A 72089-nucleotide genomic window follows, 5' to 3' on the forward strand; every position below is an offset into this window, starting at 1 on the left:
AATAACCACTCTGTACTGGGATCTTCATATAATCCTACTGTCACATATTGTAAACTGTGTTTCCATGTTGTTTAAATATGGAAGGAAACACGTTTGCAAGAAATACAGAGGAGAATGAATTGACAGTGGGTTACGCCTTTGTTTCCATTCCTCGCATACAACATGGAGGAAGCAGAAGGCTAGTAGGTCTAAGAGGTCCAAATAGTAATGGAGAGTCCTGTCAAAGACATTACCAGAGCCATTAGGATATTTGACGGTAATGTTTTTTTTTCAGATCTGTGCCCCATTAACACTTCAAAAGATGCATAATGCAAACCAAAAATGGATAGGATAAGTGAGGGCGTGAAAGAAGCTGGATGGCTTTGGAAATCACAGCATTGTGTGACTAAGGGCCTCATTACGACTTATGCGGTCTTATCAGAAGACCGTTGAAGCCGCAGGTGCCGAAAGGCCACCAGTGCTAGTCTTAAGACTACCTGATTACGACTGATTTTGGACTGAATTCCGACAGCAGTCGTGCTGGCGGTCGGTGGTGAAGAGGCGCTTCCACCGCTGGCACCACCACATCAAAAGGATGCTGCACACCGTATCACAACCTGGTGTGTGAGTGTTTGTGAATGGGGTGGGTTTGTGTGAGTGTTTGTGGATGGGGAGAGTGGGTGAGTGCGTGTATGTGGTGCAGGGGTGTGTGAATGTATGTATGCGCTGAGGGAGGGGGGAATGAATGTATGTATGTGCTGGAGGGGGAGGGAGAGTGAATGCTTGTGTGAGTGCAGTGTTTGTGTATGTATGTGTGAATGGGGGTGTCTGAAACCAGTGTGTGGGTGATTGCGTGAGTGCATGTGTGAATGCAGCACACATAGAAAAGTGAAAAACTCCCCCTCGTTTTGCCACGCTAACACCACCACTGGGGTGGTGTTAGTTTTTGGTGCTATTTTTTTATAGCAAGCGACCCTTTATTGTCATAAAACCCACTTTAGACATCCTTTTAAACTGCTGACCCAGTGTGAGCACAGTGAATGATACGATCCTAAATATTTTTTCTTTAAAAAAAACAGTTGTTGTCTATTATGATTAGTAAGTACTTCCTATTAAGTTATAGGAAAACCAGTAATTGCATCTCCCGGATGAAGGTGAAAGGCGAGGCCGAATAGATGAACATTTAACACCCGTTTTCTGTCATTAAGGTATGGTACGCAAGCGTAGTGTCCCGCCAGGGATGCATCTGGTTGTGAGCACTACCAAATCATAAAGAGAAGTATCAGGGGAGTCGGTTAGACTCCCCTTCATGTTGTAGTAAAGTGTTGCGACCCCCGTGGTCACACGTGGGGGGGCGCTAAGAAAGTTTAGGTAGGCGGCAGGGCGGGGTCAATGATGCTCATGGACGTAAGCAAGAACCTGCATCAGCTGAGCCACCAGGCAAACAAATCCTACAAATGTCTGCATGATTTATTAAGGCGCTGCCTGCGCTCTGCATTCTATGTCAGGACCGGAGGCTCAGATTCTGCTTCTCTTTCTATGCTTTATTATCAACAGCAGCCAATAGGAGAAGATGTTATTCAAAGAAAACATATCCCAGCATTCATGGGAGTAACGTCATAACCATAGAGAACACAGTATATATAAACCTCTGAGGTAAGTGAACTTCCTCTTTCTTTGCTGCTTCCGCAGCCAGTTAATGCCTCTTGTTTCCGATACTTTATTCATTATTGTGCCGCTATTTTGTTACTTTGTGTGCTAGCGATTACCTTGCCATGCGCTTTTGTCTGTTGTGGAGTGGGAGCCTTTTCCTTATGGGGCTTCGCCCGTATTTTCAATTACGTGGCTTTTTGCCTCTTTTGTAGAGCACCAGTTAGACGCACGCACGCGCTGTGAGAAAGTAGCCTCTTTCTAGCCTTGTTACCCCCACTTTTGGCCTGTTTGTGAGTGTATGTAAGAGTGTTTTCACTGTCTCACTGGGATCCTGCTAGCCAGGGCCCAGTGCTCATAGTGAAAACCCTATGTTTTCAGTATGTTTGTTATGTGTCACTGGGACCCTGCTAGTCAGGACCCCAGTGCTCATAAGTTTGTGACCTATAGGTATGTGTTCCCTGTGTGATGCCTAACTGTCTCACTGAGGCTCTGCTAATCAGAACCTCAGTGGTTATGCTCTCTCATTTCTTTCAAATTGTCACTAACAGGCTAGTGACCAATTTTACCAATTTACATTGGCTTACTGGAACACCCTTATAATTCCCTAGTATATGGTACTGAGGTACCCAGGGTATTGGGGTTCCAGGAGATCCCTATGGGCTGCAGCATTTCTTTTGCCACCCATAGGGAGCTCTGACAATTCTTACACAGGCCTGCCACTGCAGCCTGAGTGAAATAAAGTCCACGTTATTTCACAGCCATTTTACACTGCACTTAAGTAACTTATAAGTCACCTATATGTCTAACCTTTACCTGGTAAAGGTTAGGTGCAAAGTTACTTAGTGTGAGGGCACCCTGGCACTAGCCAAGGTGCCCCCACATTGTTCAGGGCCAATTCCCCGGACTTTGTGAGTGCGGGGACACCATTACACGCGTGCACTACATATAGGTCACTACCTATATGTAGCTTCACAATGGTAACTCCGAATATGGCCATGTAACATGTCTATGATCATGGAATTGCCCCCTCTATGCCATCCTGGCATAGTTGCCACAATCTCATGATCCCAGTGGTCTGTAGCACAGACCCTGGTACTGCCAAACTGCCTCTCCTGGGGTTTCACTGCAGCTGCTGCTGCTGCCAACCCCTCAGACAGGTTTCTGCCCTCCTGGGGTCAAGCCAGGCTTGTCCCAGGATGGCAGAACAAAGGACTTCCTCTGAGAGAGGGTGTTACACCCTCTCCCTTTGGAAAATGGTGTGAAGGCAGGGGAGGAGTAGCCTTCCCCAGCCTCTGGAAATGCTTTCATGGGCACATTTGGTGCCCATTTCTGCATAAGCCAGTCTACACCGGTTCAGGGACCCCTTAGCCCTGCTCTGGCGCGAAACTGGACAAAGGAAAGGGGAGTGACCACTCCCCTGACCTGTACCTCCCCTGGGAGGTGCCCAGAGCTCCTCCAGTGTGCTCCAGACCTCTGCCATCTTGGAAACAGAGGTGCTGTTGGCACACTGGACTGCTCTGAGTGGCCAGTGCCACCAGGTGACGTCAGAGACTCCTTCTGATAGGCTCCTTCAGGTGTTGCTAGCCTATCCTCTCTCCTAGGTAGCCAAACCCTCTTTTCTGGCTATTTAGGGTCTCTGTCTCTTGGGATTCCTTACATAACGAATGCAAGAGCTCATCCGAGTTCCTCTGCATCTCTCTCTTCACCTTCAGCCAAGGAATCGACTGCTGACCGCGCTGGAAGCCTGCAAAACTGCAACATAGTAGCAAAGACGACTACTGCAACTCTGTAACGCTGATCCTGCCGCCTTCTCGACTGTTTTCCTGGTGGTGCATGCTGTGGGGGTAGTCTGCCTCCTCTCTGCACTAGAAGCTCCGAAGAAATCTCCCGTGGGTCGACGGAATCGTCCCCCTGCAACCGCAGGCACCAAAGAACTGCATCACCGGTCCCCTGGGTCTCCTCTCAGCATGACGAGCGAGGTCCCTTGAATCCAGCAACTCTGTCCAAGTGACTCCCACAGTCCAGTGACTCTTCAGTCCAAGTTTGGTGGAGGAAAGTCCTTGCCTCCCCACACCAGACTGCATTGCTTGGAACCGCGACTTTTGCAGCTACTCCGGCCTCCGTGCACTTCCGGCGGAAATCCTTTGTGCACAGTCCAGCCTGGGTCCACGGCACTCTAACCTGCATTGCACGACCTCCTAAGTTGTTCTCCGGCGACGTGGGACTCCTTTGTGCGACTTCGGGTGAGCACTGTTTCACGCATCCTCGTAGTGCCTGTTTATGGCACTTCTCTGGGTGCTACCTGCTACTGAGAGGGCTCCTTGTCTTGCTCGACGTCCCCTCTGTCTCCTGACGCAATTTGCGACATCCTGGTCCCTCCTGGGCCACAGCAGCATCCAAAAACGCTTAACGCATGATTTGCAGCTAGCAAGGTTTGTTGGCGGTCTTTTGGCGGGAAAACACTTCTGCACGACTCTCCACGGCGTGTGGAATCCGTCCTCCAAAGGAGAAGTCTCTAGCCCTTGTCGTTCTTGCAGAAACCTAAGCTTCTTCTGTCCAGTAGAAGCTTCTTTGCACCCACAGCTGGCATTTCCTGGGCATCTGCCCATCTCCGACTTGCTTGTGACTTTTGGACTTGGTCCCCTTGTTCCACAGGTACCCTCGACTAGAAATCCATTGTTGTTGCATTGCTGGTTTGTGTCTTTCCCGCAGAATTCCCCTTTCACGACTTCTATGCCCTTTGGGGAACTTTAGTGCACTTTGCACTCACTTTTCAGGGTCTTGGGGTGGGCTATTTTTCCAACCCTTACTATTTTCTAATAGTCCCAGCGACCCTCTACAAGGTCACATAGGTTTGGGGTCCATTCGTGGTTCGCATTCCACTTTTGGAGTATATGGTTTGTGTTGCCCCATCCCTATGTGTCCCCATTGCATCCTATTGTAACTATACATTGTTTGCACTGTTTTCTAAGACTATACTGCCTATTTTTGGTATTGTGTACATATATCTTGTGTATATTTCCTATCCTCTCACTGAGGATACACTCTAAGATACTTTGGCATATTGTCATAAAAATAAAGTACCTTTATTTTTAGTATAACTGTGTATTGTGTTTTCTTATGATATTGTGCATATGACACTAAGTGGTACTGTAGGAGCTTCACTCGTCTCCTAGTTCAGCCTAAGCTGCTCTGCTAAGCTACCATTATCTATCAGCCTATGCTGCTAGACACCCTATACACTAATAAGGGATAACTGGGCCTGGTGCAAGGTGCAAGTACCCCTTGGTACTCACTACAAGCCAGTCCAGCCTCCTACACGCGCCCTCGCGTTAGTTCGTTCTTCTGGCGCCCTTTTTTTCCCCTCTGGAGGATTCTGACGGTGTGGTCAGCCGATCGAGCCAGCGTGAGTGCTCCGGCCTATTGGAAGCTTCCCCCCTTACATAGACTGGCTCTATCTTGGCTCCTTTACGCCCTGAGTCCACTGGATTGGCTCAGGGTTTGAAAATTAGCATAGGCTTTGCCTAGAGTGCTGCAGGCTGCTCCCTCCACACTTTATATGTTAAATTTTAATTTTACTTAGCCTGCTGGTTTTTTTTGCACTCCTCCTGACTGTAGACTTTGCCTACCCCTGAATTTACGTTCCTTTGGACGTACCCAATATTATTATGGCCCAATCTTACTCCTATGAGGAGAATGAATATTTTGGGGGTGAGTCCCCCTCTTTTGAAGAAAACCTGGTTGGCGCATTGGACAATAGCGTTCAGCTATCAGTTAATAAGGCATTAGCAAAGGCTCTTGGCCCTCTCACCTACCATTTTGAGAGCTCTGCACCCCATAAAGGTTGGCTTCCCCCCATTACACCCTCTGAAGAAGCACAAACGGGCCAACCCTCTACCTCCAAGGGTAAATCAAAGGCCAAGAAGTGGGCGCCCTCTGATATTTTTGACAAACTGTCTGCTTCCATTCAAAAGGAGCATGGATATAGCTCCTCGCGATTGCAGGACGCTTACGGTACAGATCAATCCTCTGACCATTCTTCCTCCAAACATTCATCCGATTCCGACTCGGAAGTGGACCTCGGGGACCGCCCAGGCCCGAGCAAACGTAAAAAGACAGAGAAAGCTAAGAGTCCTGTCGCCAAGACCCCACGGGTGTTGACATTTAATCCAGAGGATATCATTCACCCTCGCTCCTCAAGCTGCATTCCTCCTCCGGAGGTAGCTATATACCTCCAGGATCACATCAGGGCCGGATTCGACAAGGATGTGAGAGCCAGATTACGTGCAGAATGCCCTAGGCCAGATCTTGAGGGTAAGGTCACTGACACCCCAGATATTGATCCGACACTGGTCACTTTTGTGAAAAAATGGGCTAAGGACCACAAAAAGGGACTTGACCGTGCTTGGAGGTCCTGCCAAGATAAGCTTCTTGACCCTGGCAAAAATCCTGGAAATGGCCTTTTTAGCAAAAGAGTCTAATGCTCCTATTGACCCAGATGTCCTGGTGGGTTGGGCTCAGAGAGCCATTTGTCACCTTTGAAATGCTAAAGTAGCTATATCTACCGAGAGAAGGCGCTCCATCTTGATGCGCATCGACCCTCAGCTTACCGAACTCGCTACCTCTGAAGCAGGTCAGGTAGCCCAGGGCCTCCTTTTTGGAGCCCCCTTCATTAAAGACCTTTCCAAGTTCACTGCTACTTTCAACTCCATGAACAAAGCCCAATTACCCCTTAAGAAGGTATTCAGGGAGACTCTTTTTCGGAGGGCCGGACGTATGCAGGGTCGCTCGTCAGGCCGCTTCTACTATCAAGGCCCCAAATGTGATTCCTTCACCCGTGGACATGGGTATAACAGGGAACAACAGTCAGACTCTACGTTCTGCCTTTCGCGGCCCGAGGAGGTAGAGGCAGTTATCGAAGGAACTTCTACAAAGGACAACAGGGAACATCCCAGGATTCTACCAACCCAGGTGAAACTCATTCACCCCTCAGAGGTGAATTCTTGGGGGCAGGGTTCAGGCTTGTTTGGTAGAACGTCAAAAATTAACCAGAGATCCCTGGGTTTTAGGAACCGTTCAAGGCTTCAGGTTGGAGTTTTATCAGTCCCCTCTCCAACAGTCCCCCCTCCTCTTCCCCATTTTCCCCGTCACGACCAAGAGATCATAAGTCTGGAGGTTCAAGCTCTGCTAAAAAAAGGGGCGATTTGTCATGCCGTTCCCCATCCAAGGGGCTTTTTAGCCCTATTTTTCTGGTAGACAAGAAGGGAGGGAGATCAAGGTTGGTTCTCAGTCTCAAAGAATTCAATGCCTGGATAGTCTACAGACATTTCAAAATGGAGGGAATCCACCTCCTGAGAGATATTCTTCAGGAAGCAGATTGGTTGGTACGCCTACACCTAAAGGACGCTTATCTGAGCATCCTTATCTTCCCTCCTCATCGTCGTTTTCTTCAATTTCTTTGGCAAGACCAATGTTTCGAGTTTCAAGTCCTGCCCTTTGGGCTTTCTTCCGCTCCTTGGTGCTTTACCAAGGTAATGAGACCAGTAGTGGAATCTCTTCGCACCCGGGGGGGTGCGCCTGATAGCTTACCTCGGCGATCTGATCCTCATGGCTCAGGACCCCCATCTCCTCCAAGTCCACTTGGCATGGACAATTCAGCTCCTGCATAACCTGGGTTTTGTAATCAATCAACCCAAATCATGTCTTCTGCCATCTCAGCAGATAGATTTTCTAGGTTTCCGGATAGATTCCGTAAAAGCCCAGTTGATTCTTCCCCCTCAGAAGGTTCGCAATATAAAGAAGGAATTGCGCCTTCTCTTATCCAGACAGAGAGTGTCCTTGAGGAACTTAGCCAGGATGGTGGGTCTTTTATCCTCTTCGATTCAGGCAATTTTTCCGGGCCCCCTCCACTACAGAGCCCTCCAATGCCCCAAGATATCCCACCTACAGAAGGGTCTGTCATATATGGACACGTCTGTCTTTAGAGGCCCGCTCGGAGATAGCCTGGTGGCTAGAGCACATGGAGCCTGGAACGGGCGTGCGATTTTCAGCACTTCCTCAGATGTGATTCTGGAGTCGGATGCCAGCAGATGGGGCTGGGGAGCCCGTTGCGGGGATCTGACCACAGGAGGTCGTTGGTCGGAAGAAGAACTCCACCTTCACATCAACTGCCTGGAGCTTCTGGCCAGCTCCTTTGCGATCCGGAGTGTCTCACCCCTGAAATCAGATTGTTGCATTCTTCTGAGAATGGACAACATTTCAGCGCTCAGATATGTGAACAAACTTGGGGGCACGAAGTCTCAGACCCTGGCTCGGATTGCCATGGATTTCTGGCAGTATTGCCTCCATCACTGCATTTCCGTGATTGCGGAATACCAACCAGGGACGAACAATACAGTAGCGGACTGGAATTCCAGATTCCTTTGGGATGGCAGCGATTGGAAGCTCCTCCAAGAAGTGTTTTTGATTCTGAATCAGAAATGGGGTCCGTTCTCGATAGACCTTTTTGCTTTAAGACTGAATCGCCAGCTTCCCCTCTTCTTCGGTTGGAGACCGGATCCGGAAGCAGTGGCCACAGATGCTTTCCTTTAGGACTGGTCACCCCATCGGGGATATGCCTTCCCCCCTTTCAGCATGATCCCTCGGGTCTTGACTGAGATTGTGCTAATAACCCCCCTTTATAGAGCTCAAGCCTGGTTCCCCTTGGCTCTAGAGTTGTTGTGCGATTTTCCCCTTCTGATTCCTCCGCAGCACAACCTATTGCTGGATCCTCTAGGGATTCCCCATCCCTTAATTGTGTCAGGCAAGTTACGACTGGTGGCTTGGAGAATTTTCGGCAACAATGGCTATTGCCATGCATTTCTGAACAGGCTTCCAACTTCATCCATCAGGCCCGGTCTTCCAACACACATAAACGCTATACCTCCGCATGGAAGCAATGGGTTCATTGGTGTGCGGAACGGGATGCAGATCCCTTTAATGCTGATGTCAATATAGTGGTTCATTTTCTAGGATCTGTTGCTGCATCGGGTCTGGCTTACAGATCTGTTAATAATTATAGATCCTCTATATCAGCCAGTCATCTACCAGTTTTAGATAAACCGGTCGGTGAACACTTTGTGGTTTGCAAGTTGATCAGAGGCATTCGTCTGGCAAATCCTCCTCTTCCTCGATATTCGTCTCTTTGGGACGTTAATGTGGTTCTTTCATTTATTTCCTCCTGGCCAGATAATAGATTCCTGTCGCGCAAACAACTTTCGGCTAAACGTACTCTGTTGCTATGCCTCATTTCTTGCAAAAGAGTGTCAGATGTTCGGTCTCTTGACCTGGCAGGTAGGACTTTTCCCCTACGGGAGTTTCCTTTTCAATTTCCAGGTGCACTAAGACAGGCACCAAGTCAGTGTCTTCTCCGGCTTTTCCCCACAATTCCAAGCTGTGTGTGGTTCAATGTTTAAAAGCTTATGAAGCTGCTACGGAGGAATTCCGTAGAGACCCTAGGGGTCAAATATTAATTGCCCTTCTGAAACCTTTCAATCCAGTCTCATCGGCTACTTTGGCCAGATGGATCAGATGGCTTCTTTCTGAAGCAGGAATTGTTGTTTCCGAAGCATCGCTGCCCTGGCGAATTAAAACCGCCGGGACCACTGTGGCGGAAAGCCGCCGATCCTGGCGGTGGGACCGCAGCGCTTCCGCCGCGGTCAGAATAGGCAAGATTGCACCACCAGCCTGTTGGCGGTGAAATCGCCAAAACAGCCCTGGCAGTCTTTGACCGCCAGGGTTGTAATGAGGCCCATGCTGTCACTGATGTAACACCCCTGTAGTATAAAGCAGTGCAGTGTTGTAGCGAAACTGGAGCCATCCCCGACACCTCCAAACTCACTCAAGCTAGGTGCTGTGCTGAGGAGGCCCCCAGAAGCTCGGCCCCTACGCCGCACCACAGGAGTTGCGGGGTCTTAGTTCCACCACTGAAGCAGTGGTGTGTCTTGCAGTATCCATAATCGTCCTTATGTTTCCAGTAACTCACAGTACGTGTGCTGGTTGTTGCTGCCACACTGGGCCCGGGAAACATCTGTGGGCTCGAAAATAGCACACCTAGCATAAATGCTGCTAGCGCATGCGCACACATACCTCATTACGCAGAAACTATCGAAGTACGACTGTAGCAGTCGTACATCACAAGTTTCATTGTTAAAAAACATGGCGGTACACTCTTCTTCCCCGCTCTTTATTCTCCACGGACACTACACTGTTTGTGTAAATATATATGAATATATATATATAGTTTACACACCGTACTACTCCACATACCTGTAGCTAAAAAACTTTTTGATAAATCTGTTTTCGAAAGCGACTCTCAGAAAGGAAATGGTAAGAGCTGGTGGGCCTATAAAACCTCTGCTCCACTTACATTTATTATACTTATTTATAATTTAAAAAATGAAAGATACGTACAACACAAGCAAAGAAAAGTTCATCCATGGCAAATACTGCACAGTCATCAGGGGTGCAGCAAGACCCGAACTTTGGAGGGGGTGGGGCAGTACTTCAAGCCACAGTGATAGGGCTACCATATCACACAATGAGCCAGTATGAGCCCGCACATGGCAATATGTCTGGGTTTATTGTGAAAATACATGCAAACATCATTTGTGCATGTCTGCATTCTCATGCTTCAGTACATTATAGCCATATCTATTGGCTTTGCCTGTAATTTCTACTCAGACATTAACCACTGCCTGATCTTCGAGAGTATTCACTACACCTGCGAGCATCAGATGTCTGCAAGATGGTTGGTACCGTGCAAGTCTTGTGCGTGTGTTCATGTCTGACACACAGTAAAAAAGTCCTTGAGCCTTATTGGAAAGGTGTCTTCTCTTACCAAATGCATCTAAAAATACATAATACATATAAATACTTCCACGGAACAAGACATGTGAATGGGGGATTTCCCAATAAACACAAGAAGTAACTTCCATGAACCCTAAAAAAAGTGTGACACATACTGGGATAAGGAAAATTGTATGGGACTTCTATCTGAATGTCACAAAATGAGGGGTGTTCGCAAAGAGCTCAAATGAAAAGAACATTCACAGAGCGGAGTAAGCGGGATAACTTCACAATGTAAAAACATATATGTGTTTATATTGTTATAGCACATTCTTAGGTGGGGAGCAACAGAGTGTTGTATATTATGGGAAGTAATGAAAGACGAAGCAAGATTGCATACATCAGGTGAGGCTTAAATCTTTGAATTACATACAGCTACACACAATTAAGATATCATTAGAGAATAAGGGCCAGATGTAGCAAAGGTTTTTACCCATTCTGTGTCTATGGGAAAAAGTGTTTGTACATATGGCCTTAAGTGATTTGTGCTGCACAGCATAATTTTGGTTCAACTGCAAATCTGGATTCAAAACCAGGTTTCCATGTTGACTTACTCACTACACCACATAGTCTTTCTTAGTTACTGTAATAAAAATTTCAAAAAAGGTTCAAAATTGAAAATGCTCCCAAAGTTCACCTTCACAAATTCTTGTTAATACTTATATCCTTTTGATATGTTTTATTATGTATTATGCTGTGTTCCCTCTGATGTCTTGTGTCCAGACTGAATGCAAATTATTGTGGTATGTAGGTATTTAATAGGGGTCACAACTTGATGATTATGTTATCTCTTATTTAACATTTGTCTATGTACATATTCAATATAGGTTAAAGTATAACATGATATGTAACATAAATATTAGCATGGTTCTAAGCAATGTAATGATCTATTAATAATGATGCATCTCCATTGTACCCATGAGTTGTGGAACAGATTATGGTCCAGAATATGAGTACCCTTTTTACTGGGGTATTTTCTATCATTTAAAATAAATAGTATTCAAAAGGTTGATGAATCTTTTTCCAGTCTTTGGCACAACAATCCTTTCTCGAAATAGCTCTGTGCTGATGTGATAGAAAATGACCAATATTGCAAATAACAACTATAAAGCCAGGTTCTGTTTGAGAGTTTCAGGTTAAATAGCTTCCACAAAAATACAGGTACGTGACAAGGCCACATTTACACTCACTCACGTTTTCTTTTTCTCTGAATGAAAGATGCCACAATTTCAATGTGCATATGCTGTACAGGAAATGCATTGTGGAAAATAATGTTGTCAAACATGCTTATGAGGGAGCTGAAGCTGTGTAAAAATTAGACTGAGTTTGTTCTGGTGAGCATCAATAGCACTAGATTTGAGGATAACCAGATGGAGACCTGGGCCAGACCCATGTATGTGGGAGGGTCTGAACATGCCCATGAACCTGTGCCCCCTGACACTGGGAAGCTGTAGGTCCAACTGGTTGGCACCATCTACCCCACCAGCCTGTAAGGAACTTATGTCGCTTCACCCGAACAGATACTGATGAGTCTTAGTGGTGGCTCAACATGCCCTGGGTCTGGGTAAATCCCTTAATCTGCCTGTGCTGAAAAAATAAATGTGACCTTGTGTAATGTCACTGGTGCTCTTGTAAAGTGCTCCATTACCTTCAGGTCAAGTTTGTGCTATAAATCTATGAAAAAAGGATGAGTCTGCTTATGACAGAGTCTTACTCTCAAGTGCAGGAACTAATTTTATCTGTACAGGCACTCACTTATGTCTCTGAGGTATTCCGGCGTATCTCTAAAAGTGCAACCAACTTCAGTCTTAGGTTCTTGGGAACAGGAAAAAAGGAGTGGTATACAGAGAGCCTGACTACAGGGACAGAGAGTAGTATGAAAGAATGACCAGTGCTGAGGCCCAGGTGACTGTTTACAGATGATGTAGTAGTAGTCAAAATGCACTGCAGAGCATGAGAAAGAAAAAGTGGGCCTGGGCCGAAATGCAAAAGACAAAAAACTAATATGAGCAAAAGGGGCTCCATGTTGGGCCACCCAGCATTTAGGCAGGGGCCAGCGGGAGAAGGGAGGTGGTGCCCAATGGCAATTCTTATCATTGTGTGTGAAAATTGAAACTTGCAGCAGGATCCACAGAGTGGGCAACGGCCCTTGTGAAAACAGGACCCCCTAAAAGGTCAGGTGAATTCCAGATCTGGCTCTAATTATTTCCCTTATAGAGGAGTAGTGAAGCAGTGGTCTGCATGTGTCTGCTTTTTCAGCGTTACAGTAACTATATTTTGGCTGCCAATAGGTGCTTCTTTAACAATGAATGCCCAGGGGTGATTTAGGAGATGGCATCACACCTGGGTACCAAGATATGGCCAGGTTACCCAGGCCTATCTTCCAAAGGGTGCCAGGGCTATCCAATTTTGTGTTGCTCTTGAATGGTGTAGGGTCTGACTTACTGGTTGACCCAAGGGTGATCCCATGGTATGAGGGAGTGGCTGAGTTTACCTTTTTGAATATTAAGTAGGAGTCATAGTGGACATCTCTGGGTACCAAATCACATTTTCTTGGGGGTGATGCTCGAAGGGCCAGCCCGGTGCGTAACCATGGGTAACCATGATTTTGAGAATTTCAGGGAGAACATTTTATGTCTAGCCTTGTATTGAAATGGATGTTCAATATACATGATATCAATATTTTGTTTTGTCAATATTAATACATGTTATCTATGTGTCTTTATGACAACGAAATATGGCCCAAGAATGTTTAATTCTCAAAACCAAGTTTTGTGGCTCCAGGCTACAATTGCTTTAATGGGGAATGCGGCTGGTTTAGTGTATATGCCCAGATATCATTCCCACTCACCCTTTAAGAGTCCCTCACATGTGCTAATGTGAACTATTGTGTCTGGTACCAAACCTGAGCTTTCCCCTCTTCAGGCAGAAATTCAAACAATGGGAGGTATCTGTACTGTGTCTCAGCAGAGGGTGCATTAACACATGGGATTACAGTTGCCAAATGAAGTTGGCATAGGGGAGTAAAATGCAGGGTAGGTGAATACCAGCTGCTTTGGCAGAAAGCTGTGGTGGGTGCAGTGCCAGGTGCTGTACATGCACAGTGCCATGCAGATGCACATGTCAGTCTATTACATGTTCGGCTAACAAATAAGCAGGGCAAGAGGCACACACAGCATTCTGTGAGATGGACTGTGAGATGTCAGCATCCAGCAGCCCTTGATAGCTCCCAGTGGAACACTGCAAACCATGTGTGTCCCTACTGTGGTGCACATGTCCCGCCCTACCCAAAATGAGCTAGAGAGCAATCATGAGGTTGAGGAGCGCAGTGACAGGCTGCTCTCCTCTGCTGCCTTTGTACGGAGTGTTAGAGTAACTGCCTGACTATTAAGGTAACTGTGTGACATGACTTTATTGTTAAACCATCACCCTGATGCCAGTGCTGCCCAACAGACTTTTAGGCAACATCAACCCTTTGGCCATGGCTGGCCTTCCTTTTGGGATAGACCAGGCAGCCTAGGGCATTTAACTCAGAGACTGCCCACAGGACTATCTTTTAAAAGTCCCAGACCCCACCAATAAATGCTGGTGGCACATACTATCAACCACTGAAAAAAGTAACTGCTGTCCAGACCTATATTTCCCAATATCACTTTGCATGCTCTAACTTTTTAGCCAGTACTTGGAATTTTTAGAAGCGAAAATAAAAACGCCCTAGAATGCAAAATGCTTTTGATAAACTTTTCGGTTGTATCTGATGGACACTGAATCACTGCAATACTATTTAAAAAAAGAAAAAAAGCTCTCCCCCTTTTTTACCTGTATATATATCTGTTGCTACCCCTTGTCAAGGATAATAAGCGCTATATAAATTTAATTAAATACAGTTAGGGCCACTGGAAAGATGCAACAGGGGAGGGCAAGTCATTTAGTAGGGTTGAGTAAATTATGCAGCAGTAAAAGACAAATTATGAGGGGTAAAGTGGCACTTTTTGTGACACTGTGACCTCATTATTTTGTCATTTTTACACTTATTAACACTATCTTGGCATTACCTGCACCTCATTAGTACAAGCATATAACCCAAGCAAAGCATTAAGCAAAAGATAGGGGACCAGTCAAGCTTAGGAAAGATCTTCCACTACAGTAACACGCGCTGCTGCATATTTAGGAACTTTTGAACTGTTTGAACTACAAACATTTGTTGTTTAAATATGCAGATTATGCAGCAAACAATGGATTTTGTGGCAAATGCGGTGAATCTAAGGTTATGCGAAAAATGCTGCAACTGCACAATATCATAATTCCAGTAGCCCTGCCCACAATATAATTTGTCTCTTATGCCTTCTTTGTCTGGAAGGTCTCAGGTTAACAGTCAGGTTGAGAACTGGGAAGAGGTCCCTTTCAAGTGCAAATGCTGGGTCCATCGACACAGTGTTCATGGGCAAGCATTGTCTCAGTGAGAAATGCTAAAGCACAGTGAAAGTTCATAGACACCATGGTGTCTGTGAACTAGAATTTTATTTCAATTGTAATTCTATTTATTTAGCGCTTGACAAGGCATTGCTGGTGACCTCCGCCTGTCCGTTGAAGGCAATTTCCAGCAGCAGGGAAAGCTGAACATGTCTCTCCTAAAAAAAGTAAATGTTTTATAAGACCCTGGAGACCATATTTATACTTTTTTAGCGCTGCATTTGCGTCATTTTTTTTACGCAAAAGCGGCGCAAACTTACAAAATACAATTGCATTTAGTAAGTTTGCGCCGCTTTTGCATCAAAAAGCAGCGTAAATACGGCGCTAAAAAAGTATAAATATGGGTCTGGCTTCCCTAACAGTGCCCTGTCTGAGACAAACACACACGAAGCTGCAGCACTGGCTAAAGCACACAATGAGGGAGGGGGCAGGGCGGTGCTGAAGTCCCTTTAGCCCAACGGGCATTGTGCGCCTGACAGTCACAATAAACAAGCAGGGGCAGCATCACAGTAGGAGGGGTCACCAGTGGGCTCCACGTGGAGACTAATCTTCATTCAGTCGCGGCTCGTGGTGTTAGAGGGGGCGGCGCAGCCCACGCGGTGGAGGGGGGGAATATTAATAAAATGTCCTCTGCTGGCAGGCACTGGCTCCCAACCTGCCCCCCACCCAATCCTCTGCACATGTGTGTTTGGCTGGCCGGAGACGGCCGGGCAAACACACATGCACTCTGAGGGGGATTGCTCAGCACGCCCCCTCACACTCGTCACCCCCGTGGCTCTGCCCCTTTATAAGGAAACGATAGTGAACACTGTTTATTATTGTTTCCTTATAAAGGTTTTGCAGCTGCTGCTGCTGGTGGGGTGGGGGGCGACGCTCCTCCGCCCTCATGGAAGAGCCACCCCTATCTGCATTTCTCTTTTCGATAAACAGTCTCACATTTGAAATCAGCTAAAACACTGAGCTCTCTGGAAGACATAGCTTCACATTTGACCCCTGCCTTTGAAATCACAGCAAACTTGAGGAGATAAGAAGATTTACAGGGCTGTTTACAGAAAGAGTGCTTTAGGAAAGATACTGAAAATAAGGTTTTGGCAAGAGGGGAGGAAGTGAACCTAGAGACCCTCAGCCAGCAAATGAAAAACAATAAAATGTGAGTTACAAACCACAGAGTGAATGGCAAGCAACGGGCTGAATGTATTCCCAGGTCAACTTTCTGAAACTCCACAAAATGTCTTTGACATAGCAAATAGCTGCGCTGTCCGGTAGGATGCGACCTAAAAATGGGGTGCTACCATGCAATAGATGCTCTAACAATATGCACTCAGAGGTAGTGCTGCCCCTCCGGGATTCTGGGGGTGGACCACTCCGCTGCAAGGCCCAAGAGAAGATGTTTTTCTGACTTCTTGTTCATTCCTGAGAAGGAACAAGTAGAACCAGTCTGATAGGTCCAGAGCCCCGAGGCCCATTAACCAGAGAAAGCGGAGGAGCAGAGGTCTAGCCATGACCTTCTGATGTTGGAAATGGCGGCCACTGTATTGGTGCGGCCTGCGGGCGTGAAACGGAGATGGTTTTGTTACAGACCTTCCTTGTGCGCTGCCAATGAGTGACTTACGCAGAGGCCCAGGTGGTCATTTTGAATGTGCTCTTACAGTATGTAAATTTCATTTTTGAAACAGGTCAAATGATTGATAGAAAGAGTCAGCTGACAATACAAACGAGCAAGACTCCATCAGTTGCACACCAGCAGAGCCAAACAGAGGACAAATAATACATCGGATGTATGTATACTGTGGGCCCCTGTGGAGCTCTGATCATACAGAAGAGCACCAGCATAGCATGAAAGTCGCTGAGTGTGACCTTGAGCTTAGGAACAAAATGCATCCTGCAAGCTGTATTCGCAAGATGTTACATTTGGTCTCAGCAAGAATAGGTTGTTACCATGAGAGTTCATGCACCTGACATGAAAGCTTTCAGGAGAACTGAAATTTGGAATTCCTTGAAATACCTCATGATTTGAGTCGTAGTTATCAGTGGAGCTGCAGGTGCACTGAGGTGCCCACAGCATCCTGTCTTTGTCTGTCTTTTCCGATACAGCCATGGTGCTAGAGGCCCATTGCATCCATATGTGTTCCTTGGCACTCCTCCTTTGCCACCATTTGTGATGTTTTTGTACTGTAAGTAGCTGGGTAAACCAGAGCCCTTTAATCAATCAAATACAAATTAGGAATTTCATACCTAACTGAAGTGGTACCTCGGAAACTTTGTACATGAAAATGAAGGCTTCCCTACAGTATACACATCACCTGTACTCAAGTCTGTACACGTTGTATACCAGAACTAATAGTGACCTTCATTCAAGTGCACAGTCTTCATTCTTAGCAAACACGTGAACGTGTTACACAAAATCTCCCATGAGTTCAAATTGTTCTTCGTTCACCTTTTCGCTTTCTTTATCCTTCTCCCCTTCACTTTACCCATCTTTGTTCTCCTCACCTTCTGGCTCTTCCTTCTTTGTTGCCGTGGCTGGTGCCTTAGGTGCTTTGTTGCATGCATTGTTGATCCCGCAGTTATAAGGGACCAGGGAAGGTTATTCCGTAATAAAACTGCCCGATAGGAAGAAGGTTTGCCTCCCATTCTACTCATTCTAAAGGTGGGCAGCTGACACAGTTGTGCTCTACTCGATCTACTGGATCTCAGATTCCTAACTGATTTAAGGGCATCAAAAAAAACAATAGGATAGGGCTATGGAGTCATACCCCCACCCAGAAGGAGGTTTCTCCTGATTGAGGAGGTTGCCTCTAATCGGACCCCCAGGTGAACAGAAAGCCCACTGGACGTCAATTCACCAAAATGTCAGGGGTAGCAGAAATGACATCACACCTTAATGACATCACGGAAATTAACATCATTTGACCCTTGAACCTGAATATCCCCAGGAAGTGATATAACTTGACCTGAATACATTACAATAATTGTCATTGCTAAAGTACCATAACTGCATGATTACTATAACATAACAGACAAATGTCCATTTTAGAAAACACCTACATTAGGGCATTGACGTGACCTTTGAATGTGGTGGGAAGTAATACTTGCCTTGACTTATTACAAGCCAAACCACTTCTAGGAGGTATTGGAATTTCTCTCCCTGAGAAAATTTTGAGTTAAAAAGGATCAAATAGTGTTTTTAAAAGCACAATTTCACATATTTTTCTAAAAAGTCATAGACTTTGAAAGGACACTCATTCATATTCATGTCCTTTCATGGTGGGCCAAGGCAGCAAAAGCTGATGCTAATGAGAAGACCCTATTTTTTTCAGCAGGTGCTTTGGGTGCACCCACATGTCAAAGATGGCTTCTATTGTCCCAAGGCCAGCAGCTTATCATGTAGGTCCCTCACATGCCATGGATGCACCTTATGCCCAAAATTACTACAATCTGCTTTTGTGATAATTTTGCAATTAATTCAATTAATATATCTTATGTCAAAGTTACCTCTATTATGTCAGAGTCAGTATTTTATCCTAGTGCCCTCCTCCCATATGCCACAGTTTTTCTTACTTATGTTAAGTATCTCCCATGAGCTAGCTCGGCAGGTGCCCCAGTGCCAACATTTTCCTCAAGTATGTCTGTGGCACAAAGGGGGAAATGGCTTGGACCCCTTCGGTTCGTCCAGCTCTTCGGGCGAAAGAAAACTGCAACTGCTGCAGCTCACTGCAAAAGGGGAAATGGCTTGATAAAGGTTAACAGAAGGCCCCTGGAAATAATTGACCCTAGGACACTTCAATACATACTGCTTGAGCTGGTTCTTCAAGGCAAAGAGAGATTTGTTGGCGTTGACATCAGAGTCCACGTGAAGGACGGTGGCCATGTTGCACGAGTCTACACTATTCACCAGTCTATTTCAAAGGCGCTTGTGCCTTATTACCAAGAATATGCAAATGAAGCTTCCAAGAAAGAAATCAAGGATATATTGATCCAGTAAGACAGGACCCTACTGGTAGCAGATTCTCACTGCTGCGAGTGTAAGAAATTTGGTGGAACGGGAACTCGTGTTGACTACCAGATGACATGTGTTATGTTTTCCTGCAATAAATCTGAAGTGGAAAAAAAGTATGCCAGTGCCAGCATTTTTCCATAGGTGCCCAGTATGCCACAAATTAATTCTGGTATGCCACTATCAGTATTTTACTTAAGGGTGACCATTATGCCAATAATTACCTCCAGTGTCAGTATTTGGTCACAAGTGCCTTTGATGCTAGCAATTGCCTCCAGTTTGCCAGCAGCAGTATTTTCCTGCATGCCAGTAAAAGCCAAGAATTACCATCAGTATGCCAGGGCCAGTGGCAGACACCACATTCTTACCCACTCTCAGTTGCACTCACTCACACTCCCTAATTCATTCTCATTTACTTGCACTCATTCACTCTTATTCAGTTTCTTGCACTCACTCTTAATCACTCACTGACTCACTCATACTCACTGACTCTCAATCATCCTCACTCACTACCAGTCACTGACTCTCACTCACTGAGTCTCATTTACTCACTCACACATACATGACACATGCCCACAAATACACACACTGTCTTGCACAGAAACATACTCTCGCCCACAAGCACACACAAGACACACTTAAAAACGTGTTTTCACTTACATCATGTGCAACTGGAGATCTCATTCCAGCTCCTGGTGCTCCAATCTATATGAAACTAACAGTGAGTAATAAACATGGCCAGAAAACAAGGATGAAGCACCTACGACCATAAGAACAAGCTGCCTCAGTCTTTTTTACACTGACGTTGCTACCTCTGAGCCTAAGGGTCACAAAGGTTGTGCCAGGGGTAACAAGGGATAAGCTATGGGTCGCAGGTGCAACCCCTGGCAACCCCTAAAAGACATCCATGCACTACACACCAGGCAAATATTTTAAAATATATATAATGGAATGAGAACGGACCACCCTGACCTAGGGCAATATCCCACCCCAAAAGTGGGGCACATCAGTCTTTCTGTCTCCCCTGAGGGTCGGATGGGAGTGATTATTCTCAATTTGTCACACCTGAGTCGCAGAAAGCACACTAGGTACAAGGAATTTTACATTTGGGTTGAAGAACGGGTTGCAGGTCTCCCACCCTAGCAATAGGATGGGGACAGCCTACTCTGGCATCAAGCCATACCACCACTACGGGAGGGTCAATAGTGTCTATCTGCTCCCCCCGTGAGCAGATAGGTTTTCCCTGATTGGGGAGGTGGCCCCAAATCTGCACCCCTAGGGGTGTAGTAATACCACTAGACATGAGGGATTTTGTATTTGAGGAAAAGAAACTGGTGGGCATCCAACCCTGGCACTGCGCCATATCACACTCCAAAAGGGGCATACCGGTCTTTATGTGACCTCGATGGGCAGAGAAGGGGATGGACCCAATTTGCTCTTCAGGGAGACAAAAAAAGCTTCATGGCTGCTTGAAATATTTTGTTTTATAAAACAATGCGGTAGGGTCTGGCCAACCCTGAACTCAGGTCCCACCCTCAGCACTAAACCCTCAACAGTCTTTCTGCTCCACTGCATTCCCATCCCAATGGCAAGCGAGAGGCAATTTTGATTCTTTTTCAGTGTTGTTTTTAACATATGGGCCAGCAGAGTCGGGCTACATCCCAGTATTGTCCAACTTGCCATGCTAAATGGCTGCACTTTTTTTGGACTTGGTTGGCCGCCACTAAGGCAAACCTACCAAACCCAGACATTTATGAAAAATAGACATTTAGGGGAGTCCAGGGAGTAATGCCTCACATGGATCCAACAATGATTTATTAGACACAATGCCATACAAGCCTCAAACTCTCTAAAATTACATATTTTTCTTGCATTTCTGTGACGTAAAGTTTGTAACATGCATTGATCCAGAAATTCCTACCACTCATTGTTCCTACACTTGTCCAGATAGAAACACTACCCACTGGTGTGGCTGGGCATTCTGCCCACAACAGGAACGGACCAAATCAGGGTCAATGAGAGTCCCCGTGAGGCTATCCATCCACAGAAGTGAAATACAATTTTATCGGGAGGAAGGTGGGAACAGAAAGTAGTAGAACATTTGTCATTACCAATTGGATTTCTCTGGATTTGTGGCTTCCATATATGAGCCAGTGTGCAATAAAGCATACACTTTGCAAAATGCTCTCTTAATCATATGATAGTATGGGTGCTCCCAAATTTAGAGGGGTACAAATAATCACCGTTCCCAAACTTAGCATCTGATGGACTTTGCAGAAATACATAGGTTTCAGTAAGGCACATTTTCCACTCTTTATATTTTACCATGTGAAGTGCTGCATACTCTGAACACAATGAAAGATCATTTTAAGGTGCAGCTCAGTTGTTGGCTCTAACTTTCACGCATCTGTGGAGAACCTACAAACCACAGTTGCAGACGGAATCGTCACAAATAGCCATTTTCCCTACCCATTTTTATTATCTTTTTATTTCAACAGTTAGTTTTTCTGGGGAAACTTTAAGCAATATATAAAGATGGCCCATTGCTGAATTCAGAATTACATTTATTTTTCGGAAACGTATAGCTTTCACACCTGTTTCCACCAGAAGCTACAAGTAGGCTGACACCACAAAAATTGGAAAAATTGATTGCCTCTTTTTCTGAACAAAATGGCATTGATTTGTGGAGGATCCTGTGCATCTTTCAATTAGTGATGGCATTGCTGATGTTGTGAGAGACGACTGGTCCTCAGTTGCCCCTCCCCATGCCTGGTGCCAGAACCAGCTTCTGTGGACCTGTGGATTATTCCATGCATAGGTTTATGTTTCTTAGGTCTGCATAGACTTTGCGTTTTCTCGTGTGTATACAGTTTAGACATTGGGCCATGGCTCAGAATCCTTCATCTCCACCTCTCTCAATCATGAAGCGCTGCCATAAACAATGAGCCCTGCCAGCACTGGAGACCCTGGGAGAGTTTTATTGTCAGTTTCTTGTGTCAAGACCTCCTCAACACTGTGAGGGCTGGTTTGAATCTAGTCTGCGGATCATGTGCAGTTGGCTCCGGAGTTAGTCACTTCTTCCTGTGTGATCTTGATTACGTTGACACTGGGGTTTGTGCCTGCAAAAGGAATTATTCTGGGTTCAGAGGGACAATAACTCAAAAATTCCTCAGGTCTTTCCATTTAGGAGATCTCTGAGCACGTGTTTTAAAAAAAAGTCAACATAGGGTGGTCAATTGTCTGCCTGGTTTTCGTGAATTTCTCTTCCCCTGTAGATCAGTTGTATCTCATATAGATCCAACATGAATAACCACCTCCATCGCCCCCAAAGCGCAAAAAGGACTGGTTTGTGCTGCTTACTTGGTTGTCATTCTGACCTTACTCACAACAACACATAGTGATTATTTTTTACTAAGGGTCATAAAAGGTTTAAACTCAGCCCTTGTCATTGGCTAGAATTGCCAAACATTGAAATCCAAATCATTTGAGAAGTTTGCTTGGTTTACCAACATCACACATGTTCACTGGAAGGAAATATTTTTGTCAAGGAAAAAGCTTTTACAAGTCATTTTGCGCAAAAAGATATTTTAAGATAAAACACTTTGTTACTTTATTCCGACTCAGACCTTAATCTACATCCTTGGGAATAAGATACACAAATGTGTCCATCTTGAAGACCCAAAGGACATAGGATGGAGATAAGACAATGTTCTGCACATGACACTCTTAAGCCCTCAGTAACATTGACCCAATGATTCCAATGAGGCCAGAAGCAGGAGTTGTCTGTCCCATCAGAATTTTAGCTATAGCAACAACGCCGAGTGTTGCGTAGTTCGCCGGGAGGTTTCGCTGCTGGACATAGCCAAAGCCTGAGAGTGAAGTACTGGGGAAAGCACATGGAACTCGGTGCAGAAAGTCTGATTCACACGCTATTTACCAATTACTTATAGTGCCAGCAGATTCCCACCCTTCTCCTGGAATTATTGCAACCCCTGGAATCTGTAATTTCGAGGAGGGGGACATTATGGGTGAAATAACAGACCTCTCATAATGAGGGAGTATGTGGTATGGTACCCTGATTCGGTGAAATGCACATTTATTTTTAACAAATTCTATGTATTAATTATGAGTGTAGATTGTTGTTCATGCAATTTGAAGTTAAATAGACTAATTGTTGAAAGCATGATAGCAAGGTATCAGTAGAGTAAAATTACCATTTTACTCTAAAGCAAACTAATAGAGGGGGCGACTTATCTATTCAGGATGATATATGTATGATCTTCCCTTGACAGCGTGACACAAAGCTTGCACTGGGATGCTGGATAGACAGATATATGGGACAGGTTCTACTGTTATAGGCAAAGCATACCATCAAAGAGAGACCTGTACACAACACATGCTGAGGAGGACTAGGTCCAGGATAGGTTGACAAGATGACCACTTTAGATAAATGTATAAACAATTAACCTATGTGGAAATTATTAACATACTGGTTAATCTGCATTTGCGGCATGGACCAGTCCTCCTGGTTGTGTGTTGAACACACCTAAGCTGTGCACTCTTTGTATGCTACATTTCCCTTAAATTGGTGCAAGAGGAAGCAAAATAACTTGATGCTTAAATATTTGATGGTGATTTCATTTTTCTAGAAATCAAATGTTTCTTCCCTTAACCTTTTGGGAGTAAATTCAAAATAAATGAAAGTTAATGGTAGAGTGAGGTGCCAGAAAGAATCAAATTGCCACAGGTTTTTATGTCTGAATGGAGACAGTTTTCACTGTCTGCCAGAACTCACGTGAACAAGAAGCAATATGTATGCTGGGAGGGGCTTTGAGTTAGCCCTCTTCTGCAACTGCAGCTCAGCACGTGATTGCTCAGTAGTTTTGTAACTTTGCAATTAGGGAGGGATGGACTCTGACTGTCAAACTTTGTTAGGGAAACTTGTGGGTCACATTCTTCAGCCATATTATTTCAGATCTCGATACAGACTACTTTAGCTGTCATCAATACAGCCAAAAGAAGTTTTTAGAAATGTGGAGAGGATCGGATTTGCATCATCACTCTTCAGACATTGGCTTTCATGTGGTTTTTAATGGTTTGGTTTGCTTGTGTTATCTCTCTGTCAAAGGCATGGCATTTTAAGAATGGTTACATTGTCCCACTTGTGTTCCCTTTAGATTTTGATGATGGGATCAAGTAATCCTAAACTGCAGATGCAAAATGACATGCAACTTGAAACTGAGTCCCAAGTTGTGTCCTTTGAATTATTTATTTTTCTGGCTCCACGCCACTTTAATCCCTCATTTATGATTTTACTGGTTGTTATTTGGATGGCTATGATTGTCTTACCATGTATTCACTAGTGTCCCTTACACATTCATTTGTTTTGGTTTGTGGTCATTATAACATGCTGTTGAATGTACATATGTTTTGTCCACAAAGTAAGGCTGTCCTGACACACTAACTTTTTTCAGGAGCAATGAAAATGATGTCCCTTTGTCAAAAGTATCTACTATGCAATATTTTGCTGAATATATATTTGAAGATCACTGCTTTTAATGTAAACTTGATCTTCGTCTCAGTTTCATAAACTCTTCGCTGATGCTACAGCATAGTTCTGCTAATGCAGTCTTCTCTACTCATACCATTCTTTTATCTCCTGCACAGCTGGATTTGTTTTATCCTTCAAGCTGTGATTTGTAAACAGCAAACATAATGTACAACATTAAATATAATAAACAATTCATCTACAAGCAAATCAAGGCTTGTTTCTGCTTCATATTAACCATGATATGATTTATAAGAAAGAATTATAGAATTTGTTTTAATAGCGCACAGGTGTAAATATCAGAGATGTTATGTGCTACGATACATAACTTACCATACCATACTTAACCCACCATACTAAATGATTGTATCCACCATCCCTAACCTACCACCACTACCTATCATGCCTACAATACCTATATACCAAATGTAACCTACTATAGCTGCCTACCTACCATACCCAACTTACCATTCCAACCTACCTTCCATGCCTACCATACTTACCTCCCTACCAGACCTACCCGCAATGCTAACTAAACCAATATATAACATCTACCTTCAGTATATACTTTCCTCTACCTAACCAACCATACCTGCCTTAAGTAGTGTGCCATACCTTCTATACCATAACTATCACACCTAAGCTGCTTGTCATACTTAACCTAACATACCTAACCTATCATACCAATCTACTGTAGCTATGTACCTACCATACCTACTTACCTACCATATCCATGTACCTACATACCTATCTACTATACCTAACCCACCATAATTAACCTACTTTATGTGAACTAGTACACGTACCATAGCTAGATTACCATACCTACAGACACTACCTGGCATACCTAAGCTACCATAAGCTACTGGAATTTACATTCCCATGTAAATATATATGCAAAACCTATCTTTCCTACGAACCATATCAATAAAACCTGCCATACTTATTTACTGACCAACCCTAACTAACATACCTAATCTGCCATACCTACCCAACATACCTACAATATTTTACCCGCCATAACTTACTTACCTAGTTACCATACCTACCTCCTACCTACGACACCTAACATAGCACCTCTACTATACCTACCTACCATACCTATCCTAACTATCGTATCTGACATACCATACCAAACGTCCCTACCATTACTCAATTAGCATAGCTAACCTACCCCCATCCCTGCAGGGTGCTTCCTTTATGCCTGCGCTGAGGTAATAATTTTGTGAAAATGTGCAACTTATGCCTATAGAACCTCTAGAAATGGTCTAAACGACCGTAGCCTTCATCAGGAAAGTGTACATTTCAGATTTGAAAGTCATGAATATTATGAGGCCTTTCAACATAGCAAGACCTATTGGCATTGTCACTGCTTATTTTAATATGCCTTGGCGTACCTTAGTGCTACTGTACAACAAGGAATCACCACTGCGAGGATGGCTGTTGGCGGCCAGTGACAAGAGACTCTTGGAAGCCACATTCTGAGGAAGGTACATGGGCTTTGCCTGGTTGGGTTGGAGAGAGACTCTCCCAATTGTTCCTGGTGTTGAGACTGCCCACTGAGAGCGCAATGTTCAAAGACCTACTCAGGGGCTTGGCTCCACTCAATACTAATTCCTCTAATACCTCAGCAGGAGCTAGAGAAGAAAGGCGTATGGCTAGGTTTAGACTCTGAACAGCTTCTCCTGTGACTTATAACCACCTCCCCTACATCCCTGTCTGAACTGTGAATGGCTCCCAGTTATTACAAGCTGCTGGGTAGAGAAAGCCAGCTACCTTACCAGTCACAGAGTCTCCTATCACAGAGGAAAAATTGAGCCCATGCAGAGAAACCCAAGGGCCAAACAGGATAGCCCCAGAGACAATTAGGAGAATTTGTGGGCCAAACAGAAGGGTGGTCTGATGGTTTCTAGATGATTTGATTCTCTATGTCTTATTACAGAGCAAGCTTAATAGGCAGCATTGAGCACAGGTAGCAGTTTTAGTGTGAGCATAGGTCACATGAGAAAGGGTACCAAATACAGGTATTGACAAATCTATTAGGTATGGCTTAGGTATGTTTGTGTATGTGGTACTGTGGGTAGAGAAATGGTTGGATGCAAAAATACGTCAATTTGTATATGACTGGATGCATGGATGTTTACCACATTTGTGGATGATCAGTGATTGAGTGCACTGGCAGATGGATAAGTCAGTAAATGGATGGAAGCATTTATTCATCTACCTATTGTCTCATTCTTGCATTGGCCCACTTGCCCTTCCACAATACCACACACACACAATTCACCAAAGAAGCACTTTCAGTTATAAGCCAGAACTACTGGGTTTGTCAAAGCTTGTTCAAGGGTGAGAGAAATTTGAAAGGAGACCAGCTGAGTGGACTTGTTAGTGTTACAACATGAAAACATAGATTGGGAGCAGGGACTCGATAGATGTTCAAGGTAAAATGGATATTGACTACCTTAGGAATAATTCTGATCCTCCACAATAGGAAAGGATATTCTGAACATGTTGAAGTCTATAAAAGTCTTAAGTCCCTGGCTCATTGGTTTGTAGATTATTTTAGCTTCTGGTTTTAAAAAGGTCCATAAAGAGCTTAATCTAACCATTTGTGTGAGTGTACATTTTCAGGGGTCTACTCTAGGCGACCAAACTGCAATAGTTCCAATGGGATATTTGCTCTGTAAATAACTCTTGTTTGCAAGCCCCAATGCAGTGTGTTTGTGAAATGTCCTTCTAAGGTATAGGAACACATACAACTCAACACCATTATTAAGGTAAATTATTCAATGCCAAGAGATCTACTTAGTCATTCTGTCACACAGTCACACAGTCACACAAACATGTTGCTGATCATCAAAGTTTATTGGGTTAGGATGCAAGACATTTACAGACAACAGATCGCTGTAGGTTCCCACTTTAGTTGGAGGCAATTTTCTGTAAGAGAAGGAGAGAGGAGGAAAATGTTAATTATGTTTATAAATGATAGGGCAGTAACAGCAAACTCCACGCCTATCTTGAGGGCAAACCTCTATTGAGAGCATGATATTTGCTCATTTGTTTAATTTATTACACTTTTTTCTATAACAGGGGCCACACCTAAGGGTACATTAATTAAAAAATAGCACAATGAATCGCAGCCATCAAAGTTACTACGCTGTGGTGCACTGGGACACCAGAGACCCATACCTAGTAATATATAAAGACATTTCTGCTGTCTTCATGAGCACTGGTGAATATTCAAACTGGCTAATGCGGTCCACAGCGCTGTGCACCGTTGTGCAAAGGTGTGTGTGATGTCTAGCATAGGTTTTGTACTGGAAAGCTAACCCTCCACTTCAATATACTGTGCTTACAATAATGTTAAAATCAGTGCTTTAAATGGAAAAAATAGAGGTGCAGGTACTCACTATTCAGAGTACCTGCTTTATCAAGAAAAGTGCCAGTACACTCCCATTAAATGTATTGCAGCAGTGTTGAGAAGTGCTGGTACTCTCCCCTTCAGATTAAAGAAGTGCAAGTACTCAGTACCGGACACCATCCACAGATTGGATGTTAGCTCTACAGTGCAGCACACATTCAACTTGTGAAAAGTTAGCATCAACTAAAATATGTCTCCTTGAGAAGGCTTGCCTCCAGGAGGTGTTATTTTTTGGTGGAAAGCCCAGTCTGCCGATTTTAGCAGATAAACGCAAAGGAATGCTAACACCATTCACAGACTAGTGACATAGAACAAAATATCTACATCAGGACACCATCCACTGTCATAGAAGCATATGCTATTTATATAATTATGTCACATACGATGTGCAGCAATGATTAAATCCTTGTGGCACCTTGGTTTAAACAGAAATTAAAAGTATGCACTCACGTCGTTGATCCAGTCGATGAAAGCGGAGACGCGAGTGAAGACGGTGGGCTTCTTAGCATAGTTGCAGCTCAGACCTGAGCCAAAGCTCACAACGCCATGTACGTCCCATGCGCCGTCATCTCCTTGGCAGTTCAGAGGACCACCAGAGTCCCCCTGTCACAAACAAAAGAAATATTAAGATATCAGTGTTCCAGCTCATCCTTGTACTAAGATACATAGAAGATATATAGAAAATAAAGAAAGTAGATCGTTTCCAAATGTGTTTTATTGCCTTCCAATCCAGGTCTCAATGTATGTGTAGTGCATGTTACATAAGTAACCTCAACATGAAGTCATCATCTTGGACTGGAGAGTGGACTGGTGTCTGTAAAAGACATAAGTGATAGCCGATGGTTCTTAGAACCTTTAAACAGCACGGCACCCCAAGAGCCCCCCCTAAATTCAAACGTAAACTCTAAGCGCTAATCTTGGGCTTCTACACAGATTTTTAAATAATGACAATTTATTTTGCCTGCACTTAAAAAGTTGTTAACAACTCTTCCAAGAAGGGAAGACACATTGTTCAGCCACAAAGGGAGGGTAGGGGCGGGGTGGACTAAGGTAATTAATTTCCACCCCTTTAATTGGCAAAGTTTCAAGTCCCTTTCGCAAAACCACAGTTCGTGGCTGCCGGTCAATCAATCTTGGTGAACAAGATGTCCGTCTTTGATCATGGTCTAGTGTAGTTAATGGACAAATTCAAGATACCCTGACTACTTGGGGCATTAAGTGCATACAAAACAACCATAGTATTATTTGTGCATGGAATCCAAATATAAACATTTTAATAGTTTCCTATTCAAACTGTAAATTTTATTTTCGATTTTCAAATAAAACATTTTGGAAACAACCTTCTAAGTAAGACTGATCTAATGAGTGCCGTGGTACCACGACATATTCCACTGCAACAATACAGACCTCCAAACAGCAAATTACGCAATATAATTGATGTAAGAATGCATAGCAGAGTGTAGATGTGTGACTCCCACTCTGTAACTCCTTACCTTGACAATACTCTGCAAATCAATACCATGGAATCTATATTGTTGCGGGTCAATATTTTGGTAAGATGCTATTTTTTCTAAACCCTTCTTCATTTTAGGAAAGAAACAAAAGTTCACCCCTGTGCCAACCTGATCACATGAACCTTCATTGCTTTAGTATGAGATTTATGAAGCAGGGTACCACCCAGTAAGGACATCCTGGCAGTATGACAGATAACTGAGACTTCACAGTAGGAAGAGAAGAGATGAGCTTTTAATGCCTTGTGGCCGCCTGAATGGATGTCACTATTAGAAGCCAAGTACTCGGACTCAGTTTCAGTTTTGTTATATTTCCTCCCTCTTAATGAATTCCTCAATTCTTTTGTTTAATGTGTTTGTGTTTTATAATGCTCCAAAGATTATAAGAGTGCACAATGAGGCCACTCTCAATGTGCTCACTTTAACCTGCCCACTCCCACACAATGACATCAATCATTGCTGCACCCGCTTCTGTCTCTACTGCCAATCATATTGTTCTAGGATGGCTCTAACATAGCCATGGAAGCTTCTTTACTATTCAAACCTCAGCCCTGGAATATTTTGTGGCAAGTTAAAAATTCCTCTGTTTTTGCAAAGCAATGTTATAATGTTCTAATTTAGCTTCTCAGTGCAGTCCTGGCAGCTGGTGTGGACAATTACGAATAGAGGAAGGAAAAAACATGGACACAAATAACAACTGAGAACAAACTAGCCTAATAACCAGGCACATTCTGCTGAAATTTAACATAACTAAGCAGATTACTGTATAGGTTATGCTGAGTGACTTGCCCATGCCAAGACACAATGTGATGCTATCTATTTGGAGTGATGGTAGGGCTGTGGGGCACAGCCCCAGAGTGGGGGAGTGCTGGGAACCCCCAGACCTTTGTCATGTTGGCCAAAAGCCATTGAGAAGCTGATACATGAAGGGTGGAGGGTCCTGGGTGTCTACAATGGTTTGTGGTCCCTGGTAGATATACATGAGTCTGACTGATTCCTTGAGTAGGATAGTTAGAGACTGATTTAGATTTCAGTGGACGGGTTATTCCATCACAACGGTGAGAGATATCCTGTGTGCCGAAATCTAAATCCCATTGTTTCCTATGGGGTTTAGATTTCAGCAGACAGGATATCCATCACCACTGTGACAGGTAACACCTCCACCGAAAACTCAATCAGGCCCTTAATGTTGCTTCTCACCCAAAGGTTTTGCAGATTAGCTAAGGAGGAGGCAATTGTCTTCTCAGCCATAGATGCCCATTGAGATGAAGAATCCATAATTTGTGTTTGCCATGACTGTGTCATGCCACACCCTTGCCACAAACATGTACACTCTTGTTGTACTGCCTATTGTTTTTATAGAAGAGAAATCAGTATTATTTAAAAAATCAATAGCCAATCTTAAACTGGCTTGGTGCCCAGCCCATTGGAAAGTTATTAATTGTACACAAAATATCTGACTCTCCACTTTGTCCAGTACTTTCTCTGGAGAAGAGAGTGTTTGTGCTAATCCTGCACACTTTTTACAGGTTTGGGAACCAAGGCAGAAGGCTAAACTTATTGTGGAGTGGTTGAATGTGGAACTTATTTCCCTAAGTTTCAGTGCCTATGACTTAGCCACCGGACAGCCACGCCACTCTTTCAGACAGGTGCCTGTGGCATGCGATAGTCAGCCGCCATCAAGGGCACCATGAGGGAGCTGGTGCGGACACAGACAGCAGAATGTCACATTGCCTAAGGTGACAGAAATCTTTGCACTTGAACAGTGACTGGATATGATGCTGAGGATACTTACATTGCAGCCAGACACAACTCCATCTCCGCCAGCACAGACCATAGTTTCTTTCACGTTTGAGCCCCACCAGTCTCGCTGAGAGCAGGTGGCATGATCCACAACCGGCAACAGCGCCTGCTGCAGATTGTCAGCAATAGGACCATTGGCTGAAACAGAGCAAATAGAAAATTGAGCTACATCAATACAACAATCTTCATTAGGGAAAACATACACTAGAGGCTATTGACTGTAAACTAAATCCTGTACAAATTCGTACTATGGATATCCCATAGGAAAGCAAAACTCTCAAAGCAACTCTTAGGAAATTTGTATGCCCGTTTCCCACAGAAGTTACCTAGAGACATCCTAGTGATTGCTATCACATTACATGATATTACCACTGCTCTTGTTGAACAAACTAGCTTCCAAGAGGAAGGCTTACTGTTGAGTGAACACCATCCAGGCCTGCTGTGTTCTTTTGTGGGGTGTAATTGCTCAACATACTGAGATTCCTCCCCACTCAATTTCTGATAATTAAGCCGGCCTAAGAGGAGGGCCCACCCCCATCTTCATTATGAGGCTGATAAAGGGGCTCCTGAGGTGAACAACACCTGCGGACTGAATAAGGAGAGTAGTAACTTTTCCTTACTGTAGAGGCGGCCCCACCCAGTAACGAAGCAAGAGAAGTTATTCGGCAGCAGAGCTCCTGCGGCTGGGAGGCACGCTGGCTGAATCTTCTCCGACACCTGAACAGGTTCCGCCAGCTTGATCAGAGCGATGTCATTACTGCAAGAAGAAGAGGGTTTGTTAGTGAATCCTACAAACTAAAGGGAAGGGATCAGTGCACAGATGTCAAGGACAAAGAATAGTCACTCATTCACCAGGGTCACCAGTGAGGGGTTTGTGATGTAATAAAATACATTAAGTATCAGTGGAGAGGGAGACAGAAAACAGCATTAGACCCATAAATGGTGCCCTGGGACTTCAGCTTTAAATATTAACTTCAGGCGTTTAATCTTCCTTGGACCGATGTGAAGGTATTATAGTGCCCTTTCACAAGAACATGTGTTGTTAGTGCTCTTTATGAAGACACATAAGTGAATACACATTTATCAGTCTGAGTCCTCCTGGAGGGATCTAAGCCGTTCCACACAGACATTGCTGCACACGGCTGCATTCTCAGATCCATCAAAAATGTTGGGCCTTAAGTCATATGACTGTCCTTTCAAAGCATGAAGATATATAGGGCCTCATTTTCAAGACACCAGCACCGCCGGAGCGTCACTTTTTATGATGCTTTTGCGGTGCAGCTACAAAGTCATATCTTTGAGGCCACTCAAAGCCACTTTGCGTGGCCTCATATACGTGGAGTACGGCAAGGGAGCTCAAAGCCTTACTCTGCATGAAGGAGGCATTCCGTGGTCGTTACAGTGGGTTTTCCCATGCAACACCCATGTGGTTTGACACATTCCCAGATTTACAACAATCTGTAAACCTGGGAATGTGTCAAAACTGTGCCCCTCCCCAGGGGAGGCGTAACAAGGCAAAATAACTTTATTTCTCCTCGTTTATTCCTCTTTCTATGTGTGCTGCAGAATGCAGCACACATAGAAACAGGAAACACCTTAGTTGATTCTTTTTGTGCAGGAAGGTGACCTGTCCTGCACAAAAACAATAGTGCCAACAATGCAGACACCCTTGCACCAGTAATTTCTGAGCCGGCTGAAAGGACAGAAATGTGCTGTATCAGGTAAATATGGTGCATTCCTGCCCTTTCGATTTGACATAGGGCAGCAAAGGTAAAAGGCTTGCAGCACTGCCCTACGCCAAATGTTTATAAATGAGGCACATTGCTTTTTGGTGACTGCTCCTCAAACAGTAAATATATTGCAGCAAGCATCACGTTGGATGTCCAGGACTTGGGTAAGTACAACTAGGACAGGATCAAGGATTTCTGGCAACGTAGATGAAGTGACACATCACGTCCCCTCACACGGAAACACTTGTGATCCGGTGTATAAGTTGCAAGCTTTGGAGAAACGGCGCTAATCATGGCTTTCGAAATCAAACAAAAATTGTGTGATTGTGGGGAAGCTATTTACCCTCCAATCCTTTGTAACGTCATTTATCACAAGAGTGACACGTCCGTGCAAAGGATACAATAACAGATTCTCTGTGACATCAGTTCAAAGAGACACCACAAGAAGGTCTCCTAGAACCCACACAGGAGCAGTGAATTGCTGCTTGATATCTAGAGAAGAGCCTCCAACATTCCCTTCGAGATATGGATCACTGCTGCGTCTTTCTAGCCACGGTGTCATTAAATGTAACTAGACATACACGATGAGGAAGGAGTTCCACTTTTCATGGACGATGATCTTTTCAGGACTGATTAGGACTGATCCTTCTTCATCTGCCGTGTTCAGGCTGTGTTTCCCCAGGGCAACGCGGTAGGTCCTGGAGCTGCTGCAAAAGCAAATCAAACAATAACATCATGTTAAAAATATTCCCAGCTAAGCCTACACCAGACAAGGACAGATAGAGAACACATTCCTAAGCACTGCACCTCTCATGGTGATTGATAGCCTAGGCAAGCAGTTTCTATCCACTCAATACCATTCAAGAGTAGAGGGAAAGGTCCCACATGTGTCCTTCTCCCTAGCCAATCTGCAGCTTTCCTGTGTGAGGAGTGGCAAACAAAGATATGAGCCTCAACTTTGCTCAGAAGAAATAAAAGAAACTGCAGTGGGAAATAAAGTCATGATTGCAGATGAAGACTTCAAGCAAGTGGTACAAGTTGTGGTACAAGCCATGGTATTAATTCTTCTTCTAGACAGCGGTCCGGCTATTCAGACTGGTCTACCCAAAATGTTCCTGGCTCCAATGAACGCCATGGTACAAATAGATACAAATATTTTCCTGCCTCCTGTACATCTCTTTCTTTCCATCCATCTATATGATGACGCTCCCCCTCTCTCACACTTTCTTTTCACTCTCTGGTCTCCCTCTGCTAAAGCCCCCCCACTGTGCCTTCTGCAATCAACCTAGCCCTAGTCAGTCTGGACCTGGCACCGGTATCCAGCACCTGCAAAAAATCCACAAATTAAGCATGGTGTCCTCTGCACATGGTCTCTGTTTCTTTCTCGTCTCTTATAGTTTTTCTACTAGATCTTTCTATTGTGTAGATTCATAAATATTAGATAACAATGACTATAGCTAAGGATACACATTTAAGTGCCGTCAGGATATTTTCACCGTGATGTATTTCTAAAAAACTGCGATCACAGCTCTACAGGAGAACCATAACTTTTCCTTTGGCGTCATAGTCTTGGTTTGCATTTTTACTGAAAACCAAACTGTCAACGTGTCATTATCTAGAGAGTCTGACTTTGACCTGATCCATGTCATCTACTAGTGAAATGGCCACCACAATATTTGTCTAGACCGATGCTTTTCATTGAGAACTCCAGACCCTCCTAACCCTTCCGTGCCAGATACATCTCTATGGAGGGTTTGTGCTTTGCAGCAAATCACCAGAGATCTGAGTAGAGCTTGTTACCTGATGCAGTGGGCAGCTGTCAGGACCCACTGCTCACCAATGAGGGTCCCCCCGCAGGTGTGGCCCCATCTGCTCCCACTCTGGTACTGTAGAGAGATCTGGAAAGGAGCAAAAGCCATTAGTGCCTTCTCAGAGGGACTGACAGTCAGGGGCACATCTGGAAAGATACTGTTGTTTCTTTACCTGCCAAGGCCAGCTGTTTGGCCTCACATCCTCACCTCCCACCACCCTGGAGGTGCTGGGTGGGTGGGCAGGCACACCACAGCTGTAGGCTGCAACAGAAAACAACAAAAGACATTTCAGATGTAAAGTAAGGGTGAACGAGGAATTATGCCACCTCTACAAGCTTTTAAGCACTCTTAGTAGAGAAACTAAACAGCAAGTACATAAAGTGATGTCACAAACGCATGCCAGTTGGGGAAGAACAAGACAACATTATGGATTTATTTTTTAATTGGGTACTAGTACATCTTAGAAGATGTAGGAAATCTTGAGACTAACCTGGGGTATCCTAAATTTTCCCAATTCACCTTAACACTTGTTCACATTCTGGAACAGAAAAGAGCAGCTCTTCAGCCTCGTGCTACTGAAGCACAGACTAGTTTCCATCCGTGCTACAAGTATTCTCTCGGCCAGAAAGTTTGTTTTAGTGGTAATAAGTGTTACAACAACTGTTTGGGGGGTTGTGACGGCTCTTCGCTGGTCTTCACTCTGCCTGTAAATCTGGCCCTTGATGTCAAAACAACCCTGCATCCAAAAGTGGCTTCATCCTGGACAAAGGTGTTGTGTTTACCTCTATCAGAGCTTTAGATCCTCTGGGCCTCTGTGACTAGACCTCACCAGTAGATCAATCTTCTCAACCCATTGAAAAGAAACTGAGACAACATGCCTTGTAGGCCCTTCTCTTGTCCCTGATAACCTGTGCCCAGGTAAGTGCCCAGCAGTAGACAAGGCATGATGCCCTCACTCCTTGAAAGTCACCTTCTACACTCTGATCAGTCTGATACTCTCACTTTTCAGCCCATCAGACTCACACTCTGGGCTCTCCTGGTCCTCCCCAGCGGTGTCCTGTCTCTTCTTGGTTCTCTATCAGCTTCTCCATAAGCGCCAGCCGAGCCTGCACTTAGCAATTTCCTTAATTTTCCCCTTTACTTTGGAAGCCTAGTGGCACTAATCAGGCTCGTCTGTAATGTAAATGCAGTGAACACTGTCTTGTTCTTGCTCCTTCCTGACTGCGCCACCGGCCTTCAGCGCAGCTTTGTAATCAATATTCAGCGCACTATATTCTCTACAGCTCAAACTAGCTTGTTATACACAAAAACCTACTATCCCTTTTTCTAGTGGATGTTGACATTCCATCCTAGGGGGTGGGTTCATGGCCCATAGCTCAATCCTTCCCTTTTTGCTGCTTCATCAGCTCATGAATACAAAGCCCTGATGTCCTAGTTCAGTTGCTAAAAAGTGAGCCTTCCCTCCTCCCTCTATCTTCCCTCTACCTAGCTGCAGGATGGCACGTGTTTCTGACACATTGTCCCTGTTCTTCTTGTCAGGAAGATACCTATTTGCTTTGATTCCTCATTCTTTAGCTCTAAATTCAAGGCTGTTTTCTAAATTTCAGGCCTACTTGTTAGCTCTTTCAAAATGATTCACTTATGTTTTTTCTGTAACTCCTCCATATTTATTCACTTAGGGTATTTATGAAGCACATCTTTTAAGTCATATTTTTACATTTTCCTGTGAGAACCTCCTCATAAGGAAGTCCTCAAATCACTGTCTAGACGGTTCATCTTTCTAAGCCCAGGATGAATAGATGCAAGGATTCATAGCTTGTAGCTGCAGACACCAGCCAAGCATGGCTTTACGATAATATTCAACTTTAAGCTTTTCTGTGTTAAATAATGTTCTATGTATTGTATGACAACTCCTCTTATTAAATGGATTTCTATTTTATGATGCTCAATTGGCATGACACTCTACGCCTGTCTCTCCTGATCCTGAGACATGACTGAAACTTAATACACATCTTAGCTGTCTTAAAGAACCTGTTTAGTGTTATAAAAACTCCATTAAAGAGCCTTAAAAACGAAAGCATTTTAGACATATGAAGTATCAAAACTCAAGGGAACTCTGTCTTTTGAAGGCGTATGTCAGATGTAGAAGTTAAGATGAAAGAAATCCAGGATGCTTGTCATCTAAGTAATTGCTATAAATGTGCTATTAAAGAAGGCAGCACATAAGGAAAGCAAAATGCCTACAGACACATTTAATCCATTCATTTCAGAAGATTAGGGAAAATAAAAGGCCTTACCGCAGCTTACGAGGACAGCGACAAGCAAAAACCTGAACATTGTTGCGGCTTGAGGTAGAGTGAAAAGTCAGAGGGTATTTATAGGGTAGAAGGCATGCGCCTTTGGTAAGGCGGGGAAAATCTGCCGCTCAAACTGTAAAAAAAATGTGCTGTCCTTGGGGGAAACTATCCCTGCACTTTCTGTGAAATATTAATAGTGAAATGCCTGATATGAGGATATTTATATCACTGGTTTGAAAACATCTTATCAGTAGAACTTGTGAAACTTGTGGGCTTTAGGTAGCCAGCACATTTTGTGCAGTTTGTTTTTTAAATGCAAATTGAATCTTGTCTCTAAGCCAAAGCCCCCTGAGCATAGGAGGTGGTAATTGGATTTTTAAGGCATGTAGACCCTGTATTTCTGTCAAACCATGCCTCAGTACAACCCTACCATTACCCCGAGAGAACGCGATTTTAACAAAGTTCTTGCGGGTGCTTTCAAATTCAGTGTTATCAAAGTGGTACTACTGTGAGCCAAATGATCAAAATCTGAACAGACAATGCCCAAGACCATTTAAAGTTTAGAAGACCATTAAATGCTAGTTGTCCCTGATTACCCTTCGACATCCACCAGCTCTTACATCAAATCTGCATCATTTTCACAACATAGTGCATCACTCAGAAGCCAGCAACGACAAGCAAGCTATTTCACATGGCCGTAAAATTCAACATCTCAGGAGGTCAACAGAAAACAAGGAGGTATGGTATCATCAGCATCGAGGATAAGAAATCATTAAAACAAGAGACAAGCAGCCATGGTCTACGTATGCACCCAGAATCTGGATTACCAAACTTTACCGAGCCTTAGCGCACAGACAAACCTAACAGACCAGCATCACAATAGAAAAGGCCAAGAGGGCTCATTCATTCAACGACATTGGCGATCAGCTCTGATGCCACCTTTAATCCAATATCCATTTAACTGCCACTCATTCTTTTTCACTCCTTCTGACACCTGAATATAATTCAAGAGGTCAGCATGATATATTGATCAGGAGGAACATATTGAGGCTCCTGCAACCACATCATAATTTGAAGCCCCTGACCACACATAGGCCCTCATTATGACATCAAGCCGCCTATGTGAACCCCGCTGGCCCTATTATGGTTTCTCCGCTGGGCTGGCGGGCAGAAACAGTGTTTCCGCCCACCGGCCCAGCAGGGAACAGGGCCTTAATATTTCAGTCAGTGGTGCAGCGGGTGCAGAAGCACCCATCGGGCATTCCCCTGCCCGTAATTCGGACAGTGAAATGCACAATGGGGCTGTGCAGGGGATCCCAGGGGCCCGAGTCCCCCATTTCGCCAGCCTGTCGGTGTCGGCAGTTGGACTATGGTGGTCGGACCACCACAACTGAGGCAGTCCGGATGCCACAGGAACCCTGGCGGTCTAGTGACGGCTAGGGTCATAATGACCCCCATAATATGGAAGGGAGTGAGTTCACTGAAGGGGCCATTATTCCGAAGAAGGAGTCCATAAAAGTAACTTGGGCTAACCTACAAATAGCTAATGTGGTGTGGAGGTACTGACACCTTTTTGTAACCTGGGGCATTATAATGTCAATATCAGCAACGGTGGGATATCCCAAACCTTTTGGCACCAATCAATACACAGACGCCATCATTAATTCCAAGACCGTTCTTAAAGCTAATCAAAGTGCTCTAACCTCTTTGTCAACTATCAACAGGTTGACAAACAAATTGAGCCACTAAACATGGAGCCAGAACAGTGGCAAACAATATGATAATCAGGTTTTAGTCCCTGGGGAAGATTGGAGCTGGCTGGCCACCACATTACACAGACGTAGGAGAAGTAACAGTAAAATATCACTAATAACACAAACTGGGTCTAGCCTAAGATCACCATCTTTTCTCTCTTGGAATGTTGCATGCTGGGCAAGACTCCTAAAAGATAAGAATTCTTACTCATGTCTGTTTCGCAGTGGTATAATCTGCATACAAGAATCTTGGTGCTGTGATCCCCTCCTGCTCTGAGATACATTACTCATCTGTGAATGCTAGTAAATTCAAGATTAAGAACAAGGACAGAGTTAGGCATGGTTCGATCATTTGTGTCAAACATTCTCGATTGCATAGTCAATCCTATTGATTGGGTTTGTCATAATCTGTATGTATTGCAGCCATCATGGAGCACAACAGAATTGCCATTTTATCCTTCTTGTAATAAATATTAATCTTCCTCCTCCAATAACCTTAAACCAAGTAAAATACACACCCTCAATTGCACTCTTAACTTGTTCTTAGAGGGCAGAGGAATGTCTGTTCTATGTTGACTGGCAATTAATTTCACTGGTTTATAATGTAATGTCTATGACCGCTTGTATGCTCCGTAACACAAGGGTTACCTTGGGATCATTAGGGACCTGGGGTTTCAATATATAACTAGCATAGTGATCCCTATTATAAAGTAATTAATGAAAACTATGGCCCTCATTACAACCCTGGCGGTAAAACCCGCTTACCGCCGTACTGACGGCCGCCAACATACCGTAGCCACTGCGGAAATCCGCTACAGGTATTACGATCCACATCTCGTAATCCGCCACAATACAGACACCCACACAAGTTTGCCACACCAAAGGTCAGTGCTAAACTAGTGATAGCAAAACCTACATCGTTACGCCAACAGGGATACGCCCACACTATCACGACCCACGAATCAACGCAGCGGTCATTCAACCGCGGTAAACCATTGGCGGCACACCCTGCTGCGCTCAAAATACACACACACTTACAAAACAAAACCACATTGGACAATTCAAAATACACACACCTGATACACATACACACACCACACCCACACACCTACACCACTATAAAACACACACCGCCATTACCCACAACCCCTTACAACTACATTTTTGGAAGAAGCAGGGATAGAGAGGATAGCAAACACAACACCAGCATCCACAGGCACACAACACCATCACTCATACAACATCCATGCATCTCAAAGAACACACCCCAACACAACACATCACACAGCACAACAAACATCACCTCACACATCACCCACACCACATTATGGCACCTCAAAGACACCCCAGGTTTTCTGAGGAGGAGCTCAGGGTCATGGTGGAGGATATCATCCAGGTAGAGCCACAGCTATTCGGATAACAGGTGCAGCAGTCGTCCATTGCAAGGAAGATGGAGCTATGGCGGAGAATTGTCGACAGGGTCAACTCAGTGGGACAGCACCCCAGAACACGGGATGACATCAGGAAGTGGTGGAACGACCTACGGGGGAAGGTGAGTTCCATGGTATCCAGACACCAGGTAGCCGTACAGAGGACTGACGGTGGACCCCCACCTCCTCCCCCACAACTAACAACATGGGAAGAGCAGGTCTTGGCGATCATGCATCCTGAGGGCCTCGCAGGAGTAGCAGGAGGACTGGACTCTGGTAAGTTAAATCTTTACTACTATATCTCCCCATCCTACCTGCATGCCATGACAAACTCCTACCCCTACCCTTACACACATCACCACAACACCTCACGGATACCCCACTATCACAACCCACACATTCCTATACCAAGCCCTGCATGTAACACCAATGCATGGACACCCATTACACACCTGCATGGACGCCCATCACCAAAGCATGTCCAGTAGAGAGACTCACCCAGGCCACAAAATCACCCCTCACACAAGGGCCCAGGCAATAATGCTAGCACAGGAGTAGAGGGAAACTCACACATTGCACAAGATGGCACACACAGATACAATAACTATGCATTTACACCCCAACAGGACCCCTACCCAACGTCACCGGACGGGAGGTGCCAGCCATATCCAGTCCCCCCACAGAAGAGGCCCACTGTGACAACAGCAGCTCTGCACACCTGGATCAAGATGATCAGCCCGGCCCATCAGGGACCTCTGGACAGTCGGTTCCCCTGCCACAGTCCCAACCCACCACTGAACGTCCCCCCTCAGGAAACACCACCACAGCACCCACCCAGCGGGCCCATGCCACTGTCCCCAGGACACGTCAATCAGCAGTGTGTCCACCACTACAGGGACCCCAGGCAAACCCACTAACCCAAGACAACCAGGGACCTGGGGTCAGTGGGCACACGGTTCAGGGGACAGAGGCACAGGACAACAGGGAAGCTGGGAGGGCTGCTGTGCGACAGGGGGAGGACAGGCCCAGGGAACCCACTCTCCATGAGGCACTCTCCAACATCATGGGAGCATACCACCATTCCCAGGCGATTATGGGCACAGTACTGGCCAAGTTTCAGGAGACCCAGCGGCTGCAGGAGGAACAGTACCTGGGGATCAGGGAGGACTTGAAGTCCATTAACACCACCCCGCTCACCATTGCAGTGGTGCTGGCAGACATGGCCAACACCATGAGGGAGACAGTGGCACACCACCAGGCCCCTTACACTAGCCCGAACGATGAACAGCCCTCCACGTCCGCCGGCGCTAGTGGCCAGGAGGTCCCTCCACAGGACCAACAGACCACCAGCACCCCACCCCCTTCAGAACGAGAACCACCCCGCAAACGGTCTGTGTGATCCAGGCACAAGCCAGAAAACATTGCCAAGACCCCCACCAGGAAATAAGGCTCTCCTGATTGTCACCCTTCTGTCCCACTATGTCATCCTGTCCTAATTGAACTGCCATTACTCCACTTCCTATGCACCTGTGATACCAATAGACTGGAATCTACCATGGACATTCCTCGTCCATCACCCCAGCCCCTTCCACATACCCCTCCACTGATTAGCACTTAAATAAACACACACAAAAATCTGGAGCCAGTCTGTACTTTCACAAATGTTTTATTACAACCTCTCTGACAAATATCAATGTTCATTTGCACATCCCAAAGTATGACAGTTGTTGGACAGCAGTAAACATAGCAGAAGGCAGATTGTGGTACACAGATCTGTGAAAAGGAAAGCCAAAGTGAACTGACAGGGTCCATACACAGAGGTAAAAAGGCAGATTTATGCAATGTCCTGCAGTACTCTGATATGAGAGGAGCTGGGCCAGTCTCTTACCTGTGTCTCACTGGAAGTATTGCATGATGATGTTCTTTGGTTGTCTATATCTTCTTCTTCTGCCTCCTCTTCTTCACTGTCCACAGGCTCCACAGCTGCCACAAGACCAACATCCGGCCCATCCTCCTGCAGAAAACGAACCTGGTGTTGCAAAGCCAGGTTGTGCAACATACAGCATGCCACAATTACCTGGCACACCTTCCTTAGTGAGTAGTATAGGGAGCCACCGGAACCTGGCCTTCAGGAGGCCGAAAGTCCGCTCTATAATCCTCCTAGTTCACCCATGCGCCTCATTGTAGCGTTCCTCTGCCCTTGTCCTGGGATTCCTCACTGGGGTCAGTAGCCATGACAGGTTGGGGTAACCAGAGTCACCTGCAAATATCAAGGGTCATCTGTTAGACATACACAAACCCTTAGGGACTACCCCATAACCAGACACCTATTCAAACTGTGTGGGGACCTTGGCCTCACCTATTAGCCACACACAGTGCCCCTGGAGTTGGCCCATCACATAAGGGATGCTGCTATTCCTCAAAATGTAAGCGTCATGCACTGCGCCAGGATACTTGGCATTCACAAGGGAGATGTACTGGTCTGCCAAACACACCATCTGCACATTCATGGAATGGTAGCTTTTGCGGTTTCTGTACACTTGTTCATCCCTGAAGGGTGGGACAAATGCTGCATGTGTTCCATCAGTGGCACCAATGATGTTGGGGATATGTCCCAGGGCATAGAAGTCACCTTTCACTGTGGGCAAATCCTCCACCTGGGGGAAAATGATGTAGCTGCACATGTGTTTCAGCAGGGCAGACAACACTCTGGACAACACATTAGAGAACATTGGCTGAGACATCGCTGATGCCATGGCCACTGTTGTTTGAAAGGAGCCACTTGCCAGGAAATGGAGCACTGACAGGACCTGCACTAGAGGGGGGATTCCTGTGGAATGGCAGATAGCTGATATCAGGTCTGGCTCCAACTGGGCACACAGTTCATGGATTGTGGCACGATCAAGTCTGTAGATGATAATGATGTGTCTGTCTTCCATTGTCGACAGGTCCACCAGAGGTCTGTACACCGGAGGATGACGCCATCTCATCATCTGCCCCAGCGGATGTGCCCTATGGAGGAGAAGGGTGAGCAGAGGGTCATATACCACATAGGTAGCACAAGAGTGTTTTTCACCATTGTGATTTAATCTGTGTGTTGAGCTGTCTGTCCGTATTCCTGCCCAAAAGTGCTGTGACGCAGTTAGTGCCCTGCCATGTGCCCCCCTGAAATGGCGGCTGCCTGACCTGTATGGAGGGACAAGGGGAAATGAGGTAACTGCGCTAGCGTTGTGCAGCGTCGCAGTAGGCGGCGAAGACCGCGGCGCAATTCAGCATTGGCTATCATTGGGCCCTATAGGTTCCAGGAGCCAATGACGATGTACGCCGGTGGTAACGGTACGCACCGCCACGGACGTGACTGCCATTTTCTAACTCTTCAATCACTTGATACCTGACCTTCAACAGGAGAGGACCTACACTGCAAGTGCTGCTGTGACCTGAGTCTGGAAGCAACAATGGCTACAGTGTCTGGGGAAAGGGCCCCTGCCTTCACTGTGGAGGAGTTGGACAACCTGGTAGATGGGGTCCTCCCCCAGTACACGCAACTGTACGGTCCTCCAGACAAACAGGTACATGTGTACATGGTGGATGTGACATTAAAGTATGGAGTGGCATGGATGGAAGATAAATGGGGGGTGGAGGGTGGCTGTGGCCTGCATGTGAGGATGGTCAATGTATGTGTTTCAGGGCACGGTTGGGAAGTTGTGGCCAATGAGTAAGATTAACGGGACGGGGGAGTAAAAAACATTCTTACTTTACCTTTCCTGTAGGTCAGCGCCCACCAGAAGAAGGGTATTTGGCGTGCCATCACCAAGGAAGTGCGGACCCTGGGGGTCTATCATAGGCGAAGCACCCCCTGCCGCAAGAGATGGGAGGACCTGTGCCGCTGGAGCAAGAAGATGGTGGAGGCCCAACTGGGGATGGCCTCCCAACGTGGAAGGTGTGCCCGTCGCACCATGACCCCCCTGATGTTCCGGATCCTGGCACTGGCATATCCGGAGTTGGATGGGCGCTTGAGGGCATCACAGCAGCAGCCACAAGGGGGTGAGTACAGTCTCATTCAGCTGACTGCGTGCTTTACGAGGTGTCTGGGTGGGGTAAGTGGGCTGTGGGTTCCCCCAGGCCAGGGCGAACTTGGTAGAGTAAGTCCCTTGTTAGGCAGGTTCTGTGGCACTGCAACCCCAATAGTGGTAGTGGCCATCTACAACTAGTCAGCCTCCTGTGGGTTCCAGGTGTGCAGAAAATGGGCTTAGGCATAGTCCCCATGGGCAGGTGATTTTCCTAAGAACTGTTAGTGCATGGCCTAGTGCACAGGGCTGCTCCCTGTGTGTTGTGTCTGCCAACGGTAGTGGTGTTGCTGGCATTGACCATGTGTCTCCTTTGCCTACCCCCCACTTTTTCGTTTTGCCACCCTGTCCTTGTTTGCATTAGCATCATCTAGCGGAGGAGCAGTGGCACCGGAGCAGGAGGGGGCTGCAACCCACATGGCCCAGAAGGGTGAATGTACGGAGTCTGAAGGCACCAGTGGGACGAGGGCGAGGGGAGCTCCACGACAGGGACAGGAGGGGACACCAGCGACAGCAACTCCTCCTCTGATGGGAGCTCCCTTGCAGTGGCGGGCACCTCTGTGCCCACCGCAACAACAGGTACAGCTGCCACCCCTACTACCAGCACCGCCCTCCCAGCAGCACCTCAGCCTGTGTCCCATGCCCGCTCACCCAGGAGGGTGGGCATCTCCTTCGCCCCAGGCACCTCAGGTCCTGCCCCAGTCAACCCTGCTGCCCTCAGTGAGCAGGCTATTGACCTCCTGAGTTCCCTCACTGTTGGGCAGTCAACCATTTTGACTGCCATCCGGAGTGTAGAGAGGCATTTGCAACAAATAAATGCATACCTGGAGGGCATTCACTCTGGCATGGCGGCCCAAAAGAGAGCATTTCAGGCTCTGGCCTCAGCACTGATGGCAGCCATTGTCCCTGTGTCCAGCCTCCATCCTCCAACTTCCACTACGCAGACTCAATCCCCTCTACCTCAGCCTATCCCAAGCACACCATCAGACCAGCATGCACACACATCAACACACAAAAGTAGCTCAGGCAATCATATGCACCACACATCCCACAGGCACTCACACAAGCACCATACCCATGCAGACACACCAACATCCACTGCCTCCACTGTGTCCCCCTCCTCCACGTCCTCCTCCTCCATCCCAGTCTTGTCTCCACTCACACCTCCATGCACTACTACCTCAGCCACTACCTCCATCCCCGGTACGCCCATCACTACACACCGCACACGCGCAATCACCATCCCCACTACCATGCACACGTCCCCTGTGTCCTCTCCCAGTGCGTCTGTGAGCCCTCCTCCCAAAGTACACAAATGCAGGCACACACCCACTCAACAGCCATCCACCTCACAACAGCCTCCAGTCCATGCACCTTCACCCAAACTCAGCAGACGTATACCTCCTACAACCACTACCTCTTCCTCCACTCCCAAACCCCCTCCATCTTCCCCTCCCAGTGTGTCTAAAAAACTTTTCCTAGCTGCCAATGACCTCTTCCCTACACCTCCCCCCCGTCCTTTCCCTAAGGCCAGGATTTCCATATCCCAGCCCAGCACCTCAGCCACCAAATCCCAGTGTGGTCCAGTGTGGTCCCTGCAAGTCAGGGAACATCGAAGCCGCCACCCATCAGGGCTGCCAGTGTGCCAAGGACCACCCTATTCCGCCACCTGACAAGATAAAGAAGGGGCCCGCATGCCGAAGAGAGAAGCCGCACCAACCACCCAGCAAGGCCTCTTCCAGGACCAAAGGGGGCAGTGGCAAGGTCCCAGCAGCAACTTCCAAGGTGGGGAAGGGACACAAGGGCAAACGGAAGTCAGCTCAGGGCACAGAGCCTCCAGGTGAGGGACTGGTGTCACGCCTTCTGCAAGACAGACCAGCAACCTGTATGGCGGGCACCTCCGCAACAACCGCCACCTGCACGTCTGCTGCCTCTACTACAGTCACCAGCATCATCCCCAGTGGGCACCCTTCCGAGACTGCAGGAGATGGCCTGGTGTCTCCCTCCACAAGTGCAGACACCTGCACCACCGGCAGCATCTCTGCCGCAGACACGCCGCAACCACCGCCACCTGCCCTGCGACGTGCCCAGCCACTGCCACTACAGCGGACATCAGCAGCATCCCCAGTGGGCAGCCGTCCGAGGCTGCTGGAGACGTCCTGGACCCTGCACACACTACATGAGGCACCACAACCAGCACTGGCACTACCAGCAGTTGGCAGGCTAAGTCACCGCAGGGTGGAGTCTGTCTATGCCTCCGTGGAGTATCATGCTAACCTGTTCCCTGAAAATCTTGTGGCTCAGACACCCAGGTGAGGGAATGGGAACTGCCACACCCCAGGTGCAGCATCACTGAGCACCAAGCCCCCTCCAGAACCAGTGGAGAACAGCATCCACAACCTCAGTCCTTGGCAGGATGAAGCACTCTGGGCAACAAGCCCCCTCCAGAACCAGTGGAGAAGCCACCCACTTGAGAGACTGTGTCCTTGCACTCCCCAGGACAAAGCAGTGGGCAAACCACCCACTTGAGAGACTGTGGCCTTGCTCTCCCCAGGACCAAGCAGTGGGCAAACCACTCACTTGAGAGACTGTGGCCTTGCACTCCCCAGGACCAGGCATGGAGCCCCCTCGAGGAGCAATGGCAATGGCATCGTCCCATCATCCGGCTGAGGTGCCCCCCTCCCCTTCCCCCTAAGGTGCCTATGTTTTTTCGACCTGATGCCCCTGCAGTGTTCTCTCTGTTTTGAGGCAGGTGTCATGTGTGGGCTTCGCCCATGCTTTTTGGGACCACTGGTCCACGGACATTTAACGGAACAGTATACGGACTTGTGTACTTGCTGTAAGTATTTGTATATACTGATCATTTCAAGTTATCTTGCCCTATCTGAATTTTCGATTATTACACTTGTTGCTTTCATTTCATTTGGTCCTTGCGTTCTTCCAGGGGGTGTACATGTATGTGTTAGTGTGTATGGTGTTGTGGGTGAGGGTGGGGGTTGGAGGGTGGCGTGTTGCGTGTGTGCGTGTCACTCTCTTTTTCCTCCCCCCCCCTGTGTACTAGGTGCAGTACTCACCGTGGTCGTCGCCGCTTTGATGTTCCTGGTAGATGAGGAGGTAGACCAGCATGGGCAGGACCTGCAGGTCGGGCTCCATGACATCCTGGTTCTTCGTTGAGTGTCAAGAGGTGAGTGGTTTCCGTTCCAAAGACTGTTTCTGCCGTTCTTTTGATGGCATTGGTGCCGCCCCAGAAAAGCTGGCGGATTGGTGCCTTGTAATAGTGTGGGCGGTACATTGTCTTCCGCCTGTCTGTTGGCGGTTACCACTGCGGTGTTTGTTACTACCGCCGTTGCGGTCAGAATGTTAAAGTGGCTGTCTGTGTTGGCGGTTTCCTCCATGGTCGTGATTTCATTTTTTTTACCGCCGGCCTGTTGGCGATATTACCGCCGCTTTATCACCGACCGCCAGGGTTGTAATGAGGGCCTATATTTGTTTAGATCTAATAATGTATCATACAAAATTAATAAATATTAACCATGAATAAAGGACAAGGTGCAGTGACAGGGCCGGCTTGAAGGCAGTGCGAGTGGTGCGGCCGCACATGGTACTGACCTGAATTGGGGGGCACTGACCTCAGGGGGGCGCTGTGTTTAGCAATAACTTAGAAACGTGCGATTTAAAAGCACCTGCGGAAAAGTTCCTTGTGTGTCCAGCTTTCAAGAAGCAATTAAAATGTCATGATACTGCTTGTGATTATTGTTCCTGCTAGGGAGAGAGATGGGAATTTTGTTTAGCAGCAGCTTTGACTCGCCATAAAATAGTGTAGAGGGGTGATATGCCTGCTGCAAAAAACAAAATTATATTTTATGTGGATAACTGAGTGGATTAGTAAAGCCAGCCTTTACAAGCACTCTAAAACAAATGAATGTATGTGAAAGGGGGGCTATGGAGAGATAAGGGGCACATTTATCAGGTGGTAGTGAGGGAATCCGAGGAGGTGGTCATGGGGTTGAAAGGTGCCAAAAAGACTGTTGCACAGGGCGCCACCAGTGCTAAAGCCGGCCCTGTGCAGTGAGGTGAACTAGTGAGCACAGTGCTTGGGCAAAAACCTTGATAGACGTGTAATGTACACCAACATACATGTATCACTAATCATGAAATAAAGGCCCTGAACAAACAATAGTCCATCATAGTAGAGTGGGTCTGTTTTTATAGTTGACAGCATTTCAGTCCCTTGCACTAACACGATCATCACCAGGTCTCTTATGATGTCCTACATAGAGCAACGCTCAAAAGTAAGTGACAAACTGGATGTGTTACAACAATGTATATATTGCATATAATGTGTCTGCTGTTACTCTATTATTGTTTATGCAATGCATACGCTTTGTCTCCCTTTGCTGTCTTTTCTTCCACCTGCCTTCCCTTTTTATGTTGGTCTCTCCTCGGGCTCCTGTTACATTGGAGCCCTGATGATGATTCTGTTATTGTAAGGGATCGAAACACGTTGACTATAAAAGTAGACCCACTCTACTCAAATGTATTATTTTTGTTGGGCATTATTTAAGGCCTGAGGTGCACCATTTAGCCATTATGCTGATTCATTTTTATTGCCCATTTGTTTCATAACATATGGGCCTACAATCACTTAATGGATATTCTCTATCAGTTGTAGTACTATTTCTAATAATCATTTTATTATGTTGTGTTAACAGATTTTTTATATGGACTTATCAAGTTCCACATTCTTCTAAAGGTTGTATCTTTACTGCTGAACAAAACGTACTATTTGGCAGCCGCAAGACTTGTGAGAATGTACCCTACACGTTTTCTATACTGGATTCAGATCATGTATGGACCGTAGTTTTATGTTGGAGGATACTTTCATTAGAACTCCTATTGGGACAAAGAACACTGGAGCCAGGAGGTTTGGTGAGTGGGGAATGTCTATTAGTTGGATTTTACCTATTGGATGTAGACTACATATAACATTTACTGTGTTTTCAGGTTCACGACTTGACATTGGGTTAACATTCTTTAGGCGTCCAGGGTTTTGATTTAGTGCCTCAAGGATCTGATTTCGAATCGACTTGACCTGCAGTTAGGTAATCTACTGAGCTTTTCCTTTTCTAATCTCTTAGGATCATATGTTCACTATGCACGGCTTCGTAGAGTTATTATTTTTGAAGCACGCATGTGATTGAAGGCATTTCAGTGCACACTTTACAAATTTTAATTTTTCACCTTTCTAATCCCTTCTCTGGAGCCACCTACTGAATGGACTTTTTGCAACTTTTTACACTTTTATTCAAGGTTCAGATGGTGGTTCTTTATATTTTTACTATGCACATGGGAGTCCTCTCACCCATGTGTAATGTTGTTTTTGATTTTTAACATTTATTTTGTTTTGTCTACTCCTAGGAATGATATCCCCATAGGTGTTTTCTGCCTTTTTGGTGATAGTGGTATTCGGAACACAGAAGTGTGTGATATACATTTTCTCTGTGTAGTCATCTAAAGGTATCATTTTTGATACTTTGTGATTTTAATCTCAATTTTATCATCAGCCTTGAAAATGTCTCCAGGATGGGACGAAACACATGCCGGCTGGAATCCTCTTTCGCTCAAGACTGTCAACACACTTGTAATTCTGTTTGTGCTGTAGTATATAGTGCACATATTTATAGCTTATATCTAAAAGAATCTTTTGCTAAGTAAAGGTACAAGTTTCCCTTAAAAAAAAATCGATTTTTCTTCGTAGATTGCTTTAACTTTTGTATTTCTATTTATTATGATATTTTTTGTAAGGGTCGTACGAATATGCATTCCTGGATGTTAATTTAAAAAATGTCATGAGATATATTGTAAAAGTGCTCCACTACTCATTCTTTTTATATGGGTTCGGCCTGAATGATTCTCTGATCCAGACATACACATCTTGGCAATAGGTGTGTTGTAGTGATTTCGAGCACCATCACTTTAATATTACTCCAAATAGTGGAGCTGTGCAACTGGGGGACCATAGTTGCCTTGTCTTTAGTCTAATATAAGGCATTTCTCCTGAGGCTGTCTGACAGGCTAATCTCACAGAGTCACAACCTGGACAGGGCGCTTCAGTCACTCAATCTACATTACCTTACCAGCAAGTTCTCAAACAAACAAACCAATGAATTACAAGCCCTTTTCTAACCAATTAAATGTAGTGCTAGATTATACCTTTGTGTCTGTAGAGCATTTTCACAGCATTGAGAGACATCTAATTTTATTAAAATAGTAGTGGCATAAAAGTAAGTATATGGTGACTAATTAACCTACACTTTAAATGCCTAACAGAGAAAAAAACATGAGTTTTTAAAATGTGCACGTTTGAATTATGGTGAAAAATGTGGATACCATTTGTATTAAACACTATGGCCCATATTTATACTTTTTTAGCACTGCATTTGCGCCGCTTTTTGATGCAAAAGCGGCGCAAACTTACAAAATACAATTGTATTTTGTACGTTTGCGCCACTTTTGCGCCAAAAAATGACGCAAATGCAGCGCTAAAAAAGTATAAATATGGGCCTATGTTTTAACATGAGAGTTTTGCATTCATATTAAATGAATTTCTAATGTGAATTCATATTAAGAGTGTTATTGAAAGTATGAAATGAATAGGAATTAAACATACTTATATTGATCAAATGAATGTTATTATTGTGTTACGTGTGCAGAAAAATAAATGCACGTTTAAATTAGTTGTAACATGTCTTAAATAATATTTGCAACTAAATAATTTGCTTTGCATATATGAATTGTAAGATTCACAATATGTTTTATTAATGTATTACATGTATTAATGATGTATTATGGCTTATTTATCTTGAATAGGCTGGGAAGGTTCATTTTGCAGCAGAATTGGAAAATCACTTGTTTATTTTGTCTTCCGTGACCTGAATTATTTTCCTAGGCTGCTAATGTGAATGTTAAATTTCCTATTGTATTGTAGGCAAGAGACATATTTTAGAAATAACAATGTAGCACTATTTGTTCTAGCTGTCGAACAGGACAGGAAATTTGTAGTTCTCATATGAAATGTATTAGTTTAGTTAATTGTGTGTCATGAGAAAGGATCTCAAATAACAAATAACTAGAGAATGAAATATTTTGTTAGAAATGTATGATATCATATAGATGACCATTCACTTTTGCTGAGAGTTCAGAAAAGTTGCAAATTTTTTGGTGCCATCTGCAGTGATTGGATGCTGAAACTGGCGTCTGAAATGCACCCACCTGAAGGAACAATGAATAGATTGTGCATATTTTAATTAGTAAGAAACTTTGAAATTCACTTCAGTCCAGTTTTGTCCCCTGCTTCCATGCTGTTCAGAACTCTGTCAGAGTTTGTTTGAATCTGCTGTACCCCTCCTGTTCTTTAAGTCCCCTGATATGTTTTCTCATCTTAGTCTTAATTGCCCTATTCCATTATGTCGTTCAGTACTAATAAGGCCAACTAATTCTGAACTGCTGATCTGTCCTTTGTGCAGCCTGTGTTGTACACCATCCTGATGCTGCTGTCAACTGGCGCAGGAAGAAGGTGACCGTCCTGTCTTAATGGATCGTCGCTGTATGCTGTCCCATGAGGAGAGGTATAACTAAATGTCATTTCTTGTTTCCTTTTCAGTTGGGTACATACACCAGCGTATTTTTGTAGAGAGCTGCCCTAGTTAGATGTTTTCCAAATAATTTTTGTCTTTCTTTTATTTTGTTTTTGTCTGCATGTGCTAGCCCATTCCCACACATACAAGTCCAAATTGGTGTTGGTGTTAGAATTGGCCCATCTGTGAAACCTGAAGTCTGAAATTGAATTGAATGTCAAATTGTATTTTGATGATTTACTGATGTCACCATCATCTGCTTTGAAATTTAACAATAAGGTGCATATTGTGTTGTTGCTAATTTACATTATTCTTCTGGAATGTTTAACAGTGTTGATGTTTAGTAGGCTAAATTGTTTCAGACGTTTCGGTCAGCCTATGGTTTTCATGTATGTTTATAACTTAGTTTTGCACACCAAATATGTGACATTGTTTTTGGGATTGTAACAACATTTTGAAACTTTATTCTGTTTGATTTAGTGTTAAATTGATTAATGGTGTCTAATATTATTTATGGTATAATGTCATTGAATTGTGATTGAATGATTCTGACTGCTACACTCTTTGCCAAGTCTAAAGATTCAGTCAACCGCAATAGGTGAGAATAGTGATGGTGTCTCATCTTCACGCTAGGGTTTTGTGGATCGGAACCGGAGAGAAATTCTTCCCGGGCCAAGTGGTCCCTCAGCATCACTCAATTCAAAATCATAGCAAGAATTGAGAGTGATCAGGCTGCTCAAATGATACATTCAACATATCATTCATCAAGACATCAAGTGGTCATGACACTAGGTGAACCAACAAGCTTCAATAAAGCGTCTCTCATGGTCTAAGGGAGCATGAAACAGACTAACAAAATTGCTTAATGCAGAAGGCTGGTCCACACTGACCAAGACCCTTCTAGAAGGAGAAGGGACACAAGCAAACTGTGACAACGCTAACGCTATCACTGGGCTTTAAAACTGCTTAGAGTTTACTGGGGGTGATTAGAACATTAAGAAAATTATATAAACAGCAGGTCTGGAAGGGAAAGAAGGCTCATACTGATACAAAATGGGTACGAATAACACAAATATGCCCATCAGGGTGGCCAAAAAATTTTGACAATTTAAAAATACCCTTTCCTTCCATTGTTCAAATGATCCAGGCAACTCTGTTCCTTAGTAAAGCTGGGTTAGACACATTGACCACCTATATGTGTATAAAACAGCTGAATTGGTGTCTCATTTTGCCCCGCCCCATATCGGCTCAGCCTTCAACCTCAGGTCACTACACAGTATTGTTAAAATTTCTAAAACAGATGAAGCTCCAAGCCTTAACCTTATGTTTAAATCTAATATCAATTTTTGGGCTGCTAGCCTTTTGACCCTCAATACCATTGTTTCTAAAACTAAAATTGTGCCCTTTTCTTGGCAAGGTTCTGTATATTACCCAGTACACAAAAAAGGTGCCTCTAGATTGGTTACAAACTGGACCAGAAGGCCAAGAGATTTGCAAAGATGCTACAAAGGGACCTCAAGTCTTGGGTTGCATCAATAAATGTAATTCCAATAACTTGAACTGGGTTTAGAGAAAACATTAACACCTCAGACAACATTGTCTTATTATCCATGTTAATACACTTGTATTCAAAGAATGGAATTTGTTTGTCTCCCTTATTAAGTACCATATGGCTTTGACAGTGCTTTACTCTGGTCCAAACTAGCTGGAACCCCAGCATCCCTACTTAAGGTCATCCAGTATGTGCACTTGAATGCATGGGTAAAGGTCAAACTGGCACATACTGGCCATGTTTTAAGAAATAATATTAGATGGGTCTAAAGCAGGGGCGTGTGTTGGCACCGATGTTATTTAGAAGTTGTACCTAATTTCATCAAAGTGAAGGGAAGCCACCACCCAAGGTTAAACATATTGGCCCTCATTCCAACCCTGGCGGTCGGTGTTAAAGCGGCGGCTAACCCGCCAACAGGCTGGCGGTTAAAAAAATGGAATTCTGACCCTGGCGGAAACCGCCAACAGAGACCGCCACTTTAACACTCCGATCGCCACGGCGGGACAAACAAACAGCGCGGCGGTCACCGCCAACAGACAGGCGGCAGACAATGTACCGCCCACCCTATCACAACCCACCAATCCGCCACCTTTTCCGGGGCGGTAGCCCCGCCGATAAAAACACGGCGGAAACAGACATTTCAAACCGAAAACGCTCACCTCCATACACCCCACGAGGAATCAGGACAGCATGGAACCCGAATTACACATCCTACCAGCTATTGTATTCCTGCTCCTCTACCAGGAGCACGAACGCCGGCGCAGAAGACAACAGTGAGTACTGCACCTACGACACAGGGGAGGGGGGAGGAGAAAATATTACGGGGACACACATACGCGACACCCCCACCCCCACCCCCACCCACTACAACACACACATCAATGCATAGCAATACATCACTGTTACAACCCCCAAGCCCCCCGAAAGAATGCAAAGACAAAAGGAATAGATCATAAACAGTCGAATATATTGGATCCTTGCCTTATAAAAATATCACACATTTAAAACTAATATATACATAAATATTAAAAGTCCGATAATTCTAGCTGTCATTGTCCGTGGACCACTGGGCCCAAATCACATGGGCAAGGCCCACACAAGATACCTGACCTAAATGGAGAGAACACTGCAGGGGCATCAGATAGAAAAACTACAGGCACCTCAGGGGGAAGGGAAGGGGGGCACCTCAGCCACATGAGTACACGACGCCAGATCCACGAGGGGCCTCCATGGCCACTGTCCCATCCTGGGTAGTGCAAAGCCACAGTCTCACAAGTCTCTACAGTGGGTGGGTTGCCCACTGTTCCATCCTGGGGAGTGCAAAGCCACAGTCTCACAAGTCTCTACAGTGGGTGGGTTGCCCACTGCCATATCCTGGGGAGTGCAAAGCCACAGTCTCACAAGTCTCTACAGTGGGTGGCTTGCCCACTGCCATATCCTGGGGAGTGCAAAGCCACAGTCTCACAAGTCTCTACAGTGGGTGGCTTGCCCACTGCCATATCCTGGGGAGTGCAAAGCCACAGTCTCTCAAGTCTCTACAGTGGGTGGCTTGCCCACTGTCCAATCCTGGGGAGTGCAAAGCCACAGTCTCTCAAGTGGATAACAGTCTGAACTGGTACTGGAGGGGGACTAGTGCCCAGAGTGCTTCGTGCAGCCCTGCCCAACACAGTTGCGGGCCTGCCCCTTCCGCCAATGGGCCAGCGGTGCTTGAGATGAAGGGCCCAGTTCAGCGGTGCTTGAGACGGCGGTGCCCAGCGGAGCGGTGCTTGAGATGAAGGTGCCCTGTTCAGCAGTGCTTGAGACGGCGGTGCCCAGCTCCGCGGTGCTTGAGACGGCGGTGCCCAGCGGAGCGGTGCTTGAGATGAAGGGCCCAACGGAGCGGTGCTTGAGATGAAGGGCCCAGTTCAGCGGTGCTTGAGACGGCGGTGCCCAGTTCAGCGGTGCTTGAGACGGCAGTGCCCTGTTCAGCGGTGCTTGAGACGGCGGTGCCCAGTTCAGCAGTGCTTGAGATGAAGGTGCCCTGTTCAGCGGTGCTTGAGACGGCGGTGCCCAGTTCAGCGGTGCTTGAGACGGCAGTGCCCAGTTCAGCGGTGCTTGAGACGGCGGTGCCCAGTTCAGCGGTGCTTCAGACGGCGGTGCCCAGTTCAGCGGTGCTTGAGACGGCAGTGCCCAGCGGAGCGGTGCTTGAGATGAAGGGCCCAGCGGAGCGGTGCTTGAGATGAAGGGCCCAGCGGAGCGGTGCTTGAGATGAAGGGCCCAATTCAGCAGTGCTTGAGATGAAGGGCCCAATTCAGCGGTGCTTGAGATGAAGGGCCCAGTTCAGCGGTGCTTGAGACGGCGGTGCCCTGTTCAGCAGTGCTTGAGACGGCGGTGCCCAGCGGAGCGGTGCTTGAGATAAAGGGCCCAGCGGAGCGGTGCTTGAGATGAAGGGCCCAGCGGAGCGGTGCTTGAGATGAAGGGCCCAATTCAGCGGTGCTTGAGATGAAGGGCCCAATTCAGCGGTGCTTGAGATGAAGGGCCCAGTTCAGCGGTGCTTGAGACGGCGGTGCCCTGTTCAGCGGTGCTTGAGACGGCGGTGCCCAGTTCAGCAGTGCTTGAGATGAAGGTGCCCTGTTCAGCGGTGCTTGAGACGGCGGTGCCCAGTTCAGCAGTGCTTGAGACGGCGGTGCCCAGTTCAGCGGTGCTTGAGATGAAGGTGCCCTGTTCAGCGGTACTTGAGACGGCGGTGCCCAGTTCAGCGATGCTTGAGACGGCGGGGCCCAATTCAGCGGTGCTTGTGATGAAGGTGCCCTGTTCAGCGGTGCTTGATTGAAAGGGCCCAGTTCAGCGGTGCTTGTTTGAAAGGGCCCAGTTCAGCGGTTCCGGCCCAGGCATGGGTGTCACTCGCCACCTGGCATGCGGCTGGCAGGGCCTTCCTGCCCATCTGTCCGTTGGCTTGCGAGGCCATCCTGGGCTGCCGTACCGGGCCTCTGGGTGTCCTCCTGCACAACTGGGAGGGGGCTGGTGGGGCACTCCTGGGCAGCTGGCCTGCTGCCGGACTTGTCGGGCGTGCTGCCCTTCCCACCCTTCCCTGGTCGTCTGTGGCCCTTTGACCCCTTTGGCGGTGTGCCAGGTGGCACCCCACTTCCAGACGGAGCCAGGGTAGGGATTTTGGTCCCTGGTGCTTGAGACGGCGGTGCCCGGTTCAGCGGTGCTTGAGACGGCGGTGCCCAGTGGAGCAGTGCTTGAGATGAAGGGCCCAGCGGAGCGGTGCTTGAGATGAAGGGCCCAGTTCAGCGGTGCTTGAGACGGCGGTGCCCAGTTCAGCGGTGCTTGAGACGGCGGTGCCCAGTTCAGCGGTGCTTGAGACGGTGGGGCCCAATTCAGCGGTGCTTGTGATGAAGGTGCCCTGTTCAGCAGTGCTTGAGATGAAGGGCCCAGTTCAGCGGTGCTTGAGATGAAGGGCCCAATTCAGCGGTGCTTGAGATGTAGGGCCCAGTTCAGCGGTGCTTGAGACGGCGGTGCCCTGTTCAGCGGTGCTTGAGACGGCGGTGCCCAGCGGAGCGGTGCTTGAGATGAAGGGCCCAGCGGAGCGGTGCTTGAGATGAAGGGCCCAGCGGAGCGGTGCTTGAGATGAAGGGCCCAATTCAGCGGTGCTTGAGATGAAGGGCCCAGTTCAGCGGTGCTTGAGACGGCGGTGCCCTGTTCAGCGGTGCTTGAGACGGCGGTGCCCAGTTCAGCGGTGCTTGAGAAGAAGGTGCCCTGTTCAACGGTGCTTGAGACGGCGGTGCCCAGTTCAGCAGTGCTTGAGACGGCGGGGCCCAATTCAGCGGTGCTTGTGATGAAGGTGCCCTGTTCAGCGGTGCTTGATTGAAAGGGCCCAGTTCAGCGGTGCTTGTTTGAAAGGGCCCAGTTCAGCGGTTCCGGTCCAGGCATGGGTGTCACTCGCCACCTGGCATGTGGCTGGCAGGGCCTTCCTGCCCATCTGTCCGTTGGCTTGCGGGCCCGCCTGGGCTGCCGTACTGGGCCTCTGGGTGTCCTCCTGCACACCTGGGAGGGGGCTGGTGGGGCACTCCTGGGCAGCTGGCCTGCTGCCGGCCTTGTCGGGCGTGCTGCCCTTCCCACCCTTCCCTGGTCGTCTGTGGCCCTTTGACCCCTTTGGCGGTGTGCCAGGTGGCACCCCACTTCCAGACGGAGCCAGGGTAGGGATTTTGGTCCCTGGTGTCCGTGGCCTCTCGCGCCGGGCACTGCTCACTTTTGGCTGCTTTTCCAGGGGTGGGCTGGGCGTGCCTTGGCTCCTCGCCGGAGTTGTTGCCCTTGAGGGTGGGGGACTCCACAGTCCTTGGAAAACAGTCCTGATAGGTCCTGGTTTGGTGGTGGCTGAGGTGCTGATTGCAGTCTTATGAGATGGACGGGGTGGGGGAGTTGTTGGAAAGAGGTTAAGGTTGGCAAGGAAAAGCAATTTGGAAAGAGAGTGACGGGTAGGTGTAGTGGGTATGGGAGTGGAGGAAGAGGATGTGGTTGTAGGAGTGTGAAGTCTGGTGTCTTTGGGTGCAGGTGCTTGGGCTGGAGGCTGTCGTGAGGTGGATGGCTGTTGGGTGGGTGGCTGCTTGCGTTTGTGTGGTTTGGAAGAGGGGGTGACAGACACACTGGGAGAGGACACAGGGGACGTGTACATGGTAGTGGGGGTGGTGATTGCACGTGTGCGGAGTGTTCTTGTGTGTGTGCTGGTGATGGACGTAGTGGCTGAAGATGTTGTGCATGCAAGTGTGAGTGGAGACGTCACAGGGAGGGAGGAGGGAGACGAGGAGGCGAGGGACACAGTGGAGGCAGTGGCTGTTGGTATGTCTGCATGTGGATGTTGCTTGTGTGAATGCTTGTGTGATGTGTGGTGCTTATGTCTGGATGAGCTTCCCTTGGGTGTTGAGGTGTGTGCAGGCTGGTCTGTAGGTGTGTCTGGGATAGGCAGAGGTACAGGGGATTGGGTCTGGGTGGAGGAAGTTGGAGGGGGAGGCTAGAGACAGGGACAATTGCTGCCGTCATTGCTGAGGCCAGAGCGTTGAACGATCGCTGATGGGCAGCCTGACCCGAATGAATGCCCTCCAGGTATGCATTACTCCGGTGCACCTCCCTTTCTACACCCTGGATGGCATTCAGAAGGGTAGACTGCCCAACAATGAGCGTCCTCAGGAGGTCAATGACCTCCTCACTGAGGGCAGCAGGGGTGACTGGGGCAGGGCCTGAGGTGCCTGGGGCGAAGGAGATGCCCACCTTCCTGGGTGAGCGGGCACGGGGCGAAGGCTGAGGGGCTGCTGGGAGGGTGGTGCTGGTGCGCTGGGTGGCGGCTGTACCTGTTGTTGCGGGGGACACGGATGTTGCCGCCACCACAAGGGAGCTCCCTTCAGAGGACGAGTCGCTGCCACTGACATCAGCACGAGTCCCCGCTGTGGAGCTCCCCTCGCCCTCCGTCTCACTGGTGAAATCCGACTCAGTTGCATGGCCCGCCATGGCCATGTGAGATGCAGCTCCCTCGTGCTCCGATGCCACTTCTCCTCCGCCTGATGATGCTGATGCACACATGAACAGGAAGACCACAAAAAAGGGGGGGGGAGAAATGACGACATTTTGAGTGCATGGAATACCGCTACCGTTGGCGGACAAGACAGACACAGAAGCCCCCTGCACTACGCCGCGCACTTGGGGTCCACTACGCAATCCGTGGGACATGGCCTACAAGCCTATCGACGACAGCTGCACACATAGATGACACAGGGCCATGGATACCTGAACTTGGCACCCTACAGGGGTAGGGGGCGGGGGCACAGGGCCATGCCTTACGGAGGCGCCTAGCCTACAGAATTCGCCCTGGCCTAGGGAGACCCACAGCCCTCCTCCCCCACCCAGACACCTCCACTGCGCGCAAAGTCATCAGAATGAGACTGTACTCACCCCCTTGTGTCTGCTGTGATGTCCTCACGCGCCCATCCAAATCGGGGTAGGCCACCGCCAGGATCCGGGACATCAGGGGGGTCAATTGACGACTGGCACCCCTCCTACGTTGGGAGGCCATCCCCAGCAGAGCCTCCGCCGTCTTCCTGCTCCCGCGGCGGATGTCCTCCCACCTCTTCCGGCAGTGGGTGCCCCGTCTGTTGTGGACCCCCAGGTTCCGGACGTCCTTGGCGATGGCACGCCAAATCGCGATTTTCTGGTGGGCGCTGACCTATGTGACATGTACAGGGAGAGAAAAATTGTCATCACCTTCTGCATGCTCAATGTGAGTGGCCCCCCATCCCCACCCTTGCCATGTGGCACATGCTCTCATCTGTCGTCTGATGCATGACTCAATCGCTCACCTCCCCACCATCTTTCATCCACCCAACTCAACCCAGGCATTGCCCACAAAGCATGGTCCCAGTGTACTTACCTGTTGGTCTCGAGGAGCGTAGAGTAGCGCATACTGGGGGAGGACCCCATCCACGAGTTTCTCCAATTCTTCAGAAGTGAAGGCAGGGGCCCTTTCCCCAGTCGCAGCAGCCATTGTCTCTTCCAGACCGAGGTCACAGCAGCACTTGCAGTGTAGGTCCTCTCCTGTGGAAGATCAGGTATCGAGTGATTAAGCTGATAGAAAATGGCGGTCACGCCCGCGGCGGTGCGTACCGCGACCGCCGGCGCACTTCGTCATTGGCTCCTGAAACCCATAGGATTCAATGTGAACCAATGCAGCTTTGCGCCGCGGTCTTCGACCGCCTACCGCCACGGTGTGCCACGCCAGCGCATTGACCTCACATCCCATTGTCACACTTCACAGGTCAGGCAGCCGCCATTTCAAGGGCCCACATGGCTTAATTTCTACTGCGTCACACATACCTAGGCCTTTCCACAACACTCATACACACCATTCAATGCATAGTGAATCGTGTTGTGTGCAAGCTGTGGGAACGTACCTGTGGGTTGATTGACTCTGTGCTCGCTGTTGTCCTTCCTAGGCACCGTCCGCTTGGCAATGCAAGGAGATGGAGGAATCTTCCCGTGTACAGACCGCTGGTGGACCTGTCGACAATGGAGGAACAACATGTCATTCTGACATACAGGCTTGACCGAGCCACTTTACATGAACTGTGTGCCCAGCTGGAGGCAGACCTGATGTCACCCATCCGCCAACCCACAGGGATCCCCCCTGTAGTGCAGGTGCTGTCAGTACTCCATTTCTTAGCAAGTGGGTCATTTCAAACAACAGTGGCCATATCATCAGGGATGTCTCAACCTATGTTTTCCAAGGTGTTGTCCAGAGTGTTGTTTGCTCTGCTCAAACACATGCGGAGCTACATCGTTTTCCCTGAGGTGGGGGATTTGCCTACAGTGAAGGGTGACTTCTATGCCCTTGGACATATCCCCAACATCATAGGTGCCATTGATGGGACCCATGTGACTTTGGTACCCCCCAGAGAAAGTGAACAGGTGTACAGGAACAGGAAAAGTTATCAATCGATGAATGTACAGATGGTCTGTTTGGCAGACCAGTACATCTCCCATGTTAATGCCAAGTTCCCTGGCTCTGTGCATGATGCCTACATCCTGCGCAATAGCAGCATCCCGTATGTGATGGGGCAACTCCAGAGGCACCGTGTGTGGCTATTAGGGGACTCTGGTTACCCCAACCTTTCCTGGCTATTGACCCCAGTGAGGAATCCCAGGACCAGGGCAGAGGAACGCTACAATGAGACCCATGGGCGGACTAGGAGGGTGATCAAACGCACCTTTGGCCTCCTGAAGGCCAGGTTCAGGTGCCTCCATATGACAGGTGGATCCCTAATGTACTCACCAAAGAAGGTGTGCCAGATCCTCGTGGCCTGCTGTATGCTTCACAACCTGGCTGTGCGCCGCCAGGTGCCTTTTCTGCCGGAGGATGGTCCAGATGGTGGTGTTGTAGCAGCTGTGGAGCCTGTGGAGAGTGAAGAAGAGGAAGCCGAAGAGGACGACATAGACAACAGGAACACAGTAATAGAGCAATACTTTTAGTGACACACAGGTAAGAGTACACACCGGCATATTACATATACTTAAAGACTCCTACCTCTCTACTGTCTGACTTTTTCCCCCAGTGTATGGTAACTGTGTTGTGACTTTCCCTTCCGTTTTCAGAGCTGTGGACCCCACTGCGTGACATCTGCTTAGTTTCCCCATGGACTACAGCTGTGTGACAGCGTTTTTTTGGCATCACTATGTGAATAACAATTTTGGCACTGTCATGTCTAATACATTTGTTAAAATCACAGACAGACTCCAGATTGTTTATGTGCAATAAGTGTGTTTATTCAAGTGCTCTAATTTGGATGGGTGGTTGCAAATCGGTGAGGGGTGATGGTGGAAGATTGTCCATGGCAGAGTCCAGACTATCAGGTTCACAGGTGCATTGTCCAAATGCCTGTGGGAAGTGGAGCAGGGGCAGTTTAAGGTTGGACAGGGTGACAATGTGGGACAGTGGGATGACAATCAGGGCGGTATCCTTTGCCGGCAGGGGTCTTGACATGTTACTCTGTCTTCTTCCTGGATCTCAGGGCCCGCTTGCGGGGTGGTTCTCCTTCTGCAGGGGGTGGGGTTCTGGTGGCCTGTTGGTCTTCTGTCGGGGCCTCCTGTCCACTAGCGCCGGCAGAGGTGGTAGCCAGTTCTTGGTCCATGCTAGTGTCAGGGGCCCTTTGAGGTGCCAGAGTGGTCCGCAATGTGGAGATTAACTCATTCAGGGCCACTACGATGGTACCCATGGCGGTACTGATGTTTCTCAGTTCCTTCCTGAACCCCATATACTGTTGTTCCTGCAGAAGCTGGATTTCCTGAAACCTGGCCAGGACCGTCGCCATCGTCTCCTGGGAGTGGTGGTATGCTCCCATGATGGAGGAGAGGGCCTCGTGGAGAGTGGGTTCTCTAGGCCTGTCCCCCCCCTGTCGCACAGCTGCCCTCCCAGCTCCCCTGTTTCCTTGGGCCTCCGTCCCCTGGACCGTGTGCCCACTACCACTGCCCCCAGGTCCCTGTTGTTGTTGGGGTGGTGGGTTAGCCTGGGTTCCCTGTAGTGGTGGACACACCGCTGATTGACGTGTCCTGGGGACAGAGGTATGGGCCCGCTGGGTGGGTGCTGTGCTGGTGTTCCCAAAGGGGGGAAGGTGTGCTGTGGCCTGTGGCTGTCTGAGGGGAACCGACTGTCCAGAGGTTCCCGATGGACCGGGCTGGTCATCTAGATCCAGGGAGACAGAGCTGCTGTCATCACTGTGGGCCTCTTCTGGGGGTGGAGGGGACATTTGTGGACCCTCCTGCGCGGTGACCTGGCGTTCGGGTCCTGCAGGGGTATAAAAGTATGGTTATTGCTTCTGTGTGTGCCAATGGCGTGCAATGGGTGGGTGCCCGTGTACCCCAGTGCTGGCATTCCTTTGTGGGGGCTGTTGGGACTGTGTTTTGGGGGGGGGGTGATGGGTACGTGCATTGGGAATGCTTTGGTGATGGGTGTCCATGCTTTGGGGCCGCATGCAGGGCTAAGTTTTGGGATGGGTGGGTTGTGATGGTGAGACATTTGCAAGGGGTAGTTGTGAAGGGGGTGAGGGTGGGGGTATGAGTTGGCATGCAGGTGGGGTGGGGGGATGAAGTAGTGAAGATGAGACTTACCAGAGTCCATTCCTCCGCCTACTCCAGCGAGGCCCTCAGGATGCAGGATGTTCAAGACTTGCTCCTCCCATGTTGTAAATTCGGGGGGAGGAGGTGGGGGTCCGCCGCCAGTCCGCTGTACCGCGATGTTGTGCCTTGATACCATGGAACGCACCTTCCCCCGCAGGTCGTTCCACCTCTTCCTGATGTTATCCCGATTTCTTGGGTGCTGTCCCACAGCGTTGACCCTGTCCACTATTCTTTGCCATAGCTCCATCTTCCTGGCAATGGTGGTGTGCTGCACCTGTGTCCCGAACAGCTGGGGCTCTACTCGTAGGATTTCCTCCACCATGACCCTGAGTTCAGCATCTGAGAACCTGGGGTGTCTTTGAGGTGCCATGGGGTGGTGTGGATGATGTGTGTGGTGGAGTGTGTAGTGATAGGTGGGGTGCTATTTAGTGGGGTGTTGTGTGAGGTGCGTGGAAGTTCTGTGGGTATTGGTATTGTGTGCCTGTGGATGCTTGTTTGTAGATTGTGGTGTCTCTCTCTGGTCTTCGTTCGAAATTTCTGGTCGTAAGGGTTTGTGGGTGATGTGGGTGTGTGTTTTATAATGTATTGGGTGTGTGGGAGTGGTGTGTGTATGTGTATCAGGTGTGTGTATTTCGAATTGTCCAATGTGGTAGTGTTTTGTAGGTGTATGTGTATTTTGACCGCGGCGGTGTGTACCGCCAATAGAATACCGCGGTTGAAAGACCGCCGCGTGGATTCGTGGGTCGTAATGGCATGGGCGTATTTCTGTTGGCGTGACGGTGGAGGTTTGGTCATCGCCAGTTTATCGCTGACCTTTGGTGTGGCGGACTTTTGTGGATGGCGGTATTTTAGCGGTTTGCCTAGTGTGGGTCAGAATGACCGTGGCGGTTTACCGTGACCGCGGCGGTGTTATGGCGGTCTTCTGTCTGGCGGTAAGTGCCTTTTACCGCCGAGGTTGGAATGACCACCATTCTATCTTCAGTCGCAGCAATACGCAGACAGCATGATCATCCTTGACCAGACAGCTTTAGGTCTACAGAAGTCTATGGCAGCTCTCAGAAAATTTAATAAAAAGAACAATCTAGTAGTCAACACTGGTAAATGAGCTGTTTTAGTTTTCAGTTACAAAAGGGGTTAAGGGAAAAACTGGAAAAACTGAAACATCTTAATAGAAAAGTTCAGGAAATTCTGCGACTCAAGGGTTTAGAGTGAAGCCAATGGCTCACCTAATGAGCATTCCGATGATTTGAAAATTAAATCTGCCTCTCTATCATACAGTATTCACAGCCTATACAATAATTTGGAAGCACCATTGATTAACCCCCCTATTCTCAGTATTAAATGCTAAATACGCTTGTCTCTTGTTTATGGTTTGGCAGCATGTTGGAAAATGGCCCTCTCTGAAGCGTCACCCCAGACTTTTTGCCTTCCTCCTCCATATCCGAACTTGCTTTTGTTGGCTTTAGGACTCTGAGCACTTTACTACTGCTAACCAGTGCTAAAGTGCATAGGCTCTCTCCTCTAAACATGGCAACAATGGCTCATACCTAAGTGGCATTTTAATCTACTTATAAGTCCCTAGTAAAGTGTATATCATGTGCCCTGAACATGTAAATTAAATGCTACTAGTGGGCAAGCAGTACTAATTGTGCCACCCACATAAGTAACCATTTAAACATGTCTCATGCCTGCCATTGCAGGACCTGTGTGTGCAGCTTACTGCCACTTTGACATGGCATTTAAAACCCCTTGCCAAGCCTTACACATCCCTTTTATTACATACGTCACCCCTAAGGTAGGCCCTATGTAGTCCATAGGGCAGGGTGCTATGTAACTTGAAGGTAGGAAATGTACGTTTAAGCCTTACATGTCCTGGTAGTGGAAAAACTCCCTAAGTCATTTTTCACTACTCTGAGGCCTACCCCTGTCATATGCTAGCATTCAGAATTCTTTAATACACTTTTAAGCTGTAATTCCTGATCAGAAAGCTGCAACATGTTTCATGTCTTTGGAATGATAATGGTAAATTCTCATTAATGGTAAAGTTGGATTAAACATCACTATTTTAGAAATGCCACTTTTATAATATATATATCTCTCTGCTTTTACAGCTCTGCGTGCCTCCAGCCTGTCTCAAATACATGTCTGGGCTGGGTAACAGCTACACTTTGTGCATTCCCTCTAGACAGCCACAAACACAGGAAGATTAGGTGTATCTGAGTAGTCAACTGTGTTTATGTGCAATCTGATGGCTCTTCTGAGCAGGATGAGCGGGAGGGAATGACACTTATACCTGAATAGGCAGTGCCTGTCCCCACACAAAGGGCTGATTACCACCTACTGATAGGCTGGAGCCAGGGCTGGAAAGAAAGGGCCTCTGTGCAATTCAAAGACGGTTCTTTGAAGCCTCCCCTACTTCAAGGGCACACCAAATCAGTCACTTCTGGACCTACACTGGACTCTGTCAGAAGAACTGCTGTGCTGCAACAAGGACTGTTACTCTGCTGGACTGCTGTGCTGGAAGGACTGCTTTACTGCTGCACTGCCCTGCTGGCTGCTGCTCTCTGTCTCTGCTGACTGAGGGATGGACTCTGTCTTGCAACACAAGTGATCTCCAAGAGCTTGCTGGCTTATCTCCTGCTGCTTAAGACTCAGGGACATCAAAGTATCTACCCCTGCTCCTGTGCCTGGTTCACTGGAAGTGGACACAGATACTTGCATCACGGAAATCAATGTATTTCCTGTCTGCGTGTAGCAGAACTGGTGCATCAACCCTGTTGTGTTAGCAGAATCGGCAAATCACTCTCGGAACCAATGCATTGCCTAGAGAGCCCGACGAATCGGAATGACACTTTGACACCACAGCAGTCTATAGAAATCAGTGCATCCCTTGACTTCATGGAGACATCCAGCACACCACACTTTGGAACCAGTGCATCTTGCCTCCAGAGCTTGTCTTCAGAATGGATGCATTTGTCATCACTGCGTGGGACAGATCGACACATCGCCATTCCTGCGAGGACCCAATCAACGCATCTCACCATATATCTCGCTGTTGTGACCAGGACAGATACTTTGTTCCATAGGGCCTGCATGGGTCCTGTAGCCAGCCTGCACTTCATCGCGGTAAGCCCGAACTTTGACTTTGCCCCAAAGAGTGCTATTTGAATCTAAGTTCTTTTTGCATTTATTCTTTAAGCACTCATATCTTGGCTTCTACACATAGGATTTTTGTCGTTCTGGTCTTATTTTATTTATAAAATCATAATCTGTTTTTCTAACAATCTATGTGAGCACTAGTTAATATCACACAAATCATTCTAAGAAACACCCATTGTTTATTCCATCAAGGGCTCCATTGTCTTTTTCCATTCTCACACTGTAAGCTGCAACATCTATAGTTTTCTCCCAGAGCAGCACCGAGAACGATATAACCCTTGAATATCTGCACCACTCTGAATAGAGACTGTCAGTTCATGCTGTGTTTCTCCATGTTCTTCCATCAAGGTCTCTTTCTCAGGCTCACTATTACTAAGACAGTGTAACCTCTATTTCCAAGCTAACATTTCATGTGAACATTCCTGCAAAGAAAAAGATATGCAACCAGGAATGGAAAACAACATTTTATGTCCAAAGAAATGAAGACCTAGTCAGGGCAACTTAAATGTACAATGCAATTGTGCACATTTAGAAATCTGTCATTGTGCATATTTAACTTCAAATACATGTAAATGTCAGTACATAATTCAAATTAAGTCCATGTTACATCTTTAGTAAACCAATGCAGCTCACAATACATGAGTATGATCGCAACTGAGAACTACATTATAAATTCAATTATAAACATATTAGAGCAAACGTTTACATAGATTCTTCTTGTGTCTTGTGTTGATACATTTCAGTTACATGAGGATGGTTTTATTCCATCTTATAAAGTATACATTTCACTGAATAAGGTTAAGACACACAGTATATATGAATCTCATGTTATACAGTAAATGCACTTCAGTATAGAGTGCAAGTGCAACACTTTACATTAATAACGTTAAATCCCACAGAGTATGTAGTGCGAAGTGCGCATACAAATTGCGTCTTGTGACGTGTAGGGGTGAGTCAAATCTGTGCGTCTCCACATTTAGTCTCGCCAAGAATGTGTAAGTGGGTTATGGCCATGCAAGTTCATGCACATGGCATGAAATATTTCAAGAGGCCTGGAGTATTATATCTCAGGAGATTTGAAGTTTTAGTGACGATTTCTTCTCCAGTTAGCACTTGAGCAAGAGATAAGTATTCACAGGGCCCAGATACTGCAAGTTTACCCTGGATTTACAGTTGCTTTTCTGCATGATCACACATCTGTGTCGCAACACACTCAGAGCTCTTCTCAGTCTTTGTTATCCTCCTGAACCTAACACACATATATCATAATGGCACGGTGAAAAAAGACAACTCCCTACATGTTTCCAAGCAGTAACATGATAATCCTTGGAATTTGAGATTACAAGTAGAACGCGGTTCAATCTGATGCTAGATGAAAACTGGTCCACTAAGGCAAACATGCGGGCAATCTCTATTAAGGTTACTATCTCATTTATGTTGGAGGGTGGCAATCTGTCAGCCTGTATTTAGGTTCTCTAAAGTCGTTGTGCAACCTGATCCCTTCTAACACCTTTGTTTGTCAAAAGTTGACCTCCACCAGTTTAATGACAGCCTTTTCACAGAGTGCCTTTAATCCTGCAGACATTACATCCGTTAAAACCAATAGTACATTTCTAACTTTACTAATACGTGCTACAGCTTCTTTAAGAAGAACTATTTTATGGCAAAAGCAATTGAAACATCCTACTCATCACTGAATATATCACCAAACACCTCTGGGAATATCAGAATCACTTTCATCTGTTACACATTCACTTACTTCAGTTGTTCTACTACAGGGCAGCCTGTACTACCTTACCTGTTGAGGCTGCCAAAAAAGAGATTCACCTCTACATAATAACGCTATCAGAGTTTGTTAAAAATCATAGTGTGTTAAAAAGTAATTCTACTTAGCTAAGAATTTAAAACCTTTAGATAATATTCACATCGGTGCCATGGCTGACTGTCCCTTTCATCCCAAAATTAAACAAGCATCGGCAAAGCCAATAGGTCGTGGCTCTTCCATCTCACCCACAGGCGTCCTGGGCATAACAAGGACTTCATTGATGTATTCCAAGTTCTCCTGACCACCTCATCCATTTAACATACCCACACCACCCTCTTGGGCGACTTCAACCTCCCAGACATAACAAGCTTAAAAAACACAAGAGACAACTTCTTCAACCTCAATAATACACTCAACCTGGTACAGCATGTCACATAACCTACACACTCCAAAGGCCACATTATCAACCTTATCTTCTCAAACTTGTCTTCCCAACATCACTATTACCCTTACCCTTGGACTGGCCCAACCACTTTGCCATCTGTATTTTCCCGCTCAGTGCCCTACTGGCAAACCAAGGTCAACACAATAGACAAGACCAAACCTTCTGATACTTCCAAGACTTTGTCATAGACAAACTAATGTTTGAGCTTACCACTCACCCTATCAGATCGATGTTCTATGCTAACATTCTTCTAAGCAACTTCAACAATTCCATGGAATGCTATGTGAAATCCATGCCTAAATTACAACACACAAGTGCAAGCTTAAGTCTTGAGCACCTTCCTGCTGTAAAGGTGTTGCTGACAATAAACAATCCATCCATAGACAGGAAAGAAAATGGAAGAAAAACAGAACTCCTGAGGACCTCTTGATACTGAAGTCCCTTAGTGCAACACGCAGGCATCTTATCACATCAGCCAGATCAAAGTACCATACCAACCCCATCGGTAAAGCCACTAACAGAGCCAGAATGATGTTCAAGACAATCACTGTATGATCCCCTGCTGGACAACACATTCCTCACGTCACAGAACAGTTCAAAGCCATAAACCTCTTCTTCAGTGAAAAACTATATACGATCCAACAGCAGGTCAACAACATCAAGTCTGCTTCATCTCTTACGCCTACACCTTCCAGTAGAATCCCACAATGGTCAGCCTTTGAAGTCCTAGCTCTCTCAGATCTCACTGACATACTCAACTCCCTCAAAGCCACTTCTTATGAAGAAGATGTCTAATCATCATCCTTCATCGGTGGAGACAGTCTCCTACACATGCTTACCATTGTCCATGTCTCCATCACTCAAAGCATTTTTCCAGAAGTTGGACCTTCCCACTCCCAAAGAAACCTACAATAGACCCTGATGACCTTGTCAACTACCGGCCCATCACTCACCTACCATTCAATGGCAAGATCATGCGAAAAGCCGTCTATGCTCAACCCCAAGATCACATCAATGATAACCATCTCCTGCATGACTACTAGTCTGGCTTCAGATCATTTGCAGCACAGAAACCGCTATCTTACACAGCATAGATGATGCCCTTTGGACCACAGGTGAAGATGACCCCTACCTCCTGATATTGCGTAACCTCTCAGCTGCCCTTGACACAGTTGACCATCTCACCTTCAAAAGCACCCTGGAATCTCAAATGAGATTCACAGGCAAAGTTATTTACTGGCTATCCTCTTACCTTTTCAACCAACACCAGTTCGCTCACATAGCCAACTCCTCGTCACAAACAATTCTTGTCATCTTTGGAGTTCCACCGGGCCATTCTGTCAATTGTCATCTTCAACAGTTACATGGAGCTACTTGGTGCTCTACTCAAAGATAATATCAATATTGACAAATATGCTAATGATACACAACCTTACTTAAAAAGTGTCCTCTGCCTCAGACATCCATCACCTCAAATACTTAACTCAACTGTTAGAACTGGCATTTCGGTTTGGTTTCCCCTAACCTTTTGCCTTCAGACCTCCTGTTTTTGCTGACATTGTTTTTGCTGGCCTTAGGATTCTGCACACTTTACCACTGCTGACCAGCGCTAAAGTGCTTGTACTCTTTCCCTATACCATGGTAACTGTTAGACCTGGAATCCTTGGTGTGGTTTCCCCTGTCTTTGCCTCTGTTTTCTGTATTTTCTGACTGTGCGCTGGACTTAGTTTTTGCAGGTTTTGGTACTCTGGGCATTTTACCACTGCTGATCAGTGCAAACTGCAAGTGCTCCCTGTTTAAATTGTGATTATGATTGGTTATCGCTGATTGCCATATTTGGTTTACTAGTTAACTAGGTTAATATGGGGATTGCCTTTAAATATCCTTTAAGTGCAATTTCCCATTGGGAGCAGATAGAGTTGGAGTTTGGGGTCTCTGAACTCACAATTCAAAAATACATATTTTGGCAAAGTTGGTTTTTAAATTGTCTGTTTGAAAATGCCACTTTTAGGAAGTGGCCATTTTCTTGCTTAACCACTATGTGCCTCTGCTTGGCTGCTTAATCCACATTTGGGTCAGACTGACAGCTGGGCTGTTTGTGAATTCACTCCAGACAGTACCACAGTAACACAAAAGGAGCTCAGGTGTGTCCTGCATATCCTGATGAGTCTTCCTGGGCTAGAGTGGGAGGAAGTAGCTGTCACCTTCACTTGAAAGGGCTGTGTCTGTCCCCTCACAATACAGACTCCAACCCCCTAGAGTGTGGCTGGGGCAGGGCAAGGAAGAGGCAGGGTCTTGTGTACTACAAATACCTTCCTTTGAAGTTTGCCTACTTCAAAGGCAGAAATTAGTATAAGTAGTGGACCCAAAACCCCTGACTTTTAGAACACTTCTAGATCAAGAGGAACCTCTGCCAAGGAGAAGAACTGAAGAGCTGTGACAAGGAGTATTGCCCCTTTGCTGTGTGTGTGCTTTGGTGGGTTAGCCTGCAGTTGCTGCTTCTGCATTAGAGAGAACAGACTTGACTTTGCTGTGTATCCTGCTTGTGAAGTTTCTCCAAGGGATTGGACTGAGCTTGCCTCCTGTTAAGATGTCTCAGGGACATCAAAGACTTCATCTGCCAGCACCTGGGCTCTCTTGCTGGGACCCCTGACTTGCCAAGTGGTGTCACATCCAGTCCCTGAGCCCCTGAAAGGTGAAGCTGGCAGAACTAGAGTGAAAATCCATGCACCAGAGCCAAGTAGCAGAAAAATTGATACAGCACCCACCTCGCGGCTGTAAAATTGACGCATTGCCTGCCTTAGGGCTGCAGAAATCAACACATCACCAGCTGAGCATGACTTTACCATTTCCGTGCATCTGCATTTTCAAAGCATAGTCCCTGGGAGTCAAAACTTTTAACATCATTCCACGGACCCGAGGCTGCCTGCCCAGAAATTGATGCATTCCTTCCCTGCAAGGAAAGAATTGATGCATCACTTACCTAGTGAGTAAAGAATCAACACACGGCCTCACCAGCGAGAAGGGAACCGATGCATTGCTTGCTTCTCTGAATCACCCACGCCCTGCAGCTTTATTTCTGACACATACAGGGTACTTTTGTTCTAAAACAACACATCCATTGATTGTGTATGTTGGATTTTTGTTGTTTTGGTCTTGTTTGATTTAGATAATATTGACTATTTTTCTAAACTGGTGCGGGGTCCTTTTGTGGTGTTTTCAATGTGTTACTGTATGTGTTTGTGCAAATACTTTACACATTGCCTCTGGGGTAAGCCTGAATGCTTGTGCCAAGCTACCAAGGGGTTGAGCATGGGTTTCTGATCTGCGTATCTCCCTTACACTGATTAGAGTGAGGGTCCCTACTTGGACAAGGTGGAAACTGACTACCAACTAGAGACCCCTTTTCTAACAGTAACATTGTATTATCCCCAATTGGCAAATTTAACTTACCTATAAGTCCCTACTAAAGAGCACTATGTGTGCCAAGGGCCTGTAAATTAGATGCTACTAGTGGGCCTACAGAACT

General features: G+C 46.6%; 1 protein-coding gene and 1 pseudogene across 1 annotated transcript; one reads left to right on the plus strand and one right to left on the minus strand.

Moving 5' to 3' along the window:
• Nucleotides 1-18616: 18616 nt before the first annotated feature.
• On the plus strand, nucleotides 18617-18995 carry LOC138297013 (small ribosomal subunit protein uS9-like; annotated as a pseudogene).
• Nucleotides 18996-27382: 8387 nt separating this feature from the next.
• On the minus strand, nucleotides 27383-37239 carry LOC138295553 (chymotrypsin-C-like). The gene is made up of 8 exons (XM_069233922.1): nucleotides 37110-37239; nucleotides 34985-35073; nucleotides 34802-34899; nucleotides 33583-33708; nucleotides 31892-32028; nucleotides 31264-31409; nucleotides 28408-28560; nucleotides 27383-27473 (listed from the first exon to the last, which is right to left on the minus strand). Exons 1-8 carry the CDS (start codon nucleotides 37147-37149, stop codon nucleotides 27456-27458), a joined length of 807 nt encoding a protein of 268 aa, XP_069090023.1. The 5' UTR covers nucleotides 37150-37239; the 3' UTR covers nucleotides 27383-27455.
• Nucleotides 37240-72089: the final 34850 nt, after the last annotated feature.

The sequence above is a fragment of the Pleurodeles waltl genome, chromosome 5 (genome assembly GCF_031143425.1).
Source record: "Pleurodeles waltl isolate 20211129_DDA chromosome 5, aPleWal1.hap1.20221129, whole genome shotgun sequence".
NCBI classification, from domain to species: domain Eukaryota; kingdom Metazoa; phylum Chordata; class Amphibia; order Caudata; family Salamandridae; genus Pleurodeles; species Pleurodeles waltl.

What these genes read in the sequence shown, in the direction of transcription:
- LOC138295553 (XM_069233922.1), bottom strand. Translation starts at nt 37,149, where the DNA reads ATGTTCAGGTTTTTGCTTGTCGCTGTCCTCGTAAGCTGCG. An exon ending in CAAACAGCTGGCCTTGGCAG is followed by an intron (nt 34,900 to 34,984) that starts GTAAAGAAACAA and finishes GCTCCTTTCCAG; the next exon opens with ATCTCTCTACAGTACCAGAG. An exon ending in TGGAACTCCTTCCTCATCGT is followed by an intron (nt 32,029 to 33,582) that starts GTATGTCTAGTT and finishes TTCTTCTTGCAG; the next exon opens with TAATGACATCGCTCTGATCA.